Source organism: Myiozetetes cayanensis, unplaced genomic scaffold (assembly GCF_022539395.1).
Source record: "Myiozetetes cayanensis isolate MyiCay16 unplaced genomic scaffold, myiCay2020 scf1, whole genome shotgun sequence".
NCBI classification, from domain to species: domain Eukaryota; kingdom Metazoa; phylum Chordata; class Aves; order Passeriformes; family Tyrannidae; genus Myiozetetes; species Myiozetetes cayanensis.
Genome location: NW_026086604.1, coordinates 150,075,719 through 150,137,563, shown reverse-complemented (window position 1 = coordinate 150,137,563; position 61,845 = coordinate 150,075,719). Strand labels below are relative to the sequence as shown.

The window sequence follows — 61,845 nt, the reverse complement described above, 5'->3', positions numbered from 1 at the left end:
AAATAAAGGGAGATAATGGAAAAATCTGAAATGAAATGAAAGGAAGTAAAGTAACAGGAAATAAAGGAAAATAAAAGAAAATAAAGGAAAATAAAGTATAATAGTATGAGATAAAAAATCAAAATGAAATAAAATTTAAAAGGAAAATTAAAATAAAATAGAAAAGGAAAATAAAATTAATTTTAAAAATCAAAATAAAAAAGGAAAATAGAATTAACTAAAATATAACAAAATAATAAAATAAAAGAAGGAAAATGAAATCAAAATTAAAGAATGAAAATAAAAATAAAATCAAAAACCGAAAAACATAAAAAATAATATGAAATAAAGTGAAAAAGGAAAATAAAAATAAAATGTATAAGGAAAATAAAATAAAAGAAAGTAAAAAAAAAAAAAAACACCATAAAAATGAAGGGAAATGGGATAAAAGGAAAGAAAAGGAACTGAAGGAACTGAACCGAACTGACCCAAAGTGAACCGAACCAAGCCCCAAAAAACAACAAAAGCGAGGGAGCCAAATGACCCGCAGCGTCCCGGGCCGGGGGCGGCCGGCGGGGCCCGGGGGCAGCGGGAACACCCTCCCGGCCCGGCCCATCCCGGCCCGGCCCGGCCCAGCCCAACCCGTTCCAGTTCCAGTCCCGGTCCCGGTCCCGGTCCCAGTCCCGGTCCCGGTCCCGGTCCCGTCCCAGTCCCAGTCCCGTCCCGGTCCCGCACCGGGCTCAGCAGCAGCAGCAGCAGGAGCGGCCCCAGGAGCCGCCGCATCGCCGGCACCGGTCCCTGCCCGGGACCCCCCGCTCCGGCCGGACCGCTCCGAGCCGCTCCGAGCCGCTCCCGCTGCGCTCGGCTCGGCCCCGGCCGGCTCCGCTCGACCCCGCTGCGGTCCCGCTTCAGTCCCGGTTCGGTCCCGTTCGGCTCCGCTCAGTCCCAGTTCGGTCCCGTTCAGCCACGCTCGGTCCTGGTTTGGCCCCGCTCGGTCCCAGTTCGGTCCCGCTCAGCCCCGCTCCGTTCGGGTCCGGTCCCGCTCGATCCCAGTTCGCTCCCGTTCGGTTCGGGTCCGGTCCCGCTCGGTCCCAGTTCGGTCCCGTTGAGCCCCGCTGGGTCCCGGTCGGGTCCTGGTCCGGTCCGTTCGCTCCTGTTCGGTCCCGTGGAGCCCCGCTGGGTCCCGGTCCGGCCCGTTCGGTCCCGGTTCCCTCCCGGTCCGTTCTCTCCCGCTCGGGCCCCTCGTTCCCGCCCCGCCCGGGCCGGGCTCAGCTGGGCGTGGCTCCCCCGGGCAGGGCGGGGCGGGGCGCTCCGCTATTGGCTGAGCGGGACGGGCGGGGCGGGGCTTCGCGCAAAGCCCCGCCCCTCGCGGCTCTGGGGTCGCTGGTTCGAGTCCCGCCCGGGGCGCTGGAACTGGGACCGAACTGGGATCGCTCTGGTCCGATCTGCGATTGTCAGCCCCCTCCGCCTCCCCACGGCCCTGCCCCGAGTGGAAAACAGTCTCTGAAAGTGGGAGAAGAAGCTTTATTGACCCCTGGTGGAGGCACAGCGCCCTGGGGTGGGCACAGGAATTCAGCTGGGGGCAGCGTCCTGGCGTGGGTGGGGGGGCTTGGGTTTGGTGCAGGGTCCTGTGGTGAGTGCAGGGTCTCGGAGGGGGTGCATCATCCCACCTTGGCGTGGGTGCAGGGCTTTGCTGTGGGTGCACAGCCTTGGAGCGGGTGCAGTGTCCAAGGTGGGACCCTGGCATGGCCCCTGCTGTGGGTGCAGCCCCCCAGTGTGGTGGGTGCAGGACGCTGCCGTGGGCACAGGGGCTTGGCGTGGGTGCAGGCTCTCGCTGAGGGGTCTCATTGTGGGTGTGGGGTCTTTGTGGGTGTGCAGGGTCTTGGCATGGGTGTGGGGTCTCCTGGGTGCCTGATCTTGGTGTGGGGTCTTGCTGAGTGTGCAGAGTGTCAGTGTAGGCACAGGGTCTCAGGATGAGGGAGCTTGGTGTGGGTTAAGGGTCTCATTGTGGGTGTGGGGTCCTAGTGAGGGTGAGGGGTCTTGGTGCAGGTACAGGGTCTCGCAGGTGCCAGGTTTTGATGAAGGAACAGGCTTTCATGGCTGTGGGGTCTCCTGGGTGTGGGGTCCCCGTGTGGGTGCAGGGTCTCAGTGTGGGCACACCCCCCTGGTACCTCTTATCTCTCCTCACCACCCACGGGTGGGGTGCCAGAGCTCCACCACCTTCCCCCCGGCGTGGACGAAGTACACGGGGTGCATGGCGGCCGTGGCACAGGCCTGGAGGGGGGGACAGTCAGTGGGGGACATGGAGGGGACACGGGGGACACGGCAGGGCCGGATACTCACGTGGTACGGGATGAGAGCCAAGGTGCTTCCCACCGGGAACTGCTGGAAATCCAGCTCCCCATCCACGGCCTCCACCTGCCCGTGCTCCTGGGTCAGCCCCACCAGCCTGGGGGGACACGCTGTCACCTCCCCGCCCCATCCCGCCCCGCCTGTCCCCCCCCTGCCCACCCCGCGGGGGTCACCTGAGCTGGGGGTGCCCCTCGATGGCGGCGCAGCCCGGGGGTCCCTGGTCGCGGCCGTGCAGGCTCAGGGCCGCCCACCCGCAGTCCACCAGCAGCTGCCGTCGGTGCGGGTAGTGCCCCACCACCCTGGTGAGGACGCGGATCGCCACCTCCTCCGGCCCGCACGAGCCCAGCTGGGTCTGCTGCAGGTCTGGGGGGGGGAGAGGAAAGTGCCTGGATCGGCTCGGGGTGTGTCCCATCCTCGGGGGTCCCGGGGGGGCCCGTCCCGCTCACCATAGAACAGGTAGTTGCCCGGGTGCACCTCGGTGAGCTGCGACATCTCCGGCACCGGGTGGCTGCAGGACGGGGTGGAGCCGATGGTGGCCTCGGGACACGGGATCCCCTCCTGCCGCAGCCTGGGGGCACATGGGGGGGGACCCTCTGAGTGCTCGGGGGGGACACAGCACCCCCAGGGGCCGGGGAGAGGGGCCAGAGGTGGGTCTTTCACCCCTGGGCACGGCGGGGAACGAGACCAGGGGTGGGTCCTTCAACCTTGGGTGCCACAGGACCAGGGATGGTGATGCCTCAGGGAGCCCCCAGATGGGTCAGGAATCCCCCAAACACTCAAGGGAATCACCCAGATGGGGCAGAGCCCCCCCCGTATGTTAGGAAGATCCCAAGATGTACTGGGGACCACGCCCTGATGTGCCCAAGCACCCCAGATGTGGCAGAAATCCCCCCAGATGGGCCAGGACCCCCCCAGATGTGAACAGGAGCCCCCCAGTGATGCCAGAGCATCCCCAGATACACCTGGGACCCCTCTCAGCTGTTCCTGGACCCCCAGATGTGGCAGAGCACCCACCAGCTGTGCTTGGAACCAGCCCCAGATCCCAGATCCTGCCTGGAACCCCTCCCAGCTGTTCCCAGCTGTGCCAGAGCAGCTCCCAGCTTTGGCAAAAAGGGGGAATTTGGGGGGGTGGTCTCAGTTCTCCCCCCCCCCAACCGGTGCCACCTCAGGCTGGGCTGGGGACCCCCAGGACGTGTCCCCAGGTGTGAACATCCCTGTTCGTGGGGGGATGGGGGTCCCTGTTTCCCCCCTCCCTTTCCCAGCGGGGACCATCCGGCAGCAATTCCCTGCAGGATGCGAAACCCCCGCTGGGATAAAAGGGTGGCAGAGGAGCAGGGAGGTCACATCAAAGGTAACATCAAAGGTGGCGGAACCACCAACATCCTCCTTGTGCCCCCCCGGGGCGAGGGGGAGGTTTGAGGGTCTTTTATGGGGGTCATTTACATTTACAACCCAACACCGGGATTTGGGGCGGGGGGGGTGGGGAGACAAGGACGTGCCACCCCCACAGCTCCACCCTCGCTCTCCCCAAACGCGTGGGCCGGGACTCACCTGGTGACGAAGGCCAGCACGGCGCGGGTGGTGTCCCTGGCGATGTCCTGCACGGCCGGGATGTCCCCGCAGCCGTAGGTGTTCCCGCAGTGCGCGTACACCCCCACCAGCCTCACCACCTCCGGCGCCCCCCGGGCGATGGAGCGGGCCAGGGCCAGAGCCGCGGGGTCCGTGGGGCGGATTCCCGCTGGGAGGGGGTTTGGGAGAGATGGTGGGCATGGGGATTGGTGGGATATCACCCCTCCCCCCCCCCCCCCGGAGAGTCCTGGCGGTGGGAATGGGCTTGGGGGACGGGGATTAAAGGGCTTTGGGTGAGCTCTGCCCCTTGGAATGCCTGGAAAAATGACCCTGGGGGGATTTAGGTGCCCTGTCCTGGTTGAGATGGTGGATCTGAGGGCTTGAGGGACCTGGGACATCCTCCCCCATGGAGCATCCTTGAAGAATGATTTTTGGGCAGGGGTCTTAAATGTCCCCTCCTGGTTGAGATGGATTTGAGGGCTTGGAGGGACTTGGGACATGGAGCATCCTCGATTAATGACACTGGGGGTGGTCTTGGAGGGGTAAGGAACATCCTTCCCTATGAAACATCCTCAAAGAAGGACTTCTAGGGGCTCTCAAATTCCTCAGCCTGGTTGAGATGGTGGGTCTGGGAGGCTTGGAGAGACATTGGGATCCCTTCCTGTGGAGCATCACTGAAGATTGGCTTTTTTGGGGGGTCTTAAATGCCCCATTCCTGCTGAGATGGTGGATCTGGGATCTTAAGGGGACATGGAGACCTCTCCTCATGGAGCATCCTTAACAAGTGATTTTGGGGAGGTCTTAAATGCCCCACCCTGATTGAGAGGGAGAGCTTGGAGGGTCCTGGAGCATCCTTGATTAATGACGTTGGGGAGGGCTTAGATCCCCCATCCTCATGGGGATGGTGGATGTGGGGGCTTGAGGGACACGAGGAGCTCTCCTCATGGATCATCCCTAAGGAATGACTTTTGGGAGCTTCTCAGCTGCCCCATCCCAACTAAGAGGGCGGTTCTGGTGGGCACCCAGCACATCCCACCCCATGGTGGGATGAACCCCCTCGGCAGAGGCCACGTGAGGCCCCATCCCTGCCCCCCAAGGGTGGGCTGTGGGGGGTCACCACCTACCCCTGCCATTCCCGCAGTCCAGCTTGAGCCACACGAGCCAGCGCTTCCCGCCGGGAAGGGGGTTGCGCTGCAGCAGCTCCAGTCCCCGCGGGCTGTCCACGAGCAGCTGGAAGGCCTGGAGCTGCTGGGCCAGGGCGGAGCACTCGGCCAGGCGCCACTCGGGCACCGGGAAGGCGTACAGGATGTCGTCGAAGCCCCCGGCCGCGAAGAACCGCCCCTCGGCCAGCGTGGACACCACGATCCCACGGCGGGTCCCGCCCGTGGCCAGCGCAGCCCCTTCCCTGGGAACCGGGAGAGCAGAGTCGGGGGCGGGAGGAGAGGGGAAATGGGGGATACCGGGGGGGAAAGGTGAGGGAGGGTGGGAGAGAAGGTGGAGGAGGATGGGGGGATACTGGGGGAGGATAAGGGATACTGGGAGGATACTGGGAGGGAAGGTAGAGGAGGATGGGGGAGAACGGAGGGAAGGTAGGGATGCTGAGGAGGTGCTGGGAGGGATACTGGGAGGATACTGGGGACAGGATGGAGACATACTGGGCGGAAGGGGGGAGTGCTGGGAGGAGGATGAGGGAGTGCTGCGAGGGATACTGGAAGGGACACTGGGAGGATGGTGGGATGGTACTGGGGAAGTTGAGGGGTGCTGAGGGAGACGATGAGGGGATACTGGGAGGATGCTGGGGGGATACTGGAAAGGTAGATGGGTGATATTTGAGGGAAAGGTTGGGGGTGCTGAGGGAGAGGATGAGGAGGTGGCTGGAGAGACATTGGGAAGATGCTGGGAGGATACTGGGGAGGAAGTTGGGTGCTAAGGGGAAGGACGGGGGAATACTGGGAGGGTGCTGGAGGGATACTGGGGAGACTCTGGGGGGATTGCGGGGAGGATGCTGGGCTTGCCGCTGGTTGCCGGGGGACCGTGGGGACGCACTCACAGCGTTTTGTGTGTCTTGACGTGGGGCCGCAGGCGCAGCCCCAGCGCCCGGCACCGCTCCCGCATCCGCTCGGCGTTCCCGCGCACCGTGGCCAGGTCCAGGGTCAGCGCCGGGGTGGGCAACTGCTCCAGGGGGGCTCCCAGCCACCTGCGGGGGCTGCGGGAGCGGAATGGAGCGGGGAACCGCCACAGCACCCCCAGAAACACCCTGAGCCCGCTGCACCCCCAAACCTGCACCCCCAGAAACACCCTGCACCCCCAAACCTGCACCCCCAAAAACACCCTGAGCCCACTGCACCCCCAAACCTGCACCCCCAAATGCACCCTGCACCCCCAAACCTGCACCCCCAGAAACACCCTGCACCCACTGCACCCCAAACCTGCACCCCAGAAACACCCTGCACCCTCAAACCCTGCACCCCCAAACCTGCACCCCCCAAAACATCCTGAGCCCGCTGCATCCCCAAACCTGCACCCCCAAAAACACCCTGCAGCCACTGCACCCCCAAACCTGCACCCCCAAATGCACCCTGCAGCCACTGCACCCCAAACCTGCACCCCCAGAAACACCCTGCACCCACTGCACCCCCAAACCTGCACCCCCAAATGCACCCTGCAGCCACTGCACCCCCAAACCTGCACCCCCAAATGCACCCTGCAGCCACTGCACCCCCAAACCTGCACCCCCAGAAACACCCTGCACCCACTGCACCCCAAACCTGCACCCCCAAATGCACCCTGCAGCCACTGCACCCCCAAACCTGCACCCCCAGAAACACCCACCCACTGCACCCCCAAACCTACGCCCCCAAACCCATCCCAAACACCCTGACCAGCACCCAAACCTGCACCCCAACCTGCATCCCCAAAACACCCTGAGCCCACTGCACCCCCAAACCTGCACCCCAAATGCACCCGCCCCCCAAACCTGCACCCCCAAAACACCCTGCACCCCACTGCACCCCAAACCTACCCCAAACACCTGCACCCCCAAACCCACCCTAGCACCCTGCACCCCAAACCTGCACCCCCAAAAACCCTGACCCTGCACCCCAAACCTGCACCCCCAAATACACCCTGCACCCACTGCCCAAAACACCCTGCCCCACTGCACCCAAACAACACCTGCACCCCACTGCACACCTGCCCCAAAACACCTGACCCTGCCCCAAACCTGCACCTGCACCCCCAAAACCACCGTGCACCCACTGCACCCCCAAAAACACCCTGCACCACTGCACCCCCAAACCTGCACCCGCTGCCCCCAAACCTGCACCCACCATGCACCCCCAAAACAACTCCCTACACCCACCTTGCACCCACCGTCCCCCCAAACCTGCACCCACCGTGCACCCCCAAAAAGACACGTGGGACGGGAACACTTGGGAGTGGGACATGTGGGATAGGGAGGCTGGACAGAGGGACACCTGGGACGGGTTCTTGGGACACGGATCCCTGGGACCGGGACACTGGGAACTGGGTCACTGGGAATCCTGGGATAGGACACTGGGCAGGGGGACACCTGGGACTGGGGACCTGTGGGGGAGGGATGACTGGGACACTTGGGACAGGGACACCGGGAAAAGGGACACCTGGGACTGGCATCCTTGGGGCAGGACGCCTGGAGCTGGCTCAGTGGGACCCGGGACACCGGGAAATGAGTGACCGGGGCTCAGGATCCGGGGACAGGGCCACCCTCTGGCTGTGTCACCTCGGTGTCCCCCCCCCTTCCCCCGTGTGCCCTGCCCCTGGCGGTGCGGGGTGAAGGTCCGGGGTGCCCCGAGCGCCGTCCCTGCCCTGCCCACCTGTCTGTCCGTGTGTCCATCCCCGCGTCCATCGCTCCGGCCACCGCCGCCGTCCCCGCCGCGCTGTGCCCGCTGCCCCCACGTGACAGCGCGACACCCGCGGCCAAGCCCGGCCGGGACAAGGGTCGCTGCCAGCCGTGGGGCCTCGCCGGGGTGGCAGGGCCAGGGGAGGACACGCACAGGGACCGCGCCAGGACGCGCTGCCAGAGCCGGGGGGCAGCAGGGAGGGACGGCTGGGACCCCTCGGGACACGCGAGAGGGGCTGCTGAGACCCCCGCGCTCGTGACACGTGTGAGGAGCTGCTGAGACACCCCGGGGTTGGGACACGCGTTCAGGGGGTGCTGAGACCCCCCGTGCTCGTGACACGTGGCTGAGGCTGCACATGCTTGTGACACGTGCGCCAGGGGCTACTGAGACCCCCCACGGTTGTGACACGTGGATGTGGCTGTTGAGACCCCCCAACCCGTGACATGGGGGGGGGGGTGACTGCTGAGACCCCCCGTGCTCATGACACGTGGCTGAGGCTGCACATGCTCATGACATGTGCGAGAAGAGCCGCTGAGACCCCCCCTGTGCTTGTGACAGCTGTGGGTGGCTGCTGAGACCGTCCGTGCTCATGACACGTGTGAGAGGGGCTGCTGAGACCCTCTGTGCTGGTGACAGCTGTGGGTGGCTGCTGAGACCCTCTGTGCTCGTGACACGTGGATGTGGCTGCTGAGAACCCCCACACTCATGACACTTGTGCCAGGCACTGCTGAGACCTCCCTGTGCTCGTGACATGTGAGGGGCTGCTGAGACCCAGCACGCTCGTGACAGGGGAGAGGAGCACCCCCAGCTCATGACATCATACGACATGTGGGTAAAGGGCTGCTGAGACCCCCCACACTCACGGCATGAGTGTCCCCAAGTCCATCTGACCCCCCACCTGACACAGCCCATGCTGGGACACCCCCCTGGGTAGGACACTGGAGGGGGGTGACACTGGGGGGACACACAGGAGGGGATGTCACCCTCCCCCCCCGTCCCAGGGCAGCCACAAGCCTCACACGCTGATTTCTCACCGATATATTATTATAATTATTAATATTAATAATAATCTTTGTCTGTAAAAGATCTAAAAACGCACAGAAATAAAAAATAAGGGGGGGAGGGGGGGACGCCGACTCTGGGCGGCTCCTGCCAGCGGGCACGGCGGGGGGGCCACGGCACCCCCTGCCCAGCGAGGGGTCCCCACCTCCTCCCGCCCCCCATCCCTGCCTGGGAATGGGGGATACATTCCCGAAAAACTGGGGGGGCTGGATGCCCCCCCGGGGAGGGATAAGGCCACGGATGGCGGGTGGAGCGGGGGCTCCAGACCCCCTCGGGCCCAGGGGTCCCCCCTCAGCCCCTGGGCCCCCCTTGGTCCAAGGGCCCCCCCTCTCTGTGCTGGGGGCACGGGGAACCCCAGGGGTGGTGGGTGCCAGCCCTTGCAGGGGTTGATCCCACCCTAGGCCTGGATCCCACAGGGGTTGATCCCACTCTAGGCCTGGCTCCCAGAGGGGTTGATCCCACCCTAGGCCTGGATCCCAGAGGGGTTGGTCCCAGCCTAGGCCTGGATCCCAGAGGGGTTGATCCCAGCCTAGCCCTGGCTCCCAGAGGGGTTGTATTCCGTCTCTCCGGCCGACACCTGGGAGATGCGCCGCGTGGATCGCCACAGCCGCCGGTGGAACTGGCCCGGACGCACCTGGGGAAGGGGAGGTGAGAGCCCACCCTGGGCTCTGACCCCTTCCTCATCCCCAAATCCTTCATCCATCCTCATCCTCATCCCCTTCTTCATTCCCATCCCCTTCCAAATCATCATTCAGTTCTCCATCCCCATCCTCTTCATCTCCATCCTCATTCCCATTCCCTTCTCGATCCCCATCACCTCCCAGATGTGTCCACCTGCTTCTCCACCGCCATCCTCATCAACTCCCCCATCCTGTTCTGAACACCCACCTCTCCCAGCCCCTTCCCCAGCACATCCCCTTCCAAACCCATCCTTTGTTCCACACACACTCACCCCCTTCCCCTTCCAAATCCCCATCCCTTCTGCCATCACTGTCCCCTTCTGCACCCACATGCCTTTCCCAACCCCCTCAGTGCCATCCACCCACCACCCCTTCCCTATGTCCATCTCCATCCCCTTCCTTGTTCTCCATCTCCACTTCCATCCCCTTCCCCTCCATCTCCACATCTTTTCCCTTCCCTATCTCCATCACCACCTCCATCTTCATGTCTACCTCCATCTCCACCTTCAACTCCATCATCATCCCCTTCCCTATCTCCTTCTCCACCTTCACCTTCATCGCCTTTCCAATCTCCACCTCTATCCCCATCTCTATCTCCTTTTCCCATGTCCACCTCCATCCCTTTCCCTATCTTCATCTCCACCTTCTCCTTCATTCCATCTCCAATTGCATCCCCACCTTCATTCCCATCCCCATCTCCACGTCCACCTCCATCCCCTTCCCCATCTCCACCTTTATCTCCATTCCACCTCCATTTCCATCTTCACCCCCATCCTCACCTTCATTCCCTTCCCAATCTCCCTCTCCATCTCATCTCATTCCCACATCTCCTTTCCCTCTCCACCCCTGTCCCCCTCAGCTCTGGAGAGGCCACGTTGATGTCCCCAGCCCGGGAGCACCCCATAGACACCAGGGCCCCTCCTCCCACCCTCCTGTGTGGTCCCACTCACCTCAGCGGGCTGCCCAGCACCCACCACGATGAGCTTTCCATCCTCCAGCCCCACCAGGATGTGACTCTTCTCCTTGGTGACGGACACGCTGTGCACGGGCACCCTCATGGGCACGGGGGGCACGGCTGCCCTGAGGCTGCAGAGACGAGAGCGGGATGGGACCTGCACCCCGAGAGGGAGGGCAGGGAGGGACAAAGGGGGCCCCCTCCCATCCTCTTCTCCATCCCCATCTCCTTCCAGATCCTCATCCTCTTCTCCATCCACATCTCTTTCTCCATCCCTATCTCCTTCCAGATCCTAATCCATTTCTCCATCCCCATCTTCTTCCAGATCCTCATCCTCTTCTCCAGCCACATCCCCTTCCAGATCCTCATCCACTTCTCCATCCCCAGCCTCTTCTCCCCCTCTCCCCCCATCCCCTCCCATCCCCTCCCCGTCTCCCCCGCGCCCCCCCGGCAGCTGTGCCGGTACCTGTGGAGCTCCCGGATCTCCAGCCCGCACTGGGTGGTCCCCAGCACCACGAAGTCGTCGGTGAGGCACATGGCCGTCACCTCCCGCTCCAGGGGGACGGACGCCAGGAGCTTCCCGTTCACGGAGTACAGGTGGAGCGCGAACCTGTCCTGGAAGAGGGCAGAGGGCGGGGAGCTCGCGCCGCTGGGGCCAGGGGGGAGCCCTCGGGGACCCCGGGCTGTACCTTGAGGCAGGGCCGCTGGCCCGCGGCGCTCTGGGCCACCACCTGCCCCTCGGGGCCCACGGCCAGGTGGGCCAGCAGGGCGGGGGGACAGCTCTCGCCCGGCGGCCGCACCGAGCGGATGAAGAGCCCCCGGCGCACCGTGTGGGTGATGATGGTGCCGTCCTGCGGGAGGGAGGGGACAGGGGTGACCACGGGACGCTGGTGGTGGCACTGCCCCACACGGCTGATGGCTCAGACAATCGTCTGTTTGCAAAACCAGACCTTGCCCATCTCCACCTCCTTCCCTACCCACTTCTATCCCCTTCCTTATTCTCCACCTCCATCCCCTTCCCCATCTCCATCTCCACCTCTATCCCCTTGCTTATTTTCTGTCTCCATTCCCTTGCTCCATCTCCACCTTCAGAAGGTGACCACAGCAAATCAACCTTTGTTCAGCAACGAGCTGGTTTGGAGTCAGAGGAGGGAAGAGGCCAAAAAGCAGCAGATGCAGGTGGGATAATGGCTTTTGTCCTGCCCATGTCCTCCCTCACAAAGCTGGCTCAGGTACATCCAGGAACATTCCCAGGTAGTGTTGAAGGTTTCTATCCCTTCTGATGGGGCACAACTGGCCCAGCTGTGCTGGGGATGTCTCAGAAGGGTCCTAAACCACCAAAGACCCCCGAACTGCCCCGTGATCCACAATGTCACATCCCACCATGTGAAACCCCCACCCAGGGGAGGAACCTGGGCCTTCCCACCTGAACCCGAGCATATTTTAACCCCCTGAACCTCATGTTTTGGGGGCCTGCCCCCGACAGATCAAGACCGTGACCATTAGTTTGGCATCAAAATTGCAACAATAAGGTCTCGTTGCTGGGTCTGTGGGTGGTGACTGTTTACTTTTGTCTCTCCTTTTCCTTCCTCCTTCTCTCTCTCTTTCTTCTCCCCCCCTTCTTCTTCTTCTCAGAATGTATCATAAGCCAGACTTAAAAACTTCCAGCCAAAGCCTTAGTGAGTGCCTTGTTGTGCCTGGATAAGCTGAAGTCAGCTAAGCTTGACTTTGCTAAGTTCAAGTTGCTTTAGTGTCTCACTCTGGATGTTTTCAGCTTTGCCAGGTACCTTCTTATACCTCTATTTTCAAGGTATTGAACCTCCTGAGGATGCTGATGATTCTCAGTCAATCTGCCCCCAAACCTGGGGTATAACACCCTCCCTGCTGCCCACCCCACCCTGGGTGACCCCCAGCTCACCTTGGAGCCCGACACCGCCATGTCCAGCTCGGTGCTGATGGCCACACACGTCACCTCGGCGTCGTGGCCGTACAGGACCTGCACGGGTTTGGGAGCCAGGCCGCTGGAAAACCCACCCTGGCGTGGGGGACAGGGACATCAGTGACCTGCTGGTGCTGCCCACCATGAGCCCCTCCCCCTGCACGACCCCTCACCTGCTGCAGGACCTGCCACACCATGCAGGTGGTGTCCCGGGACCCAGAGATGAGGTAGATGCCGCAGAGGTCGAGAGCCAGGCAGGTGACAACATCTGGGACAGGCAGAGGGACACCATGAGCTCCCATCCCACTGCACTCGGCATCCTGACTCCATGGGACGGCACCATGATGTGCTTTGGGGTGTGGAATTGCTGCTATCTCCATTCCAAGATGTGTTTTGGGATGTGGAATTGCTGCCACCCCACTCCAAGAGGTATTTTGGGGTGTGGAGCTACTGCAAATCCTCACCCCGCTCCAAGAGGTGTTTTGGGGTGTGGAATTGCTGCCAACCCCATTCCAAGACATATTTTGGGATATGGAATTGCTGCTGCCCCACTCCAAGACATGTTCTGGGGCGTGGAGATGCTGCTGATCCTCGCCCCACCCCAGCTCTGAGGTGGAACCTGGACTGTCCCCATGGAGGCACTGGGAGATGCCCCTCACGTGTCCCCTTCTGCCCCCACAGCCCCATCAGGGTGTCACAGACCCCCCCATCCCCACTCTCCCGGGAGCAGGTTGTACCTATGTGGCGGGTGATGTGCCCCACCACCTTGCCCTTGGCCAGCGAGGTGACCCTCAGGCTGTTGTCCCAGTGTCCCCCGCTGAAGAGCAGCTTCCCGTCGGGAGACACGGCCAGCGTGCGGGAGCTCAGATCCACGCCGGGGGCGAAGGGGCCCTGCAGGAACCGCTGCGTCCTGAGGGGCAGGGATGAGCTGCTGGACTGCTGGCACCTCCAGGGACCGTCCCTGGGGACCACCGAGAGGGCCCAGGAGACTCACTTTGCGTTGGACACGGTGGGGTCTTTGGTGAAGCTGAAGTAGTTGGAGATGTTCTTGTCGTAGGGCAGCCAGCTGTGGGTCCCCAACAAGCCGTTGGCGCTCACGGTGACCTGGGCAGAGGTGGAGGGGGAGGTGACACCACTCCCACCACCACAGCCCTCCTGCTTGGGTCCTGGACCCCCCTGGACCGGCAGAACCCCCTCTGTGTCCCGGTTTTCCCGCACTCACCAGGACGTCGGGGGATCCCTGAGTGATGAAGGAATGTGCCTGGTTCTTGGGGACCACGGCCTGCACCAGGGCCACCCCGTCACTGATGCCCTGTGGGGACACAGCAGCTGCTGGGCACCTTCCTGGCCACCCCCATCCCTCCCAGTCCTGCCCAGGGACCCCCTGGGGTCGCCCTCACCTCCACAAAGAAGGATTTGAGCTGGTCCAGGTGCTCGAAGACGTTGGGGGAGCGGGTGTCGAGGCGGGCCAGCCTCTGGGCCGCGCTCTCTGCCGACAGCCGGGCGGGGTGGGGCTCCTGGGGGGGCGAGGGAACCCATCAGCAGGGGGGTGACCCCCCAAAAAGGGGCTGGGTTTGGGGGTGGGGTGTCTGAGCTACCTTGAGCAGCTGGCAGGGCGTCTGCCCGAAGTTGCTGATGATGCCCTCCAGGGCCTTCCGCTGCGTCTCGTCGGCGATGGCGTCCAGGTCCACGGCCCCTGGGGAAGGGCATGGTCACGGGGGGGCCACCTGGGAGGTGCCCCCCAGGAGGGGCCCCCCAGCTCCCTTCCCCATGGCTCACCCTCGTAGGTGCAGTAGTAGAAGACGTTGAGGGCCTCCACGGCGGCCGGGCCTCGCTGCTTGTACCCGAAGATGAGGTCGATCCACTCGTGGAGGTGGGCTGAGACATACTCTGACTCCTGGCCAAGGAGGGGCATCAGGGGGGTTGGGAACACCCCCACCCCCTGGGAAACCCCCCTGGGATGAGCTCCCCCTCTCACCAGGGCTTTGCGGTGCTGGTAGATGAAGTCCTCGCGGGACCGCGCCCACCGCGGCAGCACCACATCACCCACCTTCTCGTTGGAGAGCTGGAGACAGCCCAGGTCGAAGCCTGAGGGCAGAGGGAGTGTGAGAGGCTGGGATGTTGATGGCTGGTGGCTCAGACTATCAGCCATTTGCAGAACCAGCCCTTCCCCATCTCCACCTCCACTTCTATCCCCTTCCCTATTCTCTGTCTCCACCTCATCCCCATCTCCACCTTCAGAAGGTGACCACAGCAAATCAACCTTTGTTCAGCAACGAACTGGTTTGGAGTCAGAGGAGGGAAGAGGCCAAAAGCAGCAGATGCAGGTGGGATAATGGCTTTTGTCCTGCCCGTGACCTCCCTCACACCCCTGGCTCAGGTGTGACACTCCCCTGCCAGGGGGGACATTCCCAGGTAGGGCTGGAGGTTTCCATCCCTTCTGATGGGGCACAACTGGCCCAGCTTTGCTGGGGATGTCTTAGAAGGGTCCTAAACCATCCAAGAGCCCTGAAGTGCCCCCAGACTCATTTCTGGGGTGTTCCCATCTGAACCTGAATGCATTTGAACCCCCTGAACTTCGTGTTTTGGGGGATTCCCCCACCCTGACAGATCAAGACCAAACCACCACTTCAACATGGAAATGGCAACAATCAAGTCTCGTCTCTGGATCCATGGGTGGTGGGAACTTTCTGATCCTTTCCTTCTCTTTCTTTCTTTTCCCTTCTACATTTTCTTAAGTAGGAATTCTATACTTTTATATTCCTACATTTCTACAGATAATAGTAACCCAAACAGTTCCAGCCCTGCTTTCCATTGCAACCAAACTGTTCTGAAATAAACCCTAAAATACTAAACAATACTTTATTAATATAAAAAATTAGTAATATATTAATATACAACATATAATATCATAGCAATAGAATAATATATTGTGATATATAATATTAAAATATAATATATTGTATATGATATAAGAATATATAATATGTAAAATAAAATAATTAAGAATATATATAAGAATATATAAGAATATATAATATTTAACATATCATTATATCATACTAGTGAATAATAGATAATCAATAGTAATACAATAATTAATAAATATATATAAACGCTGGTCTTTCAGGGATCTCTTAACAAGAACCTCAGTTCAGTGAGGGACACAAACCCCCCAGGTGCTCCCAGGGGTGGGGATGGTCCCCTCTTACCATTCTGGTTCTCCAGGAACTCCGGGAAGTAGAAGAACTCGGGGATGAGCTCCTTGACATCCACGGGGTTCTCCATGCGCGCCTGCCACGCCGCCGGCACCGAGTGGAACTGCCGGTCCGAGCAGTCAAACCTGGCGGCACAGGACGGCTGGTTGGAGGCTGCTCGGTGCCCCCGACGTCCCCTCCTTGGGGTCCACCCCCCGTGGGGCCCACCTGCCGCTCTGCAGCTGGATGTGGAGGGTGGTGAAGGGCTCGGTGCGGATCAGGTAGTGCATCACCCCGGCCGCGTTGGAGTAGTGGGTGCCGTAGTGGAACTTGTCCACGGTGCCCGTGGGGTCCTCGAAGCTCTCGTACCTGCAGGAGAGGTGGGAGGGGGTGCACCGTGAGCCAGCCAGGCACTCCTTGCCTTCCCTGTCCTTTATTTTTGGGGCACTCACTTCTCCTTCACGTCCCGGGCGTGCCGCTCGTTGGCCACCCCGATGGGCTTGGACAGGTCGCGGAACACGGCGGGGTTGGAGAGGTCCAGGGTCTCCGAGACGTAATCCCGCAGGATCCAGGGGAACTGAGGGGGTGGGAGGTGGGTGAGGCTGGGGGGGGCATGGGCTCGCTGTGGGGGCTCTGGGGGCACCTGGGGCTCACCACAGGGTACTGGGACAGGTCGTTGTAGGTGCGCCCCGCGATCGTGTTCAGCTGCATGAGGTACTCAAAGTTGGAGATCTCCCGCAGGACCCATTTCTGGAGAGAGGGGATGCGGGTCAGAGGGGCTCTGGAGGGGTAGGGGACAGGGCAGACACCCCACCACATGGCAGGGCCCGTCCCATGGCCATCACTGGTCCCAGAACATCTCTGGTCCCTCAGCTGTCCCCAGTCCCATGGCCATGGCCCACCTCTGGTACCCCTGCTGTCCCTAATCCCACGGCCACCCCTGGTCCCATGGCTGTCCCCAGTCTCATGGCCATCCCTGGTTCCACAGTCACCCCTGCTCCAATGGCCATCCCCATCCCAGGGCCATACCCTATCCAGGGGTCACCCCTGGTCTCATATTCCATGGCTGTCCCCAGTCCCATGGCTGTATCCACCCCACAGCCATCCCTGGCCTCATGGCCACTCCTGGTCCCACATCCATCCCTGGTTCCATGGCCACGCCCTCCCTGGTGCCACAGCTGTCCCAGTCCCAGGACCACCCTGGTCCCACAGTCATCCCCATTCCACAGCCATCCCTAGTCCCAGAGTCATCCCCATCCTATGGCCATCTCTGGTCCCATGGAGATCTCCAACCCACAGCCATCCCTGATCCCATGAGCATCCCCATCCCATGCTGTCACCCTCCCCTTTTCCATCTGGGAATTCCATCCATCCATATGGGACAGGGATGGGCATGGAGAGGCCATCACCTGTGTGAGCCCCGAGGCTTTGAGCAGCTCCTGGGGCGAGCGGCTGCCGAAGTAGATCTGGTTGGGGGGCCGCAGGCCAAGGATGCAGGAGTACACCTTGTTCCTCACCTGGAGGGACAGGGAGAGGACACGGCCTGACCGGAGCTTGGGCAGTGCCACAGCCCTGGTGGGATGTGGGGGTGGGATAAGGGTGTCCCACCTTCTTTCTGAAGTTGAGGAAGTAGTTGGCCTGGTCGATGAAGAAGAGCTCGAGGGCGGAGCGGCGCAGGTTGTAGCGGCGCAGGTGGACCTCGCGCAGGTGGGACAGGGGGCGCTTGAAGTCGTGGCCGATCCCTGCCAAGAGGAGGGGCACAGAGTCCCACAGGGATCACCATCCACCCAGGCCCCCTTTCCCAAGGCAGGGATGGGGCTGGGAGAAGCCCACCCCCACCCCCACTGTGGGTGATGTGTTCTGGGGGAGATGTGTGGAGTCCTCAATCCCCTCAGGGCTCACACGCCGTTACCTCCCTCCGTCTCCTCCTTGTCGCTGCTGCCGTCGTAGAAATAGACGTGCTGGGTTGTCACCTCCAGGCGCCCGGGGACCACGGCCACCGTGGTGATGAGCTCGCAGTCCTCCGACACCACCAGCTTCTCCCGCTGGCTCTGCTCCTTGGGCTCGGCCCTGGGGGGCACAGCGGGGTGAGGACACCCCGGTGACACCCCCGGCCCGGGACAGCCGGCGCCGTGGTGGGGACGGGGACACTCACTGGGTGTCCAGCACGGGCAGGTCCTCCTCGGCCAGCTGGTCGTCCTCCAGCTCGCTCACCTTGGCCTCCTTGGCCATGGCGAGCGGGAGGGACTCGGCAGGGGTTTGGAGGTGGTCAGCTCCTGAAATGAGGAGGGGGGTCAGCAGGTGCCCCCAGAGCTGGGGGACAAGTCCTGAGAAAGGCCCCCAAATTCAATGCTGCCCATGACAGCTCCCAGCCCACCCCCACCCCTGGCACTGGGGTCCCCCGGGTGCCCCAGTGCCTCACCCAGGTTGTCCCGCAGGGCGCTGGCCTCCAAGTGCTGGTCGAAATTGAGGTTGGGCACCAGTTTCAGCCTCATCCTCGAGTAGGTCTCTGCGCTCGACAGCTTCCAGCGAACCTCCGGAGGGTTCCTGGGGGGCACGGAGGGGTCAGGCACCCCAGGGACCCCTAGCCATGTCCCTCTTCCCCGGGGACGGGGCTCACCGGTCAGCCCAGGCAGAGCGGGGCGAGGTGAGCAGGCGGCACAGGGACCTCCACTGCTTCAGCACCGTGCTCTGGTGGTTGTTGGCCTGCTTGAGGACGTTGCTGTGCCGGGCGTTCTCCGCCTTGGAGCGCTTGGCCACCGGCTCCAGCACCAGCTCCTGCCCAGAGAGTGCCAGAGTGAAGGGACAGCAGGGCTGGGGCTTGGGGACAGGCCCGAGGTGAGGAGTGTGTTCATGGGGGACATCCCCAGGGCAAGGGGAACGTCCCCAGGACGATGTGCTTGGGGAGAGAAGCGCATCACTGGGATGATGTCCCAGGAATAATGTTCCTGGGATGAGGAGCACATGCCCTGGGTGACATCCTTGGGGTGAGGAGCATGTCCCCAGGATGAGGATCATGTCTCCAGGATAAGGAGCACATCCCCTGGGTGACATCCCAGAGATGAGGAGCACACCCCCAGGGTTATATTGCAGGGATGAGGATCATGTCTCCAGGATGAGGAGCACATTCCCTGGATGACATCCTTGGAGTGAGGAGCGTGTCCCCAAAAGGGGGAGCACACTCCCAGGGTGACATCCCAAGGGTTAGGAGCACATTCCCAGGATGAGAAGCACACCCCCAGGGTGACATCCCAGGGGTAAGGAGCACATTCCCAGGATGAGAAGCACACCCCCAGGGTGACATCCCAGGGGTGAGGAGCAGGCAGGACCTGGAACATCTTGCGGCTGGCCGCCTTCTCCTGCTCGCGCCGCTGGGCACTGCTCATCATGGCGTCGTAACAGGCGTTCCAGAAGTTGGACATGTGGTCGTGGCTCCGGGCAAAGGTGTCCATCTCAAACTGGGCCATGGTGGGCTGCACCTGGGAAAACCAGGAGGACAGGAGAGGTGTTTCCAGGGCTTCACACCGCCCCACCCATCATCCAGGTGCTCCCCCAGCAGTGACACCCACGTGCTTCTCGATGAAGCCCCTCCACTCGGGGGTGGTGCAGAAGAGCTGGAAGTCCTCGTAGAAGGTGGGACTGCCGTTGGTGGGGGGCAGGGAGGGCAGGAAGAGCTGCAGCTGCAGGGTCTCGTAGCACTGGTCCATGAGGGTCCGGATGATGGGCACCAGCCAGGAGAAGGTCTCCGACTTGGCCTCCAGCGAGCGCCGCAGAGGCGTCTCCAGCTTCCCCAGGAGGTAACAGGCCTCGTCCCTCTTGGGAGCTGAGGACGTCTGCAGGAGGCTGTGCAGCTTCACGTAGGCCAGGGAGTGCAGCTGGGGGGACATGGACATGGGATGGGGCCACTCCAAGGGCTGGGATCCCACTGGGAGGGACATGGGACATCATATGGGGCCATTCCAAGGGGTGGGATGCCACTGAGAGGGGCGTGGGGCATCATATGGGGCCATTCCAAGGGGTGGGATGCCACTGAGAGGGGCATGGGGCATCATATGGGGCCATTCCAAGGGCTGGGGTGCCACTGAGAGGGGCATGGGGCATCATATGGGGCCATTCCAAGAGCTGGGATCCCACCACGAGCCCAGTTGGGAGGACATGAGATGGGGCCACCTCGAGGGTTGGGATCCCACCAGGACATCAGATGGGGCCACTCCAAGGGCTGGGATCCCAGCCCAGCGGAGGCCCGAGTTGGGACGGACATGAGATGGGGCCATTCCAAGGGCTGGGATCCCACCATGAGCCCAGCTAGGGGGACATGGGACATGGGATGGGACCACTCCAAGGGCTGGGATCCCACCATGAGCCCAGCTAGGGGGACACAGGACATGGGGATGGGGCCACCCCGAGGGTTGGGATGCCACCACCAGCGCTGGGGAGGGGTGACCCACCTGGGGGTCCTGCAGCAGGACGTAGCCCACGAGCACTCGCAGCCCCGTCTGGGCCATCTCCCGGAGGTCGGAGGTGCCGTTGGTCAGGTGGTACCACGCGCCCAGCTTGTCCAGCAGGCTGTTCACCCCCTCGTAGATCTGGGGACACGGACAGACCCCCCCTGGGCACGGATCCCACCCCTCTCCAGCTACCAGGGCCGACCCCAGCACCCCTCGGCTTTGGGTTTGGATTGGGGGCAGGATTTAGGATTAGGGGTTGGAGTAGGGTGGAACCCAACTCATGATGGTCATGCCAAACTGGTCTGGGTTTGGGCATCAGGTTGGGGCTCAGGGAATGGGTTTATAGTGAGGGTGAAGGGTTTGGGGTAAGGATTAGGACTGGGATTAGGTCTGGGGTATAGGGCTGGGTTTAGGGTGGGGATGTAGGTTTAAGGATTAGGATTTAGGAGGTACGGTTACGTTACAGGTTGTGAGTTAAGGTTAGGCCTAAAGCTTATAGTAAAGGTGTAGGGTTAGGGTTAAGATTAGGATTAAAGGTTGGGTTTTGTGACAAAAATGCAGAGCTAAGGTTAAGGATGAGGATTGGAATTAGGGCTGAGATATAGGATTGGGGTTAGGGTTGAGTTTTATGACAAGGAGGGTTAAATTTTAATATCAGTATTTAGGATGTCTTAGGTTTTTAGTACGGGTGTAGGGTTAGGGTTAAAATTAGGATTAAGGGTTGGGGTTTATGACAAGGATGTAGGGTTAAGGTTTAGGATTAACTGTTGATTTACAGTTTAGGATCAAGGCTGAGGTTATTTCCTAAGGTTAGGATTAGGCTTTGAATTACAGTGTAGGAATAAGGCTGAGGTTACTTCCTATGATTAGGGTTGGGGTTTGATTTACAATGTAGGATTAAGGTTGAGGCTCTTTTCTAGGGTTAGGGTTAGAGTTAGGGTTTGATTTAAATTTAGGATTAAGGCTGAGGTTATTTCTAAGGTTAGGATTAGGTTTTGACTTACAGTTTATGATTAAGGCCCAGGTTATTTCCTAAGGTTAGATAAGGCTGTAGATAAGGCTGTGTTTAGACTCAGGTCTATCACCAGGGATCAGGGGTTAGGGTTAGGGTTAAGGCCCAGGTTATATCCCAAGGTTAGGTTAGGATTAGGGTCCAGGTTATATCCCAAGGTTAGGTTGGGGTTAAGGCCCAGGTTATATCTAAGGTTAGGTCAGTATTAGGGCCCAGGTCATATTCTAAGGTTAGGTTAGGGTTAAGGTCCAGGTTATATCCCAAGGTTAGGTTAGGATTAGGGTCCAGGTTATATCCTAAGGTTAGGTTAGGGTTAGGGCCCAGGTTATATCCTAAGGTGAGGAAGCTGAAGTGCTGCAGGTAGGGCTGGGTTTAGGCTCAGGTCTCCCATCAGGGATCAGGCATCAGCAGTGGGCTCCAGAGCTCCGGTGTGGGACCAGGGATGCCCCTCACTCCCACCCACCTTCTCGCTCCACAGGGCCTGGTTGTTGTGCCCCTCGGAGAACAGGAAGTCCTGGAGCAGCCGGAGCAGCTTGAGGGCGTTGTGGGTGAGGCCGGGCAGGGCCCCCGGCCCCGACTCCTTCAGGTCAGTCAGCGCCGACTCCAGCATCATCTCCAGGAGGCTGGGGGAGAGCACAGCTCCGCAGGGTGGCCTTTTCCCTGGGGATCCCCCCCACCCCCAGAGCCAGGGGGACTCACCTGCGCTTGATCTCGTCCGGGGGCCGCACCAGCTCGCAGGCCGAGCCCAGCTTGGTGAGCACCGAGAAGACCTGGCCGCGCTCCCGCCACGCCGCGTCGTCCCAGCCCTCCACCCCGCGCCACGTCACCGAGAAGATGATGTTGGTCAGGAGGTTGCACAGCTCCTCCTCGGGGGTTTGCTGCCAGCGGAGAGGGAGAATGACGGAATCACGGGATGTGCTGAGTTGGAAGCGACCCCCAAGGATCACCCAGTTCAACTCCTGGCCCCGCACAGGACACTCCAACAATCCCATCGTGTGCCCCAGAGGATCATCCCAACCTCCTGGAGCTCTGGCAGCCTTGGGGCTGTGCCCACTGCCTTGGGGAGCCTGTTCAGTGCCAACCACCCTCTGGGGGAAGAACCTTTCCCTGAGATCCACCCTGAGCCTGCCCTGACACAGCTCCAGCCATTCCCTGGGGGCTGTCCCTGGTCCCCCCAGAGCAGAGCTCAGTCCTGCCCCTCCTCTGCCCCTGCCCAGGCAGTTGGAACTGCAGTGAGGTCTCCCCTCAGTCTCCTCTGCTCCAGCTGAACACACCAAGTGCCCTCAGTGTCCTCACACGGCTTCAAATCAAGGCCCTTCCCCATCCTCCTTCCCTCCTTTGGACACTCTCCAATGGCTCAATCTCTCCCTTCCATTGTGTGCCCCCCAACTGCCCCAGTGTTGAGGTGAGGCTGCCCCAGGGCAGAGCAGAGAGGGACAATCCCCTCCCTGATGCCCCCAGGACAGGGCTGTCCCTCCTGGCTGCCAGGGCACTGCTGACTCAGGGCCAACTGGCACCCACCAGCACCCCCAGGGCCCTTTCCCGGCTCTGCTTCCCAGCCTCTCATTCCCAGCCTGTCCGTACAAACTGTGAGGTTGGTGTCCAGAGTGCCCCGGGGTGGTGGGTACGAGGGTTTGGGGCTCACCTGGGGGTTGCTGGTGTTGGAGACGTTGTCACTGGGCAGCACGTCCTGGTAGCTGCTCTCGTCCAGGACGTTGGAGAGGCTGGAGCTCTTGCGCGCCCGCATTCCCGGGAAGGGCTTGAAGCTCTCCAGGGGAGACGGGGTGCCAGGGCCGCTGCCGGGGGTCTGGGCACCGCTCTCGGCCGTGGCCACGGAGCTGGTGCTGGCCAGGTCGAGCCCCAGGTCGAAGGGGGAGGTGGAGAAGGGCGACAGCGGGTGGTAGACGCCGTCGAAGGCGGGGCCGTCGCCGGGGTTGGAGGACGAGCGGCTGGCCCGGTCGGAGGAGTCGAAAGACTTGAAGTTGTAGGAGTGGAAGGACTTGGTGCGGCCGCTCGGCGAGATGGAGTGGTCGGAGAAGCCCTCGGAGAGCTCCTGGTCCGAGGCCTCGTATCCCAGCGGGAGGAAGACGTCGAGCTCCGGGAGCTCGGCCGGCGGTGGGCTCGTGCCCTCCTTGCCGGGGGGCTCGGAGAGGCGCAGGAGCTCCAGGCAGCCCCCGCCGGTGCTCAGGCTGTGCTGGCGGGACTCGTAGGACTCCCTGACGTAGAGCTTGGTGAGGGTGTCCTGCCACCCCGCCAGCCTGGCCAGCTGCCTCACCAGGTCCTGCTGCGCGTAGATCAGGTGGAAGAGCTGCAGGGGAAGGAAAAGGGAGGAGACCTGATGCTGCTGCCCCAGCCCCTGAGGGGCTGATGCTTGGATCCTCGGTCCCGAGCACCCAAGATCCTCCATCACCAGCACGAGGTGCTGGGGCTGCGCCACTTCCATGCCAGCACATCCATGTACACGCTACCACCACGCCTGGGCGTGGCTGGGTGCCCAGGGAGCTCAGCCCCGGGGTGACACCTCTGTCCCCTCACCTTGCGGCAGAGGTCGAGCCGGACGGTCAGCTCAGCCCGGTGGGACAGGTAAACCACGGCCACCAGGTCCTTGTAGTTGGGAGGGTCTGTGGGCAAGGGGAGACAGCACAGTGGTGGGACACCCGCTGTCCCCAAAAGCCACCCAAGATCCCAGTCCCAAGACCAGCTGAGTCTCATGGGAAGCCAGCAGCGGTGATCCCATGGCACGTGTTTTGGAATGTACATTTTTGGGACGCGGTACCTGCCCCGAGGACCTGCTCGGAGAGGCAGCGGAAGAGCAGCGTGGAGCTGGGGACATCACTGAGGTAGGAGATGAGCCCGTGGTACCCGATGTCCTTCAGCTTCAGGCGGCTCTTGCTGCGCTCAGGGACCTTCTCGTACTTCAGCATCTTGTAGAGGATCTGGAGGGACAGCGAGAGGTGTCACCTCACTGGGGATGGCGAGAGGTGGGCGCTGGGGACCCGCCTTACCTTGAACACCCTCTCCCTCACTTCATCCGAGAACTTCTTCTGCACCAGCAGCGAGAAGAGCACCTCCACCTGGCCCGGCTCGAAGAGGAAGGTGAAGAGCTGCTCCTGGGCAGGTGAGCCCTTCAGTAGGCTGTGGATCACCTCCAGCGCCCCACACACCTGCAGGACATGGGGCTGGTTGTCCACTGCCCTCCAAGTGCCCCACCACGACCTCGACAGCTTCTCCCCACCTAGTGCCAAGTGCCGGCCCAGCCCACGGCACGATGAGGAGTTTGGGGACCAGGGTGGGTCAGTGACGTACCTGCTGCTCGTCCTGGGCCCCAGCCAGGTAGCTCAGCAAGCTCTGCATCTCCTCCCCGGAGAAGCTCCGGCAGAAGAAATCCTTCACCAGGCTGAAGAGGGACGTCTGCACTGTCTTGATGTCATCAGTGGCCGTGGTCTCCCTGGAGGTGCTGGTGGACAGACACACATGGGGATATGTACAGTCCCTTATCACCCATCACCAGCACCATCCCAAATCCTGCCATGGAGCCTGAGGAGCAGCCCCATGGGGACATCCAGGGATCTTCTGGCCCATGTGAAACGTCCATCCCACGCTTTTGGGTCTCTGCAGGGGGTGAGCACCCCCAGCACCACAGACATGCAGCAACACATCAAACAAAAGAAGGGCACCGAGTCGTTGCAGAAGCCGCCATGCTCTTGGTGGCTGAGGGAGAGACCCTGGGGACGGATTTGGGAACCAGCACAGGGTTGGGGATGGGACACGGCCACTTGGAGTGGGAGATCCTGTACCCACAATGCTCCCACACCAGAAGGAGGGGTGTCACCCCTAGAAAGTGGTGTCTAGCCCAAAGTGGAGCTCCGAGGGGTGACGCCCACCATTCCCACCACCACCTCAGCAGTCCCGCGGCGCCGGCTCCGCCCGCGGCTCACCCGTAGTACGTGCGGATGGAGTCGAGGACAAACTGCACCCCGTACTTCTTGCGGATGCGCTGCTTGTGGTCCTTGACCACGTTGGCCAGGTACTGGATGTGACCTGCAGGGAGAAGGTGTGAGGGGCCCGGAGGCTGGTGGGGAGGGGGACACCCCCAGTCATCCCAGCCCCACCTAAGCGCACGGCGAAGTCGCTGTTGCTCCAGATGCGGAAGTCGAAGAGGAGGTGCTGGTACAGGAGGTGCAGCAGGAGCCCGTTGCCCTCGGAGGCCACCTGCTCCATGAGGAGCTGCGAGGCCATCAGCGTGCTCATGTCCAGCAGAGCGCCAGAGACCTGCCACGGGAGGGAGGGGACACTTGTACTCCTGCCACCCGCTTTGGAACGACCCTGGGGATCACAGGATGGGGTTCTGGGAGCCCCCCCACCTTCTGCAGCAGCGTCCCGATGATGGCCGGCCCGTGGCACTGCACCAGGCTCTCCTGGTTCACGGGGTGGTGCTGGATGAAGTTCTTCACCAGCAGCAGGAAGGCGGCCACGCTGTTCCTCTCCAGCCTGTTCTCTGCAAGGCACAGACCTGTGAGCCCTGGGCACACCCAAACACTCTCCTGGGGATCCCACCACCAGCTCTGCTCTCCAGACTTTTCACCCTGCTCTCCTGTTTTCCTCACAGTTATTGGGGTGGAAAGCTCTGTTGCTCTGAGCTTGGGAACAAGCAGCTGGGTGTCAGGAGAAAGCACGTCCCACCCATGCCAAAGGCTCCTGCATGGACCCAGCCCTGCTCTGAGACATCAAAGACTCCACCCACAGGCAACCTGGAGGTGGCTGGAGCCACCCTCACCTTCCCAGAACTGCTTGTTCATGACTAATTGGGTCATAACGATGTCAAAAGTGGCTTCTCCATTACCCCACACCTCGTGGTGCCTCAGGCAAGACCTCTCCTGTCTGTGGTAGACACCAGGAACACCTCCATGGCACTGTGGTTCCCTCCAACCACCCGACTCCTGCTCCACACCCCTGAACTCCTCACCCGAGGACTTCCCCAGCGGGATGAGCATGCCCTGGGCGTTCCTGGAGGACGTCAGCTCTGGCCCCACCAGCTCGTTGGTCTCCTCCTCGTCCTCGGGCTCCTCCTTCTTGGACACCACTTGCTCGAGCAGGGGCAGGAGCACACCCATCCCACCCACACAGTTGACCACGTCCTGAGGAAGGGAGGGAGGGACGGGAGAGGCCTTGCTGGGCACGGGAGGAGGAGGTTGCACAGCCACCCAGGGTCCCCAAAAGTCACCTGTTCCCCTGCACCACCCCATGGTGCCCACCCTGGATGGGGCAGACAGGTCCTCAGGGGACCCACGGGCCATGCAGGTCCTTGGTGGACACAACACCACGTGCACAGTCTCTGTAGGAGCCCCTGTGGGGGTCCTGCCCTGGCACTGCAGCCCAGGAGGGACCCACCTGCCTCCACGCCGTGGGGTGGACGTGTCACCCCGTGCCCAGCGTACCTTGACGTCCCAGTTGACCACCTTGTGCCCCGTCAGCCTCCCGTCCAGGCCGTGGCTGGGAGACAGGTCCAGGCAGATGTTGTTCCTGCAGGCCTAGAGGAGAGCACCATGGGAGTACCCCCGTGCTCCTGGAGATGTCCCTCACGGCACAGGGTCTGGCAGCGCTGTCCCTGTCCCCATGGGGGTGTCTCTCCTCACCTGGGGGGTGTAGTACAGCAGCAGTTTGCTGCTCAGCTCCATCAGGTCCCCCTCCAGTGTAAACGGTGACGTGACATTGGGTCCTGGGGGAGGAGGGCTGGGGTGAGCTGGGACACGGTGGAGGAGACCCTGGCTGCCACCAGCACCTCTGTGGACATCCCCCGTGTCCCACCCTGCTGTACCTGCACAGAACAGAGCCTTGACCTGGGCCTGCTGCAGAGCCTCACAGAAGATGGCCACGGAGCCCAGGTGACCCTCCAGGGACGTGGGGCTGCCCCACTCCATGTCCTGGCTCCCGGCCGCCGTGGTGGCCACCACCCCCTCCGTGGGCAGCTGCGTGGGGGTCCAAGAGTGGGGGCCGAGGGTGGCGGGCACAGACTGGGAGCGTCCCAGCACAGGGTGTGAGGGGAAGACCAGCTCGGGGCCGTGGGGTGCCGGTGGGTGGCTGGTGGCGGTGGTGGCAGTGGTGGTGGTCCGGTGACCCGCGGAGCCGATGCAGCAGGAGGTGAAGGACTGGAAAGAAGAAGGGTCTTGCTCAGCCCCCTGTCATCCACGGGGAGGGGTCTGGCTGGGTAGGGGGGACGTCCTTCACCTCGTGGAGGGAGGGGAAGCGGAGCTGCGCCGTCTTCCGCAGGTGCCCGTCGGCGTAGACGCTGACGACGTTCTGGCCGAAGGGCCGGCGCCCGGCCACGTGGACGATGTCCACGCAGTGCTGGGGGCAGGCAGGGCTGTCAGGGCATGCTGGTGGCCTCACTGCCCTCCTGGTGGTGACAGGGACAGGGGGTGGTGCTCACCCAGGCCGAGTCATTGAAGGCAAACTCCGGCAAGGCCACAGTCATGTAGTCCTTCTTGGTGCAGACGGCCACCACCAGCACGCCGCCGGCGGTGAAGAACGCCTCGAAGCCCGTCCCCCCGGCCGTGAAGAAGCTGGTGGGGGAGAAACACGGTGGGGATGGTGGTGCTGCCCCTCCTCATCCTCAGCTCAGCCCCTCCCAGCCCCTGCAGCCGCCATCACCTGTAGAGCTGCCTCCTCTTGGGCCTCGCGGGCGGCTCCGGCTCCTCCTCGCTCAGGCACAGCCAGGCGTGGAAGGCGAAGGCCCCTCCGGGCCACTTCTGGATGGTGGGCACCATGATCCCCGCCATGCCCGGGCTCAGGTCGAAGCTCTGCAGCGCCCGGGGGGGCCCCTCCGCCCTGGCCATGCCCGAGAGCGCCCGGATGACGGGACACACGTAGGGGTGAGGGCCCCGGCCCCGCTCGCGCCGCAGCAGCCGCAGCAGCTGCCGCAGCTCCCCGGGCCGGATGGACAGGCTGCCCAGGGCCCGCAGCAGCTCCAGCAGGTTTTGGGAGCAGGCAGCGGGCAGGGCCGGCTCGGTGCCCAGGGCGCCCAGCAGCGAGCCCACCATGCCCGCCTTGACGCACGTGAGGCGGCTGGGCAGGGAGGCCTCGCAGAGCCGCCGCAGCCACCCCGACAGCAACACCTGCAGATCCCGGCACTCCAGCGCCGGCAGCCAGGCCAGCAGCAGCAGCAGCGGCTGCTCGTTGCGGATGGGACGCACTGGGAAGGAGCTGTGGTCGCCCTCCACTGCCTGTTGGAACACAGGAGGTGGTCGGGGGAGCTCCAACCCTGTGGAGAGGGTTGGATCATCCCCCAGGCCACCCCGGGCTGGAAGTAGAGACCTTGTGCATCAAAACTCAATGGAGACTCCTGAGCATCAAAACTCTTGGAGACTCCTGCACATCACAACTCCCATGCATCCAGTATATCAAGACCCTCATCCACCAAGAATCTTGGGACCCTTGTGCATCAAATGCCTTGGAGAGCCCACACACCAAAAATCTCGGGGACCCCCGTGCATCAAGTCCATAAGAGACCCTTGTGCATCAGTAATTTTGGAGATCCTTTGCATCAAGAATTTCGGAGACCTCAGACATCAGAATTCTTGGAGACCCCCACACATCAAGGATCTTGGAGACCTCCATGAATCAAGGATCTTGCAGATCTCCATACATCAAGGATCTCAGAGATCCCCATGCATCAAAGGTCTTGGAGCCCCTCCCACGTCCAGCAGTACCAGAACAAGTAGTTCCACACCCAAAAGGGCTCGAAACTCCCCAAAAGCTGAGCACGACTCCAACCTAAAGATGCCCCCAGGAGCCCTTGGGATGAGGCTGATGGGAACCCAGGTGGGTGGAGAGAACTGAGGGGTGAGGAGGGGGGTGCTGAAATCCACCACAAACCACCAGTGCCCGGCAGGGTGGAGAAGTGGGAAGGCTCACCATGTTGAGGAGCTCCTGGAGCAGGCGCTGGGTGGGCTGCCCTTGGCTCCTCAGCACCTCGTACAGGTGGGTGTAGCCGATGCGCTCCTTGAACACCTCCTGCAAACACATGGACATGTGGGACCCCGTGGGGCCCGCTGCTCCTCCCCAGCCCACCTGGGCAGGTGGCAACACCAAACCCAGGTGCTTTTGGGGTGTCCTCTGCTTGGCTGCCCACCTTGGCCGAGGGCGAGTTGCTCATGATGGCCGTGAGCACCCTGAGGGCGTGGACCGCGATGGTGTCGGTGCCGCCGGCACCGCCCTGTGGGGACACGGGAACGGTGGGGCTGTGGAGGGGACACCCCATCACGCCTGCAGGTGGGTTAGGGGGTGGCCCCACCCTGTACCTGCTGCAGTCCATCCCTGCTTCGTGTGGGAACCTCGTCCCGGGCTTCACCCGCCTCCCGTGAGCTGCCGAGGTAGAGCTGTGGGACATGGCGGGGGGAGTGGGACACGGGGACACAGGGACACTGGGACACAGGGGGGGAATGGGATATAGGGACACAGGGAAGGGGGTTTGGAGGGACCCTGCCCCACAGGAGCAGCTGCAGCGCAGCCACACTGTCCTGGGATCACTGAGGGCTGGGAAGGGCGAGGGTGGACAAGAAGGTGTCACCAAGGGGGGGTGGACATGTCACCCTGTCCCAGGATCACTTAGAGCCAGGGAGGATCGAGATAAGGATGTCACCAAGGGTGAGGATGGAGACGAAGGTGTCACTAAGGGGAACATGCCACCATTTCCCAGGATCATTTAGAACTAGGGAGGGTGAAGATGGGGATGAAGGTGCCCAACCCTGGTGTCACCAAGGGGGACACCCCACCCTTTCCCAGTATCATTTAGAACCAGCAAGGGTGAGGATGGGGATGAAGATGTCACCAAGAGGGACACTCCACCCTTCCCAGGATCATTTAGAACCTGCGAGGGCAAGGATGGTGGTGAAGGGGCCCAACCCTGGCGTCACCAAGGACATCCCGCCCTGTCCCAGGGTCACTCAGGGGCAGGAGTGGCGGGGCTGGAGCTGAGGTTGGAGTCCCCCGGGAGGCCCTGGCGTACCGTGCTGTTCTGCAGCAGGCGGATGATGTGCTCGAAGCAGTTGTTGCTCAGGAACGTGGCCTGGAGCACCGGGCGGTCCTCGCAGCTCAGCATGGCCGGGATGGCGTCTGCGCGGCGGGGACGGCGGCTCAGCCCCGTCCACACCCCACACACCCCACACACCCCCACACCCCACACACACCCCACACCCCACACACCCCACACACCCCACACCCTACACACCCCACACCCCACACCCACCCCACCTACCCAGCATGAGCACCCGCAGGCCCAGCAGCGCCCCGGGCACCTCGGGAGCCAGGTGGGAGTTGAGGACGCGGAAATATCCGTCCAGCAGCTGCCGCAGGGACACGGGGCCGGCGCCGGGGCTGGAGCCGTGCAGGACGTGGACCACGGCCACGAGGGAGTGCAGCGTGGCCTCCAGCAGGGCGGGGACCCCGCCTCGCTGCAGCAGCCCCAGCAGCACCTCCACGGCCCCCGGGGTGATGGCCCGCAGCGCGTTGGGCTGGGGGGACACGGCAGGGGGGTTACATCACCACCCAAAACCCCACACCTCACACCCCCGGGGCTCCAGCTCCGACCCACCCCCCACCTGGGGTGTAAATTGATTCAAAGCCCAGTTGGGAGTTATTAATTAGGTTGATTTTTTAATCGCTGCGCCAATTAAGGTTTGTTTCTGATCGAATTTATGAATCCAAGAATTTTCCATCCTCCATCCCAGAGCTGGATTGGAGGTGAGGCAGCAGCTTGAACTTCAGACCTTCCTATAATTTCATTCTTATACTTAATTTAATTATTTTACTTAATTATTTTACTTAATTTAATTATTTTACTTAATTTAATTATTTATTTTGTTTAATTCAATTATTTAAGTTAATTATTTAATTGAATTATTTTTACTTAATCTAATTACTGCTTTTCATTATTTTATTATTTCACTTAATCTAATTATTGTTTTTCATTATTTAATTGAATTATTTTACTTAATCTAATTACCAGTTTTCATTATTTAATTGAATTATTTTTACTTAATCTAATTACCAGTTTTCATTATTTTATGGAATTATTTTGCTTAATCTAATTACCGGTTTTCATTATTTTACGGAATCATTTTACCCAATTTAATTATTTAATTTGACTGTTTTATTGACTTATTTTATTTAATCTAATTATTTAACTTAATCATTTAACTTAATCATTTTACTGAATTATTTTACTGAACTATTTTATTGAATTATTTTACTAAATTTAACTGTTTAATTTAACAATTCGATGGTTTTTAAGCTGATCCCACTCAGATTTAGGGCTGGAATTTTAACTATGATTTTTAAAAGCTGTGGAAAAATCAGTGGTTCAATTCCAGCCTTTCTCTTGCTTGGAATAATAAAACTTTGGGGGTTTTATTCCCTGAATGACATCCCAGCTTTCCCCCTTCCCAACATTACCTTGGAACCAGAGAGGATGGCTCCGAAAAGATGGATCAGTCGGAGCTGGAGTGTCTCAGGGAGCTGTTTTCCTGCTTGGAAACTCTCTGTGGGGATGAGGAGGGAACGGGTTAATTTGAGGAGTCAACAGCAAAAAAAAAATCGTGGGAAAACCCCCTTTTCTACCCCAAAAAATAGGGGAAAAAATCCCTTTTTAACTCAAAAAAAAACTAGGGAAAAAATGCTTTTTTAAAACCAAAGAAATAGGGAAAAATTCTTTTCTTCAGATCAAAAAAATAGGGGAAAAATTGCCTTTGTACCCCAAAAAATAGGGGAGAAAAAAAATCCCCTTTCACCCCAAATTCGCCCCATGTTGGTGCTGGACCTTGGTGATGATGGAGAAGACGAAGATGCCCCAAATTTCCCAGCTCTGGCTGTGCCAAATGAGGGATTTTTGTCCCCAAAAATGGGGGGTTGCTCAAAAATCAGGTTCCGTTGGGGATTTACGGGGAGAAGTTTTAGGGGATTTTTTTGCAACGGTTGTTGCCTCCAAAAGGGGGTTTTGGGGGCTTTCCCAGAAAGAAATCCCCTTTGTGCTGATTTTTGTGGGTTCCTGGGTGGTGCAGGATTTAATTTCTGTGCCAGGATCCTGCTCCTGTTCCTGGCACCTGTGGGACAGGTATAGGATATCCTGGGGCAGGTACAGGATCCCATATTTGTGGGACAGGTACAGGATAACCTGGACCAGGTACAGGATCCCATATTTGTGGGACAGGTATAGGATAACCTGGAGCAGGTACAGGATTCCATATTTGTGGGACAGGTACAGGATAACCTGGACCAGGTACAGGATCCCATATTTGCCCTTAGATCATCCAACAGTCCTGGGATGGGTATAGGTTCCTATGGATCCCATACTGCCCCTATCCCAGGACACTCCCCATCCCTATGGATCCCACACTGCCCCTATCCCTATCCCAGGACGCTCCCCATCCCTATGGATCCCATAGTGCCCCTATCCCTATCCCAGGACACTCCCCATCCCTATGGATCCCATCCTAGTCCCCCTTTACCTTGGAAGAAGGTGCTGAACTCGGGGGGCAAAGGGGCGGGGGCGAACTTGTATTTACTCTTCTCCTTGGAGCTGATGAATTCCCTGGAAAGAGAGGGGTGAAGCGGCGGGATTTGGGGTCGGGGGCGGGATTTGGGGTCAGGGGCGGGATTTGGGGTCGGGGGTGGGATTTGGGGCCGGGGCTGGGCTTTGGGGCCGGGGCTGGGCTTTGGGGCCGGGGCTGGGCTTTGGGGTCGGGCTCTCACCCTCTGAGCTGCCGCCTCCAGGACTGGTGGGGGTCGAAGAAGCACTCGCAGAGGTGCAGCGCGTGCAGGATCCCGCTCTCCAGCTGCCCCCGCGCCCGCTCGGCCGCAGGGACACCCCGCAACTGCCGGGAGCAGGAGCGGGAATGACCCCCAAACCTCCCAAAATGCAGCCCCACACAGCTCCACCCCGAAGGGCAGCCCGTCAGCCCAGAACCCCCCAAATCACAGCATCGCTCCCCCTCCCCGGGGTCCAGCAACCCCCCAAAAAACTGTATCATTCCCCTCCCTAAAATGCATCACAGCCCCCCAAGGGTTCACCCCCACCCCCAAAATCACAGAATCCCCCAGGTCAAAGCAGCACCCCTGAAGTGAGTAACTCCCCATGAAGTCCGGCATCCCCCAAAAAAGACATCACCCCCAAAAAGTACATCACATCACCCCAAAACCCTGGATTTATCCCCTAAATCACAGCATCCCCCCCACACGTGCATCATCCCCAAAAAAAGTACATCACATCACCCCAATACCCTGGATTTACCCCCTAAATCACAGCATCCCCCACAAGTGCATCACCCCCCAGCATCCCCCAAAACACAGCATACCCCCCAAAATGCAACAAGGCCCCCCAAAATGCAACAAGCCCCTCAAAAGTGCATCATCACCACCCTAAAGGGCATCCCGTCACCCCAAAACACAGGATTAGCCCCCCAAATCCCAGCATCACCCCCCTGAAGCCCATCCACCCCCCCAAACACAGCACAACCCCTAAAAGTGCATCATTCCCCCCTAAAGCACATCAACACCCCCCAAAATCCCAGCATCACAACCCAAAAAAGTTCATCCCATCACCCCAAAACACAGGATTTACCCCCCCAAAAGTGCATCATTCCCCTCCAAAGCTCATCACCCCCTAAAGTTCATCCCATCACCCCAAACCCCAGGATTTACCCCCCAAAAAAAGTGCATCATTCCCAAAGTCCAGCATCCCCCCAAAGTCCAGCATCCCCCCCAATCCCAGCAGCCCCCCCAAAGTTCATCACCCCCCAAAAGTGCCCCGTTGCCCCCCAAAAAGCGCCCACCTGGTCGGTGCAGACCCGCAGCAGCCGCAGCACCTCGGGGAGGATGCCGGGGGTTTTGTCCACCTGGATGTTCTCCGGGTTCCTGGGAAAGGAAATATCTGGGAATGGGGGGTAATTCCCCTCGGGAAGGGCGGGATGGGCTTTGGGAGGGAGGGGAGATGTGAACATTTAGGGGATTTGGGGGGTAAATCAGGTGTTGCTTGGGGTCAATGCCGTGTTTTGGGGTGGTGGGATGCGCTTTTATGGGGGGATTCAAGGCTTGGGAGGGAGGGGAGTGATGGAATTTTGGGGGGGAATGGTGGGATTTGGGGGGATGCCGGGATTTGGGGGATGCTTGGATTGCGTGGGGATTCCAAAGTCGTGAACTTTGGGGGGATGCTGCCAATTTGGGGGGGTTAAATACAGGAATTTGGGGGGTAAAAACCGTGTTTTGGGGGGATGTGGGGCACCTTTTGGGGAGGGGAGGTGCTTTGGGGGGGATGATGCCCTTTTTGGGGGGTTGATGCAATCCGGGGGGTAAATCCTGGGGTTTGGGGGGATGGGATGCACTTCAGGGGGGTGATGATGGCCTTTTTGGGGGAGGAATGTTGTGTTTTGGGGGCACAGAGTATTTCTGGGGGGGAAGGGGGGTGATGCACCTCAGGAAATGACTGTTTTTGGGATGCTGTGTTTTTTGGGACGCTGTGCTTTTGGGGATGATGTCTTTTTGGGATGCTGTGCTTTTTGGGATGATGTCTTTTTGGGATGATGTCTTTTTGGGGATGCTGTCTTTTTGGGGATGCTGTGTTTTGGGGATGCTGTGTTTTGGGGACGCTGTGTTTTTGGGGATGCTGTGTTTTGGGGATGCTGTGTTTTGGGGATGCTGTGTTTTTCGGGATGCTGTGTTTTTGGGACGCTGTGTTTTGGGGATGCTGTGTTTTGGGGGATGCTGTGTTTTTGGGACGCTGTGTTTTTGGGATGCTGTGTTTTTTGGGACGCTGTGCTTTTGGGATGCTGTGCTTTTTGGGATGATGTCTTTTTGGGATGCTGTGCTTTTCGGGATGCTGTGTTTTTGGGATGCTGTGTTTCTCGGGATGCTGTGTTTTTGGGATGCTGTGTTTCTCGGGATGCTGTGTTTTTGGGGATGCTGTGCTTTTGGGATGCTCTGTTTTTGGGATGCTGTGCTTTTGGGATGCTGTGCTTTTTGGGACGCTGTGCTTTTGAGGATGCTGTGTTTTTGGGATGCTGTGTTTTTTGGGAGCAGGGTGCACACCCCATGGGACACCACGATGCTTTGGGGCCGTGGCAAACTGGGAGCAGCCCCACACCAGTTTGGTCCTTTCAAAGAGGGGGTTCATCCCTTTTTGGGGGGGGTTCCCTCAACACCCGTGGGGCTGCCCCGGGATGGTTGGAATGGGAACAGGAGGGGGATGGAGGAGGTTGGGGTGACCCGGGGGGGGTGTCACCCACCTGCAGATGATGCTGAAGAACTTGAGGAGCAGCAGGGCCTGGCCCAGCCCGGCCCCCCCGCCCTCCTCCCGCGGGATCAGAGCCACGCTCTGCGCCAGCCGCTGGCTCAGCACCTGCAGCACTTCCCGAGGGAGCACCGGGATCTCCAACACCGCCTCCTCCGGCCTGGGGGGACACGGGGGGGGCACAGGATGTGACCCCCACACCCTCACAGAGCCCCCCCAGGCTCACACTGGATGGTGGAAACCACCGGGGGCGGATGAGCCGGGACAGCCCAAATTCAGCAAAGCCCCAGTTTAGGTGTGAGTGACACCGAGTGACACCGAGTGACATCAACCCCCCAGCCATCCCCCCACAGAGTGGCACCCAAACAGCACCCAGGGGTGCGCAGGGGGTGTTCAGGGGGGTCACTGGGGGTCCTTTGGGGGTGATGGGGTGGGGGGATCCCTCAGGGGTGATGGAGGGGGTCACCCAGGGGGGTGTCAAGCAGAGGTGCTGGGGGTCGTGCAGGGATCCTGGGGTCCCTCAGGTGTCATGGGAGGGGTCACCCAGGGGTGACTGAGGGCTCCTTCAAGAGTGCAGTGAGGTGTCACCCAGAGGTGCTGGTGGGGGTCCCTCAGGGGTCCTGGTGTCCCCCGGGGTGCTGGGGGTCCCTCAGGGGTCCTGGTGTCCCCCGGGGTGCTGGGGGTCCCTCAGGGGTCCTGGTGTCCCCTGGGGTGCTGGGGGTCCCTGACCTGCGGGGCTCCAGCGAGGGCAGGGCGATGACCCTCTCGAAGCTCATGACGAAGCTCTCCAGCCACTGCTGCAGGTACGACTCGTCCTTCTGCGGGGGAGGGAGGGGCTGCAGCCACCAGCCAATCACAGACCACCTCAAGCCACGACTCAGCCAATCACAGACCACCCTGAGCCACGCCCCAGCCAATCACAGACCACCCTGCATCACCCCGAGCCACGCCCTGCAACTATCAGCCAATCAGCACCCAGGGAAATCAAGCCCCGCCCCCTCAGGAGGCCAATAGAGACTGGGGTGTGACCACACCCCTGGGAGCCACCGACCAATCAGAGCCCAGAGCAGCACAACCTGTGGACTCACTGACCAATCAGCATCCAGAGCCACACAACCTGTGGGAGCTTGCTGACCAATCAGCACAACCTGTGGGAGCTTGTTGACCAATCAGAACCCAGAGCAGCACAACCCGTAGAGCTCCTGACCAATCAGAGTCCAGAGCCACACAACCTGTGGAGATGCTGAACCAATCAGAACCCAGAGCAAGAACAACCTGTGGACTCGCTGGCCAATCAGGTTCCAGAGCAGCACAACCTGTGGAGCTCTTGACCAATCAGCACTGAGAGCAGCACAAGCTGTGGGAACTTACTGACCAATCAGCACAAGCTGTGGAGGCACCAACCAATCAGAACCCAGAGCAGCACAAGCTGTGCATTCCCTAACCAATCACGTCCCAGAGCAGCACAAGCTGTGGGAACTTATTGACCAATCAGCACAAGCTGTGGAGCCACCAGCCAATCAGAACCCAGAGCAGCACAACCTGTGGACTCTCTGGCCAATCAGCTCCCAGAGCACCTGCCCCTAAATGCAGCACCAGCCAATCAGGGAGAGCTTCCCCCTCCCCCCCCCGCGGTTGTGCAACAGGTGGTGACAGTGGTGACACCGGTGACATCAGTGACTCACCCGGGCTGGGCACCCCCACCCAGAGCACCCCAGTGGGGCACCTTGGGGTCCCCAGAAACCCCAAAGCAGCACCCTGGGGTCACTCACATCCCCCCAAACCCCAAAGCAGCACCCTGGGGTCACTCACATCCCAGAAACCCCAAAACAGCACCCTGGGGTCACTCACATCCCAGAAACCCCAAAGCAGCACCCTGGGGTCACTCACATCCCCCCAAACCCCAAAGCAGCACCCTGGGGTCACTCACATCCCCCCAAAACCCCAAAGCAGCACCTTGGGGTCACTCACATCCCCCAAAACCCAAAGCAGCACCTTGGGGTCACTCACATGCCAGAAACCCCAAGGTGGCACCTTCAGCACCTGAGCACCCCAACACAGCACCCTGGGGTGACCCTCAGCCCTGTGCACCCCAATGTGACACCACGGGGTCACCCACATCCCCGTGCATCCCATTGTGGTACCCTGGGGTCACTCACGTCCCCAGGAACCCCAAAGCAGCACCTTGGGGTCACCCACATCCCTGAGCCCCCCCTAAAGCAGCACCTTGGGGTCCCCCACCCCCCCATGCAGCACCCTGGGGTGTCCCCACCCGGCAGGGACCGTCCCCCTTGGGGACATCCCCCTTCCCACGAGGACCAGCCCCCCCTTGGCTCCCAACTTCCCGGGCACAGAAGGGCCCCCATCCCTCCCCCAGCCACCTCCACGACGGAAGGGACCGCGAGGGGCCCCCAAAACCCCACCCCCACCCCGTCATCACCCGTTTCCCCCAAAAAAAACCCTCCTGCCCCCCAACCTTCCACTCCCCTCCCCCGAGCGCCGCATCCCTCGGGCCGATCCCGTTACCTGCCCCGGGCCGTGGCCGGTGCCCCCCGTGCCCTCCATGGCCCTGCCGCGCCGGCACGGCCGGAACGGGGCCGGGGGAGGGGTTTGGGGTGTTATTGTAGGGGGGCCCCCCCCCGTTTCTGTCGCCGCTGCCGCTTGTGCAAAGCCACCAAAAAAAACCCAAAAAAACAAGCCCCAGAGCGTCAGGAAGTGCCAAGTCACCCGCGGCCCCAACGGCGCTTCCTCCGCCCGCCGCCCCGCTCCGGGGACACGGGGGACGCGGGGGGACACGGGGGGACACGGGAGGGACACGGGGGGGACCCCCCCAGCGCCCACCCAGGACGTGCCCCCGGCCCTTATGCAGCCGCGAGGGGCGACGGCATCGCCACGACACCGGCACAGGGGTGGTTTATCCCGGGATTCCCTGGGAATGGAACCCCAATCCTGCCCTCCCCGCACCGTGCAGTGATGAGTTTGCCAGTTCTCAGCACCACGATGCTCCCTGAGCGCCCACCCCGGAGCTGACGTCCCAAAATTCCCCCTGCACCCACGTGGAGTTGGTGTGCCAAGTTCCCCGAGCACCCACCTGGAGCCGACATCCCCAAATTCCCTGAGCATCCACCTGGACCTGGTCTCCCCAATTCCCTGTGCACTCATCCAGAGCCAGTGGTCAAAATTCCCTGAGCGCCCATCCAGAGCCAGCATCCCAAAATTCCCACTTGCACTCAGAGTCGGTGGCCAAATTCCCTGAGCATCCACCTGGACCTGACATCCCCAAACTCCCTGAGCACCCACCTGGACCCGACATCCCCAAATTCCCTGAGCACCCACCTGGAGCTGACATCCCAAAATTCCATGTGGCATGAGGAGCTATGGCATTGCCACAATGCTGATCAAGTTGGTTTATCCTGGTATTCCCTGGAATTATAACCCCAAGCCTGCCCTCCCCACCCCGTGCAGTGATGAGTTTGCCAGTTCTCAGCACCACAACATTCCCTGAGCGCCCACCTGGAGCCAGCATTCCAAAATTCCCCCTGCACCCCCTGGAGCTGGAGTCCCCAAATTCCCTGAGCACCTGGAGCTGGTATCCGCGATTCCCTGTGCACTCATCATTCCATAATTCCCCCTGCAACCCCCTGGAGCTGGAGTCCCCAAATTCCCTGAGCACCTGGAGCTGGTATCCGCGATTCCCTGTGCACTCATCCACACTCAGAGTCCTAAAACTCCCTGAGCGCCCATCCAGAGCCAGCTTCCCAAATTCCCTGAGTACCCACCTGGAGCTGACATCCCAAAATTCCCTGAGCACCCACCCGGAGCTGACACCCCCAAATTCCACGTGGCACGATGGGGTGACGGCATCGCCCCGGCGCCGGCACAGGGCGGCTCATCCCGGTATTCCCTGGGAACGGAACCCCAACCCTGCCCTCCCCAGCCACGGAGCGATGAGTTTGCCAGTTCTCAGCGCCGCGATATTCCCGGCGGAGCTGACATCCCAAAGTTCCCTGAGCACGCACCCGGTGTCCCAGGATTGCCGGTGTCCCAGGATTGCCTGTCCCGGCCCCCGGTGCCCGTCCCAGCCGTCGGTGCCTGTCCCAGCCGGTCCCGGCTGGCAGAGCCTGTTTGGTGGCTTTGGCTGTTCCAGCGCGGAGCCGCCTGGGAATGCCGGGCCGGGAAGGCCAACCCAGGGCCGGGAACGCCAGCCCAGGGCCAGGGACAAAGCCCCGGCACTGTCACCTCCCCGCCACTGAGGCCCGCGGGGTCACACCGGGGGATCGCGGTCCCGCCATCCCATTTTTGGGGGCGTGCGACAACACGGTTGGCACGGCCCCGTCACGGCAGGGCCACCCCTGGGGACATCCCTGTCCCTGCCACCCCCGGGGACATCCCCGTCCCTGCCATCCCCTGGGGACACGAGCTGTGTCCCGTTTTAAGGCCGCTCCCGGAGCGCTGCCCTCATCCCGTGTCACCAGCCGGGGAGGGGACAGTGACAGGGGCGCTGCCACCGAGGTGTCACTGCAGCCTCGTCCTGGCCAGGGGATTGGGGACATCACCACGGCGAAGGCCAGAGGGTTTTGCTGCGTGACAGGGGGGTGACACCGAGGTCCTGCCTTTGTCCCCGGTGCCTCTCAGAGGTGGCACGGCCACCCCGTGGAGTGGGCACACCCTGACAGGTGGTCCCTGTCCCCACCCAGGGGGTGACACGTGTCCCTGCACCAGTGCCCTGACACCACCACAGGACCCTGTAGGGCCATCGGACCCTGGTGGCTTGGCAGGTGTCCCCAAGAGCCCGTGGACAGCCGATGGTGTGGCACCTGTCCCCATGCCACCACACACACCTGGGGAGTGGCACCTGTCCCCATGTGACCATGGCCACCACAATGGTGTGGCACCTGTCCCCATGTGACCAAGGACACCCCAAAGTGCTGTCCCCCTGTCCCTGTAAGACCACAGACAGTGGTGCCACCTGTCCCCACACGGCCACCCTGACAGCTGACACCTGACCCCCGATGACCTTACAGCTCCTGACAGGGGCAGTGGGTCCTGTCCCCACCAACACCTCGAAGGCGTGGCACGTGTCCCCACATGGCCACAGGTACCTTGGGGTTTGGCACGTGTCCCCACACGGCCACAGGCACCCCAAAGTAGTGGCATCTGTGCCCAGACAATCACAGACACCTTGATGGTGTGGTGCCTGTCCCCGTGTGACCAAGGCCACCCCAAAGTGGTCCATCCCTCAATGACAGGGCTCATGTCCCCCTCATGACCACGGACACCCCAACACAGTGGCACCTGTCCCTGTGCCACCCCCTTTCCCCTCCGATGTCACAGTCCCTGTCCCTGTACAACCCCCCCAGATGTGTCCCCCCAAAGAGGGGGGCTCTGTATTTTAGGGTGTTTTGGGGTGCAGAGGAGCCGGTGGCTCCCAGGTGCCACCAGGTGAGGTGACACCCCCCCCTCCAGGTGTCCCCACCCCCAGCTGGCAGCAGGGTGCCCATCCCTGCACATCCCGGGGGGATTTTTGGGGCCAGGAATAAACCCTTCCCCCGCCCCAAACCCACGCGGTCACTCCCAACCCGCGGGCACAGCCGTGTGTGGGGGGTGACACGGGGGGGGGACACACACACGGGAGGGGGGAGGTGACACGGGATCCGCCCCCCGGCCCCGCCCCTCAGTTGGGATAATGGGATAATTAAGGAGAAAGCACGAGGGACTCTCGGGGTGGGACCCGCACAGTGACCCCCCCGGGACCCCCGAGAGCAAAGGGAGGAGCTGGCGGTGCCAGGGAGGGTTTTAGGGGTCCCCAAGCTCAGGATAATCCCCCCAGCCAGGACCCCCGTTGTCCCCACCCTGTCGCCGCTCCAATGTCACCGCGGCCGCACCTGTCGCCGGGCGGTGGCGCAGGGACACGGACCCCCCCCAAAAACCCCCAAAAACCTGCCAGGGAGGGGGGGAAAGACCCCCCGAACCTCCCGGGTGGGAACAGGGGACCCCTCGAACCGCCCGGGTGGGCGTTGGAGGGGTGGGGGGACCCCAAAATCCCCCGGGAAAGGTGGGGAAGGAGGGGCGGGATGTGCCGGGGGGGGTCCGGGGTTTGGGGACCCCGGGATGCCGGGGGACGCGGTGGCACAAGGGGGGACACGGGGGTGTCGCGAGCTCGGGGCCGCGACCCCGGCCGGGGGTCTCGGGACCCCGGGATATCCCACGGGGGTCCGGGGGCAGGACACAAGGAAGGGGGGTATAAAGGAGGGGGTAACACGGAGGGGGTCCGCGACCCCGGGATGTCACAGCGGGGTGAAAGGGGGGCACAAAGGGGGGCTCGGGATGCAGCGATGGGAGGGGGCGGTGCGAGACCCCAAATGCAGGGGAGGCACTCCCAAAGAGGGGGCAGAGCCAGGGGAGGGCTGGGGGTGCGGGGTGCCCCGAAGGAGGGCGCGCTGCCCACCTCACCTTGGCGAAGTAAAGCATCCAGAGCTCGCAGAGCCGCTCCCGGGAAGCCATGCCGGGCCGGCACGGCTCGGCACGAGCCGCAGCTCCGCCCCAAAACCCCCCCAAATTCCTCCCCCCACCCAGCGCTGGGACCTCCCCCAGGTGTGGGGGGGGCGGGGACATCGTCACCCCCATCCCCCCATCCCCACCCCATCCCCACCCCATCCCCACCCTCCACCTGCTCGGGGCGCCCCTTCCCCACCCTGTACCATCCCCAGCCCTGCCTTCCCCTCCCTCTTCCACCTGCCCGAGGTAAAATGGGGTCGGGGAGAAGGGGAGGGGGGGATAAACGCCCCTAAATCCCCAAATAATGAACCGCCCTAATTAACGCAGCGGGGAGGACACACTCCGAACAAACGCGACACGGGCTTATTTTCTCCTTTCAACCTCTTTTTTTTTGGTCGATTTTCACCCTTTATTTCACCATTTTCCCTCGGCCCCCTCACCCAGCGCTCCCCCCCCCAATCGATTGCGCTTCGCTCGATGCGCAGCGACGAGCTCTGCGCTCGGCTGGCCGCGCCTGGCCGCGCATGCGCGCTGCGCGCTGTACGGACCGGGGGGACAAGATGGCGGCGCCCGCTGGGGCCGCGGAGCCCCCGAGGAGGGAGCGGGGCCCGTGCTGGGCAGGCTGGAGGAGGAGGCGCTGAGGCGGCGGGAGAGGCTGAAGGCCCTGAGGCAGAGGACGCTCCAGGTCGGGCGGTCTGGGCGGTGGGAGGGCGGGGGGAGGGTGTGGAGAGGGTTTGGGGCTCATTCCTTCCCCTCGCTCTGCTCCGCTCCGCAGAGATCCCGCCTGGAATGCTGCGCCAGGGATGGGGAGCTCCTGGGATGAGCCCAGAGGAGGCCCCGGAGCTGCTGCCAGGGCTGGATCCCTCTGCTCTGGAGCCAGGCTGGGACAGCTGGGGGGGTTCCCTGGAGAAGAGAAGGATCCAGGGAGCCCTCGGTTAAGGCATCCTGCTCCTCCTGGAATTCCCAGGTCGTTCCAGCTCTTGGGATGCACCTGATGCCTAAAAAGGTGGCGCTTTTTAATTCCCGCTGTTCAGGAAAACAGCAGGAATTTCCAGGGAGAAACTGCTGGGAATGTCCTTGCCTGGGTACAAATCCAGGTTTTGCTGGGATTTTGGGCCAACAGGAAGGGTTGGAGGCACCAAAAAGAGGGAAAAGGGAATTTCTTCCTTCTTCTTGCTCAGATTCCAAGGCAGATTCCTTTGAGGAAGCTCTCCAGAAATATTTAGGAATAAAAATGCAGTGGGAGAAGAGAATAAATAAACCAAGGAAGGAGATTCCTGCTTGGGAATTCCAGGAGATGTGGGAAGCTGCTGGATGAGCCTCCTCTGTCTGCAATCCTTGGATTTCCAAGGGAGTGGAGCAGGTGGTTGTGCTGTTGGTCCTGTGGAAATGCTTTTTGTGGGAATATATTCCAGGATTATCCGTGTGGTCCCAGGGAAAAGGGATGGATGGATGAGTTCCTGCTGGGAGATTCCCTCTTTTCCTCCCTGGCACCGTTCCCTGCTTTCTTCCCTTGGGAAGTGGGAGCAAAGTGGTGCTTTTTTCCCTGAATTTAAGGAAAAAATTCCTGCCTGTGCCAGTGTTTAGGATTCCCAGTCAGGCACATCCTGGATTTTTCCTTTTCCACTCACTTTTCCTGCTGGGAAATCCTGGGATAGAGTTCTCAGGTTCCAGTCTGAGGGGATTTCCCAGGAAAGGACCTGGATACTCCTGTCCTTTCAAAGTCCCTGCTGGCTCAGGGAATGCTGAGAACATTCCAAAGGGATCCACCGGCAAAATCCAGGCTGGTCCTGTGGGATGTGCCGATCCTTTCCTGCATCCCCAACATTCCCCACCCAGCCACAGCTCTTCCTCCTGCTCTGTTATCCCCAAATCCCTGAAAAGCAGCAGCATTCCCGTGTTTTTGTGGGAATGGGGGGGTCTCTCCCACCTGCTCCTTCACTCCAGAGTGTTGGAAAAGATTCCTTTGGCTGCATCCCAAGCTTTTGTTCCAGCCTGGATTGGCTCCAGAGCCAAATCCCTGCTCCTCCCACCCCTTCCCGTGGGGCAGGAAAAGCGGGAGCGGGAGGAAGGGCAGGCCCTGCTCCTTTTCCCCCCTCACTATGGAATGTTCTCCCACCTTTCCGCTCCTTCCCTGCTCCTTTTCCCCCCTCACTATGGAATGTTCTCCCGCCTTTCCGCTCCTTCCCTGCTCCTCCCCAGCCCCAGATCCCGGGAAAACTGTTGCTGTGGAAACAGAGCTCAGGGAAGTCATTCCATGGGGGAAAACACGCACTGAGGGCTCCAAAGGATCCGTCCCTCTCCAGGTTTGGCAGGGAAGGCACAAAGGATCCCCTGGAAGTGTCCAAGGCCAGGCTGGAGCAGCCTGGGATAGTGGGAGCTGTCCCTGCCCGTGGGGGTGGGAATGGGATGATCCTTAAAGCTCCTTCCCAACCCAAACCAGGCTGGAATTCTGGGGAATAATTGTGGGGTTTGGGTTTATTTTTAAGCTCCTTTCAGGACTTAACTCTGTTAATTCCTTTGGGAATGAACTCTGGGAATAGGTGAGTGCCCAGACATCCTCCCCCCTGCAGCACAGGGATCCAGGGTGGGAAGGGAGGCTGCAGGGAGCAGTGTTGGGCTCCATCCCTGAGCACATTCCCGGGAAATCAGGAGCTGCTCTGGCCTTTTCAGGGAGCTGGGGCTTTGTCTCCTTAAAGGATGCACGAATTCCATGTCTGCCTCTTCCCAGCTCCTCTGCAGCATCCTGGGAAGCAGAGACCTGCCTGCTGCTGTCTGACAGCTTGGGTGGGAGGGAGCAAAGAAATCCAAGTGTTTTCCCTCAGCTGGAATTCCCAAGGCCCTGGAATTCCCCATCTCTTTCCTCTGTGTGAGTGGATCCTGCTGTGGCCACATCCCAGCTTTCCTGCCTTGGGTTTGACCCTGGGATGAGGTGATTCCAGAAGGTGATTCCCAGAAGGGAGGCAGCTTTTGTTGGCACCTTTCCATCCCTTTCTGGCTGGTTTGGTTGGAATTCTGTGGGAAGGGAAATTCCCTGAAGAGGTTTCCCACTGGGAGAGGTGAGCACAGGCCACGGGAACGTCCCTTGGGATGGCCCAGGGAATGCAGGATGGCAGTGTGGGAATTAGGGAAGGAGGCTGAGAGTCCACAGGGACAACATTCCAGTTCTCCTCCTCTTGTCCTGTGGGATGGGACAGGGAGGAGAGGGCCGGATTGGCTGGATTGGAGAGGGAATTCCGGAGTTGAGGAGTCACTGGGGCTGCTCCAGGAGGAAAAGAGAGATATTTCCCTCCCAGCCTGGTTTTCCCAGGTGGAAAGATGCTGCTGGACATCACCAGGATCATCCCAACCTCATTCCTGCTTGGAGGCTCCAGGGGGAATCGAAGATGAAAGGAAAATTCCTCTCCAATCCAACATTCCCAGCAAGGCACAACCCCCTCTGGGAATGGGGACTCCAAACCTTCCCTGGGCAGGATTATCCCACTATCCAAGCTGAATTCCCTCTCCTCCCATCCCTTTTCCCTGGGAGCAGCCCCCTCCTCCTGTCAGGGGCTTGCAGTGACAGCAGGGATTTTCCAAGGACAAAGGGGCCGGATTTTCCAGGGCCCTTTTGTTCCTTTCCCGTGGAAGTGCCGCTGCTCCAGCTGGGATTGAGCCATTTCCATAGTAACCAGGATCAGGGATTCCTGAGGAAGGAGCAGCAGGGACACACAAGTTCTGCCTCTTTGCTCCCGGATTCCAAGCAGCTCCCGGAAAACCAGCGGCAGATCCTGGATCCTGAGGAGGTTTTAGGGATGGTTTTAAGGTTGTGTCATTTAATTCTGATCCTGGTGGGGATTCTTTTGGGAATTGTTGGATTTCGGAGCTGTTTCACCGCCTGGAGGAAGCTTTGGCTGCTCCAGGGGTAGTTCAGGACTTGGCTCTTTGCCTCTGGAATGGAATGTTTGGGAAAGGCCTGGAGGTGAGGGAAGGGTGGGATTCCAGGACACCTGAGCCTCACCTTGGCCATGAGGATGGAAAAGTTCCAGGAGGAGCCATCCTGGAATGAAAGAACTTCCCTGGGAGCTGAGCTCAGCTCCGTGTCTCCTTCAATCCAAAGAAATTCCAAGGAAAACAGGGATTTAACCCCAAACAAGGTGGATGCTCATTTCCTGGATGAAGTTATCCATGAGGAAATCCCACTGTGGCACCTGGAGCTTCCCAGTTCCCAGGGAGACGAGACTGGGATGTTTTTGTGGATCTGAACCTTTCCCAGAGCTGGATCCCAGAAAAGAGGGAATAGGAGCAGCTCCAGCTCAGCTGGCAGCAAAGACCTGGAGAAATCCAGCTTTTTTCCAGCACTCACCTCCTTTTAACTCCTCCAGAAGAGACAATTCCTTGTGCCAAGGAACCCTTTGGATGGGAATTGACCATCCTGGAATCCTTATGGGAAAGACACGGAGATCTTGGGTTGGAGGAATTCCAAAGGGTTGGATGAAGAGAGCGGATGGAAGGGGGTGGTTGGGAATGATGGAAAACCTGCTTGGCAATTCCTGGAGTTTGAAGGGAGCGTCACTTTTGCCATGGAAATTTGGTTTAGGGGAAAGGTGGGATGGGCTGGATTTCCACAGTTCCCTGGCAGGATGTGGGATCCAGGTGGGAATCAGGCTCTTCTTCCAGGGAACAAGGGATGGGATGAGAGGAAAAGGCCTCTCAAGTTGCACCAGGGGAAGTTCAGGTTGGATTTAGGGACAATTCCCGCCTGGAAAGGACTGTCCAGGCCTGGTGGAATCCCAATCCCTGGGGGATTTCAAGCTCTTGGGAAGTGAGGGGTGGCAGGAAGCAAAACCTGGGAATAAGTTATGGAATGAGGTGGGTTGGAAGTGAAGCAGTGAAGGGAAAATTGTGGATCCTGCAGCTGCTCCTTCGGGATAAGGTAGTGTCCTTTCCCTTCTCTTGGAAAAGATGCTTTCTTTGGATGGGCATTGTTGGGAATTGTTGGGCTGGGAATTCCCAGATGAAGGGGGTTTAACCCCCCCCTCCCTCTTGGCCTTAATGGATGCAAGGCAAAGAGCTGCTTCCCTGATTTCCCTGGAATGCTCCTGCCATGTGGGAAAAGCCTGATAATGTGCTGGAGCCCGAGGGAAAGCTCCACATTCCTTAAAAAGTTCCATTTCCCAGGAAACCAAGAGCTGGGAAAGCACCTGCCGGGTTGGAGAGCTGGTTTCCTGCAGGGAAAGGAAGTGGGGTGGGATGCAATTCCATAGAATAAGTAGGAATTGCCCCAAAAGGGCGAGTTGGAGAGGATTTAAATTCCAGGAATTTGAGGATCCAGGGAAAAGCTTTGTGGCTTTTCCTGGGGGGGGAGGGAACAGCCACAGCTCTAGGGGGGAATTTGGGCAAATCCCTCCTTGTCTGGAAACCCTCTGGAGAACATTCCATGAGGAACCAGGGAATGAGGAGAACATTCCATGAGGAACCAGGGAATGAGGAGAACATTCCATGAGGAACCAGGGAATGAGGAGAACATTCCATGAGGAACCAGGGAATGAGGAGAACATTCCATGAGGAACCAGGGAATGTGGAGAACATTCCAGCAAAGGACTTGGAGTGCAGGAAAGGACTTCCCACGACTTTCAATCCCATGGAAAGGGGTCTAAATATTTCCCATAGCTCCCACTGGGAAATTCCAGAGGTTCTTCCTGGATATTTATATTTATTGGACAAGGATTGTCTGTGTGGGTATCCCAAGGTTAACATGGAGTTAAAAATCCAACTAAAACTGCAAATTCAGGGATGATTCTTGTTCTTTTCCCCTCTTTTTAAGAAGCTGGGAATGTTTGTGTTGCCCTTTGAGCAGGAGCTGATCCTGAACAACTCCAGGCCCGGAATGGAGCCGGTTCCTGGCTCCTTTCCCTGTTTGTTTGGGATCTAATTTTTAACCCAGGCTGTGGAGCAGAGGCTGGAAGTTTGTGCAGTCGGGATACAGGGATGAGTCAGCTCTTTGTTGGGAAGCATTCCCGGTTCTTGGAGGGGTTTGGGGTTGGTTCAGCTGGAAATAACATTGGGATCCTGGAGCTGGCTCCAAGAGAGGGGCTGGGATGGAGGGACAGGACACAGGGAATGGCTTTGAGCTGAAGGAGGGTAAATTTAGGTGGGATATCGGGAAGGAATTCCTGGCTGGGAGGGTGGGGAGGGGCTGGAATGGATTTCCCAGAGAAACTGTGGCTGCCCCTGGATCCCTGGAAGTGTCCAAGGCCAGGCTGGAGCAACCTGGGATGGTGGGAGATGTTCACATTCCAGACCTGGGCCTGCCTGGATAACAAAGATCATCGGGAATTCCACTGATCAGCTGCTTGTCCCGGGCTCTGGGGATGCAGGATGAGCCTCTTCCCAAGGGAAATTGGATTTATGGTGTCTCTGGAGCTGAAATCCCACCCTTTATTGTGCTGATCCCTCTTTGATCCCACGTTTTCCAACTTGGTTAAACATCCAAGAGGGGAAATTAGGGGCGGGGAGAAAAAGGGGACCTGGCGTTGATTCCCAGATTTTTTGCACGGCTTCCTCCCTTCCTGGACCTTTGTTATCTCTTTTATCTTCCCTCATTCCCTGCATCCAATATCCCAATCCCTGAGGAATTTGGGGCTGGTTTTTTTTGCCTTCCCTCGTTCCCAGAGAGGCCAAATCCCAGCAGATCCATGTGTTTTGTTTTTCCCAGAGCAAGGACGGTGGGGAACGGGAGAACAAAATTCCCAGGCAGGAGGAGGAGGAGGAGGAGGAGCCCGTCAAGCACAAGTAAGGATGGATTTATTCCCGCTTTTCTCTCCCTGGGATGTGTTTTGAAGGAAGGTTTTTCCCTTCTGTGCAGCTTCATTTAGTTTTTATTCCGAATTCCAAGGGCAAATAATCCCAGGTGGGGGGGTGGTTGCATTTGATGGACTTGGGGGGCTTTTCCAGCCTTAAAAACTCTGGGAATATAAAGAGGGAAAACCTGGGGTTGAGTGGCAGTGTTTCCAGTGGGATTTCCCAGCCGTTCCTGCCCCTCTGTCCCTGTTTTTAGGGGTGTTTGGAGGGTGGAGTTTGTTTTTCCATGGATTCACGTGGCTGTTTTTCTCCCTGGAAAAGGGGAGCACAAACCCAGCTGAGCCAGGGAGTCACTCCTGGCAGGAGCAGCTGCCTCTGGAATCGTTGTCCTGCCCTAAAAACTCCCATCAGGGATTTTTCTGGGAGACCCAAAGGAGGTAGAACCAGGTTTGAAAAATGTGGGATGTGACCTTTTCCCATCCTTTATCCCTAAAATCCTGAGGGAGCCAGAAAGGAGCAGAGCAAACCCTTGCTGTTCCTCGGGAATACTGGGGAGGATTTTCCCTGCAGGAAACACACCCCTTGTGGGGAAACAGGGCTATGTTTTCCCCCTGGATTTGGGGCTGGAAGTGCTGCTGGAGAAGCATCCCTGAGATCCCTGGGAGTGCCTTTTCCGCAGGGTCGGATTCGGGGCCGGAATCGCCACGAGAGGTCTGGGCCGAGGCTGAAACAGGAGCTGGAGGTGCCGGGAATGTGGTGAATTATGGATCACCTGCTCTTGAATTCCAGCCCTGCCACCTGATCCCCTGCCCTGTGCTCCCCATCCCTGGGCTGCTCATCCCACCCTGGAATTCTGAGCTGATCCTCTCAGGTGGGAAAAAAAAAAAAACACCGGATTTTTTTAGCTGGGAATTCCTGCTTTTTAACCCATTCCAATCCTTCCCCTGCCTGGGAGTCCTTGGAATTCCATAGGTTGAGAGCGAAGGTGTTGAGGGGGGATGGAGTAGGAGATTCCATCTCCAGCCAGCTTTGTCCTCAAATCCATGGATCCCTTTGGAGAGGCAGCTTGTGGGGTGAGAACTTGGTTTTCCACGTGCATTTTCCCCTTTGTCCACAAATCCATGGATCCCTTTGGAGAGGCAGCTTTTGGGATGAAAAGTTTGCTTTCCACATGGATTTTCCACCTGGATTTCCCCCTTTGTCCTCAAATCCATGGATTCCTTTGTGGAGGCAGCTTTTGGGGTGAAACGTTTGCTTTCCCCATGGATTTTCCCCTTTTTCCACTTCTCCAGCCCCAGCGTGTTCTGTTGGGATCCAGAGGGATTTTTTGCAAGGCAAAGCAGGGCGAGATCTGCTCCCCAGGGAATGTTTGCATCCCAAATTCTTGGCTTTGGATTTGCTTTTTCTTTCCTCATTAAATATCCCTTTTCCCCCCCGGAATCCGAGGTTTTTTCCAGGATCAAAGAAGATCCCATAACTCCATTTCCTCTTGGATTTTGGTTTCCCACACCTTTCTCAGCCTCTTCCTCTTTCATTCCTGATCCTCTCAAACCTCCCCATGGCCCATCCCCCCCTTTTTTTTTTTGGCGTCTTTTTTGTTCCTTGTTTTTCCTCTCTCCCAAACTCCCAGGGCCGACAGAGCCCTTTGTGCCAACCCTGCTGCTCTCCCGGGAATCCCCCATCCCACTTTTCCTGGGGGTGGATTTCTCTTTGAAAAACTCAGGATTCCTGCGATTTTTTTTTTTTTTTTTTAATCCCGGGGCAGGAAGCGCAGCCTTTGTGAGGAGCAGGGTGGGGGTGGACTTTGGCCTTTCCGCCTCATTCCCACCGGGAAAAACAGCCGGTTTGGGACACGGGTACCCGCGTGGGGATCTGGGAGACGCCACGGCTGGAGTTTGGAATTGCCACAGCACCCCCTTTCCAAGGGAGCAGGAGAGAGGGCTGGGATTGGGGTGGTTGTGCAAAGCAAGGTAAAAATCCAAGCTGAAAATCCAAGGGACAGGGCTCGGAAAAAGGGAGGGGAACAAAAACAACCTTCAAGCTCTTCAACTTCACGAGAGCCGGGCTGCTGCTGCTGCTGTTTAGTCATCCTCGAAAAGCATCCTTAAAGTCGGCCGTGCCGCTCCCAGAGGTGGATTTGTGGGAGGAGCCGGGCTTGGGAAAGGCGATCCGGCTCAGGAATGTCACCCGGCAGGTCCCGACCGCTTTGGGGTTTGTTGTAATCGCTGCGCAAAAAAACCACAAAAAAACCCACCCAAAAACTCAGCGGTGACTCCGCTCCCTCCAGGAGCGCTTCCCGAAGCGCTTCCCGAAATCCCGCAGCGGGGAGGCCTCGGGGAAGGGCTTTAAAAGAATAAAAAGGATTTAAAAAAAAAGGTTTAAGTGGGGGAGGAGGTTGAGGCTCGATGGGCAGCTCTGTGGGGATGGGGCTTGGCCTGGGGGCACTGCCAAGGATCGTGTCCAGGGGAAAGTGGAGGTTTAGGTGGGATATTGGGAAGGAATTGTTGGATCTGAGGGTGGGGAGGGATGGAATGGATTTCCCAGAGAAGCTGTGGCTGCCCCTGCATCCCTGGGAGTGTCCAAGGCCAGGCTGGAGCAATGTGGGATAGGGGAAGGTGTCCCTGAACTGGATGATTTTTAAGGTCCCTTCCCACCCAAACCATTGTGGGATTCTGGGATCTCAGTCCAGTTTTCCTGGTGTCCCTGGAAGGGAAAAGCCTTGTCCTCAGGGAGGGAAATTGGGAAGCTGCTCCTGGAGCAGCTCTGAGTGGCTGTTTTGGGAATGGGGAACCTGCACCACCGAGGAAATCCCTGCTGTGGGGTTTCTGGGCACACCCATTCCTGCTGCTCCTGAGGGAAGGATATCCCTTGGAAAGATCCCCTGGAAGAGTGTTTGCTCCCTGTTCCTGCTGCTCCTGAGGGAAGGATATCCCTTGGAATGATCCCCTGGAAGAGTGATTGCTCCCTGCAGCCCCCGGGGCTGGAGCAGGGAAGCCAAACCAACCTGGGAGCAGCTCCAGAGGGGCCTGCTCTGCTTCAAGATAACTCTGGGCATTCCACACATTCCCAACGTGCCACTGCCCACCCTCCCCCTTCCAGGGGAGCTGCTCTCCCTCCTCACTGCCCAGCCAGGAGTGAGAAGTGGATTTGAGGCATTCCTGACCCAAAGCAGGGAACGTGGCCCCTCTGAGGGGCTCGGAGGTGACGCTGTGGGTGTGTCCATCGCTTCCCTCGGGAGTGCTGCAGCTCCCTAAATCCCAAATGGATCAATCCCAGCTCTTCTCCGGGTGCTCTGTCCTTCCCCAGGGTGGGCAGGCCCTGGCACAGGCTGTCCAGAGGAGCTGTGGCTGCCCCTGGATCCCTGGAAGTGTCCAAGGCCAGGTTGGAGCAAGCTGAGACAGTGGAAGGTGTCCCTGCCCATGGCAGGGGTGGCACGGGATGATCCTTAAGTTCCCTTCCAGCCCAAAGCCTCCTGGGATCCTCAGAGGGAGGAGACACCTCCTGCTGGTGCTGAGGGGTGAATTCCCAGTGCAGGAGCAGTGGGAAGCGCTGGGCCCCGGGAATTCCGGGAGCAGCTGCAGGAGCCGCTCTGGCCTCGCTCTGTTAATTAAAGGCAGCAATTAGAGCTTGTTTTGTCCCGGTGCTTCCCTGTGTTTAATGAGGATGGGAAGGCGCTGGAGCCAGGCATGGAGGAGCCTCTGGGTGTGACATCACAGCCAGCCCTTGGAGTGTGTCCCAGAAATGGGGGATCCCTGTCCTGGGATGAAGGTGTCTGTGGCCTGGGAGGAGCTGCAGCTCCCTGGGGATCCCTCCCGTGCTCCCTTCCCAGCCCTGTACCCCAGCTCTGGGAATGCTGTCCCTGTTTCCCGGTGTTGTGCTGAGGTAACAGCCCCAGCGATGTCTGTGAGTCCCATCACCTGCCTGGGCCTGATATTGGGAAGGAATTCTTGGATCTGAGGGTGGGGAGGGGCTGGGATGGATTTCCCAGAGAAGCTGTGGCTGCCTCTGATCCCTGGGAGTGTCCAAGGCCAGGCTGGAGCACTTGGGGACATGGGCAGTGGTGGCCTTGGCAGTGCTGGCTCTGACGATCTTGGAGGCTTTTCCAAGCTGACCAATTCCATGATTCCATGACTTTAGCCGCCCCTCTGGCTCCTGATGCCCATTTTGCCCCTCACTACCACGATCCAGGACATCCCACACAAGTGTCACCACTCAGGGCTCTTCCCTGTTTTTCCCAGGGAGGTTTCAGCCCTCTGTGCTCTTCCCTGTTTTCCGCAGGGAGATCAAGCTGCGGAATTACGAGCCCGAGGATGAGGAGCTGAAGAAGAGGAAGCTGCCCCCGGGAAAACCGGCCTCAGGTGGGAACCAGCGGGAGCAAGGGCTTGGAAGGCTCCTTGGAAAGCTCCTCTTGCTCCAGGGTGGAAGATCCTGGAGCTGGGTGTGATGGGGAGGGGGAGCAATTCCAGCCCCAGAGCCAAAGGGTTGGTCCTCCCTGGAGGCTCCTCAAGGAGATTCTGGCTGCTTTTTTGTTTGACTTCTCCTTAAACAAACATCAGTGCTGGGATTTGCCAGGGCTGAGCCTCCCCCACCACGTGCTTCCAAGAAGGGCAAGTGAAGGGTGGAAGTTCCCTTGATCTTGGAACGTGGAGCCCTCCTGGAACGGATCCCTTTTAAAAACCCCTCCGATCAAAAGGAGCCTTTGGAAGCTCCGAGGTGGGGAGGGTGGGAATGCTGGCACTGCCCCTTCCTCATCCCTCTGGAAAAGCTTCAGGCTGCCTCTGAATGTCACAGCAAGGGCACGGAGGGGCTGGAGCAGGGAAGGGAAGGGAGCTGGGAAGGGGCAGGAGCAGCTGAGGGAGCTGGGGGGGCTCAGCCTGGAGAAAAGGAGGCTCAGGGGGGACCTTCTGGCTCTGCAATCCCTGACAGGAGGGGGAGCTGGGGGGGGTCGGGCTCTGCTCCCAGGGAACAGGGACAGGAGGAGAGGGAACAGCCTCAGGCTGTGCCAGGGGAGGGGCAGGTGGGATAGTGGGGAAAATTCCACCTGGAATCCCCATCCCTGGAGGGGTTTCAAAGCCCTGTGCATGTGGCACTTGGGGACACGGTCAGTGGTGGGAATGGCTGGATGATCTCAGAGGGCTTTTCCAACCTCAGTGATTCCAGGATTCTCCGAAATCCACCTGCTGGGGTGGAATTCACCCCTCGGGGATGTGCTCCTGGAGCTGCTCCCCTTCCTTGCTCAGCTGAAGGACAGGGAGCTGTTTCCCCACACCTTATCCCATTATCCCTGAGATCTCCAGACCTTTATGCCGGGTTGGACTCCTCCAGTTCTGCCTCAAACCTTGTAAATGAGTCAGGGTGAGTCCAGTTCCACACCCCTGGACAGCTGATCCCTGCAGGAGTCACGGGAAGAGGCCTCAGAGCCAGCTGTTCGTGGTGGTGCATCATTCCCAGAGGATTTTTAGGAGGCCGTCCCCGGGGTTTGGGTGGTGGAGGAATGTGGGAATGGGGTTTTAGCAGAGGTCCTGGGAGCCAGGCCCGGGGCCGTGCGGCATTCCCGGTGTCCCGACGCTGATCCTGTTTCTCCCTCTAGTGGAGGACACGGTGAAGGAGCAGCTGGAGGCGGCCAAGCCCGAGCCCATCATCGATGAGGTGGTAGGTAAATCCCGAGGCATTCCCCGTGCCCGGGCTCCATCCTGGCCTTCCCCTCTCACCGGGTGTCTCCTCTCCCTCCTCAGGATCTGGCCAACCTGGCTCCCAGGAAACCAGACTGGTGAGTGCCTGCGGAGCTTGGAGAGCGGGATTGGAGTCGGCGCTTCCAGCACCGTGGGATTGTCCAAGTGGGGTTGAAAGGGCTGGAAATATCCAGGAATACCTGATTTGGGGGTTAGAAGTGCCAGGAAAACAAAGGGGAAGGTGTCCCATGGGAAGCTGGGCAGGTTCCCTGTGCCAGGATTCTGGGATGGGCTGATCCAGGTGCCAGGTTCCTGGGATGGGTTGATCCAGGGCTGATCCAGGTGCCAGGATCCTGGGATGGGCTGATCCAGGACTGATCCAGGTGCCAGATTCCTGGGATGGGGTGATCCAGGGCTGATCCAGGTTCCCTGTGTCAGGTTCCTGGGATGGGCTGATCCAAGTTCCCTGTGTCAGGATCCTGGGATGGGCTGATCCAGGGATGATCCAGGTGCCAGGATCCTGGGATGGGCTGATCCAGGTTCCCTGTGCCAGGATCCTGGGATGGGCTGATCCAAGTTCCCTGTGTCAGGATCCTGGGATGGGCTGATCCAGGTGCCAGGTTCCTGGGATGGGCTGATCCAGGGCTGATCCAGGTGCCAGGTTCCTGGAATGGGCTGATCCAGGTTCCGTGTGCCAGGATCCTGGGATGGGCTGATCCAGGGCTGATCCAGGTGCCAGGATCCTGGGATGAGCTGATCCAGGTGCCAGGATCCTGGGATGGGGCGATCCAGGTTCCCTGTGCCAGATTCTTGGGATGGGCTGATCCAGGTTCCCTGTGCCAGGTTCCTGGAATGGGCTGATCCAGGACTGATCCAGGGGTGTTGGAATGAGATGATCTTTAAGGTCCCTTCCAACCCAAACCATTGCAGGATTCTGTGGAATGGGAAGTTGTTTAGGAAGGCCCCAGTGTTCCCTTTCCCTGCGGATCCCTGTGGGATGTTTGGCACCACGGGATGGGGTCGGTTTTCCTGGGATGCTGGGAAGGAGGAGGGATTTCTCTTCCCCTGGGGAAGGTGCAGGGTGTCCCCCCTGGCTGTGGGGCTGTCCTGACGTGTCCCTCTCCTTCCCAGGGATCTGAAGCGGGACGTGTCCAAGAAGCTGGAGAAGCTGGAGAGGAGGACTCAGAGAGCCATTGCCGAGCTCATCCGTGCGTGGGGGCCAGGGAGGGGCTGCCATTCCACTGGGATCCTGGGCAATTCCACTGGGATCCTGGGCAATTCCACTGGGATCCTGGGCAATTCCACTGGGATCCTGGGCAATTCCTGAGCAATTCCACTGGGATCCTGGGCAATTCCTGGACAATTCCACTGGGATCCTGGGCAATTCCACAGCAATTCCACTGGGATCCTGAGCAATTCCTGAGCAATTCCACTGGGATCCTGGGCAATTCCTGAGGCAATTCCACTGGGATCCCAAGCAATTCCACTGGGCAATTCCACTGGGCAGTTCCACTGGGATCCTGGGCAATTCCACAGCAATTCCACTGGGATCCTGGGCAATTCCACTGGGATCCTGGGCAATTCCACAGCAATTCCACTGGGATCCTGGGCAATCCCACTGGGATCCTGGGCAATTCCACTGGGATCCCTGGCCCTACCATCAGGGGAGGTCCAGGGAGGGACTGGGGGAGCCCGAGCCCTTCCCACAAGGATCTGGGAAGCTTCCCAGGAGCTCCAGAGGCACTGGGATTGTGCCCAGGGAAGGGTCTGTGGGCTCCACTGGGGAAGATCCTTATCCAGGTGTGTCCCTGCAGGGGAGAGGCTGAAGGGCCAGGAGGAGGAGTTGGCCTCTGCAGTGGGGTCAGCAAAGCAGGAGGGGAGCGACTCCGACTGAGGGATCCGTCGGCAGCCTCGGACCGGGATGCGGCTCCCGCCCCGACCCCCGGGTGTGACCCCCGGCACACTCAGCCCTTTCCCAGACATTCCCAGATCCTGCTGTGCCTGCAGGAGAGGGGCACATCCCAGGAGCCTGGCTGGCTGCAGAGGAGCATTCCTGGGGGAAATTCCCGGGATCACAGGGAGCAGGACACGCCCACCTTGGCTCGAACTCACCTGCTGGGACTCGGAGCAGGGAAAAGTGGGAAAAACTCCAGGCAAGGCCAATCCAGGCTCGCTCTCCTCCTGCTGGGAAAGGAAGGAGATGCCCACATGGCCCTTGGAGAGGCAGGACCTTTTCCCAAGGGATTGGGGCTCCTGTTCCTGTGCAGACACCACGAGGTCTCCCTGCAGAGCTGGGAAAATCCATGGGCACACCCAGAATTCCTGTGGGAAGGGGCTGTTGCTTCAGGACCTGTCCAGCTGACTAAGGTGGGATTTGCCTTGCTTCCCAAAATTTCCCAACCCTCCAGAGTGTTCCACTCCTCCTCTGAGTGTTTTTTAATTGATGTAGTTTGTTGTTAATGGATCTTTTCCTAATAAAAAATTCCATGCTGGAAGAAGTTGTCGCTTCTGGAAGAGGCACCTGGGATGGGCTGATCCAGGGGTGATCCACATTCCCTGTGCCAGGATCCTGGGATGGGCTGATCCTTCAGACTGACACAGAGTAGGTTTAAATGGGATATTGGGAAGGAATTTTTGGCTGGGAGGGTGGGGAGGGCCTGGAATGGGTTTCCCAGAGAAGCTGTGGCTGCCCCTGGGTCCCTGGAAGTGTCCAAGGCCAGCTTGGAGCAACCTGGGCTGGTGGGAGGTGTCCCTGCCCGTGGCAGGGGGTGGCACTGGATGGGCTTTGAGGTCCATTCCAACCTAAAGCATTCTGGGATTTATAATTCCATGAACTTGGTACTTCCTGGAGCCGTGGCCTCATCCCTGGAATGCCCTGCAGGTGTCAGCAGAACTCCATGCACAAACTCTGCCGTGTCCAGCTATTCCCAATGGCTGGGCTCGGGAAAGCCAGGCTTTCCATCCATCCATCCATCCATCCACTCATCCATCCACCCACCCATCCACCCATCCATCCATCCATCCCTCCATCCATCCATCCATCCACCCATCCATCCATCCACCCATCCCACTGCCCTTCCCTCCCTGCCTGACCCAGATCTTTGGCCTCTCCTTTGCCAGGATGGGAAGCAGAGGAGTTTTCCCTCCTTGACTTTAAAGGGAAAAACCTGATTTGAAACTGCCTCTGGATTCAGGTCCTGCTTTTCCCAGTCCTTGGAACAGTAACTGCCACCCTTTCAGCTCTCCCTGGAAATGCCAAAGTATTCTCCTTGAAAAAAATTGAAGTATTTTTTTTTTAAGGACAAAGTAAAATGAAAGGTCCTGACTTTGCCCTTTCCCACGTGGTTCCAGGTTTTATTCCAGACTCAGGTTAAGTTGGGATCAGCCCCAGGCCCCTGGACTGATGCTCATGTGGGACTGGGGCCCGGGAATGGGAATGGGATCCTGGAATGGGATAGGAATCCCAGAGTGGGACAGGGATCCTGGACTGGGACAAGGGCAGTGATCCTGCTGTGGGAGTGGGATCCCAGCATGGAACAGTGATTTCGTGACAGGACAGGGATCCCCACATGTTGTCCTGCCGATGTCCAGGGAGGGGGATGAGTCCTGGGCACCCTGACCTGTGGAATTCCGATGGAATCCTTGCAGGAATGCAGGCACTTGGTGGTTATCCCGCATTTACCAGCTAAAAACCCAAAGGGGGCCCGCCCAGCTCGGGCCTCCCCCTGTTCCCCATCCGTGTGTGGGGCGACTCTGGCTCCTCTGATAATTCCATGGGCTGTTTCTCTGCCCTCCCAGCCTTTCCCATCCTTAGGATGCTCCGTTTTCCTCTGGCTCGTTGGGAACCAGATCGATCCTTTGCCGCCTTTTCCCAGCCCGTGCAGATCCAGGGATGTCACCCCCAGCCCTGCAGGAGCCTCCCTGCCCTTCCCTCTGCTGCATCCCCAAAAAACCAGGATGGCCTTCCTGCCCTCCTTGGAAACACCACCTCCTCCTGCCTCTTCCCACTCCAGCCTCAGGAAATCCCTTCCCAGCCCTTCCCGTGCTGTTTGTGCTCCACAAAGGGACGCTCCGGGGTGGGCAGGGTCGGGAGGGATCCTTTGATGTCCCCGGTGGGATCTGGGATCCCCCAACCTGCTGGGAATGCTGCTCCATCCCAGCCCTCCGGGCCGGGGTTTTGGAGGTCCCACCCCCAGGGACGGGGTGGGGCTTTCAGAGTGTCCGAAGGGCTGCAGGACATGAAAGGGCCCTGCCTGGGCATCTGCCCGGCTGTTTTGGCAGCTGCTGGAAATTCCTTCGTGGTGTTCCCAGCCCAGCTGGGAGTTCTGGGAGTTTCTGCCGCCTCTTCCAGCTCCGGGGAACCGGGATTGTTGTTTCTTCTGGCGAAGAAAGGGGACAAAAACCCCTCTCCTGGGCTTGTTGTCCTCACTCAACGGCTCCCAGAGCATCCAAAACAGGTTCCTGCAAATTTTCCTTCTGGGAGTATCATCCCAGCAGAGGCTGGAGGGTGGAATTTTGTTATTTAAACGTTTGGGATGCTTGGGAAATGCCAGGTTGTTTCCCAGGGCTGTCTGAGATGCTCTGGTGGGGTTGGGAGCTCAGGGGGACCTGTGGCAAGGGCAGGTGGGGGGAATCCCACAGGGACTTCCCTATGGAACAGGCAGCTCTGCAGGGGGGGTCTCACCTGGGGGGAGGGCAGAGGGGCTCAATCCCTTCCCTCCAATCCCCTTTCCAGCACAAAATTCCAGCTTCACTACAGAAACCCAACCCCTTTTCCTTGGCCCAGCGAGACCATCCCTGCCCAACCCTTGTCTCCCTTTTAAAATCCCCGTTAAAAGAGAGATCCAGGAACTCCTTCGAGCTTTGGAGGATTTTTTTTTTCTTTTCCCCTTCAGATTACGGCATTTGACAGAAACCCACGCCGGGAGTCCCAATAAAACTCCAGCTGGATTCATTCCCTGATTGTTAGAGAGCAGAAAACTCCCAATAAAAAGCAGCTTTTATGGAGTAAATCAGCATCTTGGAGCCATTTGAAGCTCCCAAATGTCACCAATAATAGCAAAGCCGTGTTGTTATTAATGTTATTAATGTTACTAATGTTATTAATGTTATTAATGTTATTAATGTTATTAATGAGTTTTCCCTCTGGGGAATCCCAAGGATTGAGGGAGAGTGGAAGCTGGCCGAGAATATTCCACGCAGGTACCACCAGGAGCGGGTTTTTTCCTGGGAGAGTTCTGCTGGCAGCTGCGGGATCTTGACCTATTGTTCCTTCAAATGATGACAAAGAAGGGACAAAGGAGGGAAGGGCTCCACGTCCCTTGGATCTCTCGGGGAGTTTGTGGCACGTTTGGGAAGCTGAGGGTGGTTGGAGCCCTTGGAAATCCCTGGCAGGGTTCTCTCCCGGGGGTTTGTCCCTCAGAAGGCCGGGGAACAGGCAGTGTGTGGAATTCCCTGGGGATGAGATGGCTCCAGAGAGCCAAGGAATTCCAGGCCAAGGGTTGGAGATTAAGGAGAAGGGGCTTCCCATCCTTGTCAGCACTCGAAAGAGCAAAGCTCCTCAGTTGGTCTGGATGGTGCCAGAAGAAAGGACAAGCCCTGAAAGTTTATCCATGGAAATGCCTGGAAGTCTCAGGGAGGCCTGAAAGAGCTGGGAATGCTTCCCTTTCCCGGGATTTCTGAGGGGGCAGCTACTCCCAGCTGGAAAAGTGGGACAGATATGGGGGAATCAGGGATGATCTGGAAGGTTCTCGTGGAGGTCCCACAGGAAGGGAATTCCATGTTTGAACCCACTGGATGCAATCCATGTGCTCTGGGCTGGCCCTGCTGGGGCAGGGAGGTGGCTCCAGGTGCCCCACTGGGGTCCCTCCCAGCCTGGCCCGTCCTGGGATTCTGGCTGGGACATCATGCTGGTGGCTCCTCGTCAGCTGTGGGACAAGGGGCAGCCAATTAAGTGTGTAATTAACACCTCAGCAGGTGCAGTGATTGCAGCAGGTCCGGAGAAAGGGATTTGTGAGGAATTCCCACTCCAGGGAGGGCAGGGGGCTGTGTTTCTCTGCTCCTGGGAAATGCTGGAGTCTGATGGGTGTTTGGGATTGAAGTGAGGGCTCTTCCCTGCTCTCCTGGGGCCTGATCCCTCAGACTGACACACAGGAGGTTTAAATGGGATAGTGGGAAGGAATTCTTGGCTGGGAGGGTGGGGAGGGACTGGAATGGATTTCCCAGAGAAGCTGTGGCTGCCCCTGGATCTCTGGAAGTGTCCCAGGCCAGGTTGGAGCAATCTGGGATAGTGGAAGGTGTCCCTGCCCATGGAACTGGATGATCCCTAAGTTCCCTTCCAACCCAAACCATTCCATGATTCTGTGTCTAACTAGCATTCCAGGGAGAACATTTCAGGGAATGCTGGAAGGAGAAGTCCCCCAGGAGTTGGTGCATCCTCAGCCAAAATCAGGAGAAGGCTCAGGAAACCCCCAGGCCTGGATTTGTTCCCTCCTCTCCAGGGCCTTGTGAGGTCCCTCCTGCTCGGCAAGAGCAGGAAAAGGGTCAGGAAAAAAAAAAAAAAAAGGAGAAATCCCATATCCTGAATAAAACAAATAAACAAATCCTAGGAACTCGCAGTGCCGGCTGAGCTGGCCACGGGCACAGCCATCCCTGGATCCTGTGGAAGGAAGGACTGGGAAGGATTGCCGGGAGTGCCTGGATGGAGCCGGGTCTGTAGAGGGCTCTCTCCGCACGCCGATCCCCAGGAAGTCGGGATTCAGCGCCGGGAATTGGGATAACGAGGGGCTCGGGTGACCGCGGGGGGATCACAGCCGGGGCTCTGGAGATGCAGAGGACAGAGATGCAGGTGCGGGAGGGGGCTCTGGAAGCAGCCGGGAATGGTGCTGGGAAGAGGCAAGGGCAGCTCCCGAGGGCCAGCCCAGGGAGAGGGGCTGGTTGGAGTGATCGGGGTCGGCTTGGAGGGGGAAAAACCCGCGGCTGGAGAAAGGCGGGATTTGTGGGAAGGATGGTTGAGTTCGGGGGGAAAACTCATTAATGTATGGCGGGGAAATCGGCTTTAATCAATTTACAGCGGGAATGCCCGCTCCTGGGATTCCAGAGGCGAGTCCAGCCGTCAGTTCCTGGGGGGGTTTTGATTTCCTTGTCTGTGCAAGGAGGTTTTTTCCTCTCCCGCGGGTCCCTCCCCGAGTGACAAATCCCAGCCCAGGAGGAAACAAATGGCACAAGTTGGGTTGTGGGGGATATTCAGGGGGATTCCCAAACTCGGGAGACAAAAACCTGTGAGCCTGGAACTGCAATTATTAATATGTTTAATAAATAATTGCTGTACGGTTGTGTTTTTTTTTACATTTGTATTTTGGCTTTAGTGTCAGACTGGTTTGGGTGGGAAGGGACCTTCAAGCTCCTCCAGTTCCAACTCATTCCACGGGCAGGGACATCTTCCACCAGCCCAGGTTGCTCCAGCCTGGCCTTGGCCACTTCCAAGGATGGGGCAGCCACAGCTGCTCTGGGATTTTGGACACATCTCCCCCGTGAG

At 59.3% G+C, this 61,845-nt stretch overlaps 3 protein-coding genes across 3 annotated transcripts; 1 reads left to right on the top strand and 2 right to left on the bottom strand.

Moving 5' to 3' along the window:
• Nucleotides 1–1,467: 1,467 nt before the first annotated feature.
• On the bottom strand, nucleotides 1,468–7,837 carry LOC126636210 (D-threo-3-hydroxyaspartate dehydratase-like). Its single transcript, XM_050308171.1, has 8 exons — nucleotides 7,755–7,837; nucleotides 5,951–6,106; nucleotides 5,025–5,305; nucleotides 3,883–4,069; nucleotides 2,778–2,899; nucleotides 2,505–2,694; nucleotides 2,323–2,428; nucleotides 1,468–2,253 (listed from the first exon to the last, which is right to left on the bottom strand). Exons 1-8 carry the CDS (start codon nucleotides 7,784–7,786, stop codon nucleotides 2,164–2,166), a joined length of 1,164 nt encoding a protein of 387 aa, XP_050164128.1. The 5' UTR covers nucleotides 7,787–7,837; the 3' UTR covers nucleotides 1,468–2,163.
• Nucleotides 7,838–8,865: 1,028 nt separating this feature from the next.
• NBEAL2 (neurobeachin like 2) lies at nucleotides 8,866–41,866 on the bottom strand. The gene is given in 57 exon segments (XM_050308229.1): nucleotides 8,866–9,477; nucleotides 10,474–10,609; nucleotides 10,945–11,093; nucleotides 11,168–11,329; nucleotides 12,397–12,513; nucleotides 12,591–12,685; nucleotides 13,155–13,327; nucleotides 13,412–13,521; nucleotides 13,640–13,729; nucleotides 13,818–13,934; nucleotides 14,016–14,113; nucleotides 14,197–14,314; nucleotides 14,396–14,505; nucleotides 15,630–15,760; nucleotides 15,843–15,983; nucleotides 16,067–16,191; nucleotides 16,269–16,364; nucleotides 17,024–17,132; nucleotides 17,134–17,356; nucleotides 17,527–17,684; nucleotides 17,770–17,890; nucleotides 18,037–18,161; nucleotides 18,235–18,392; nucleotides 18,944–19,093; nucleotides 19,184–19,489; nucleotides 20,063–20,200; nucleotides 21,538–21,697; nucleotides 21,774–21,952; nucleotides 22,720–22,988; nucleotides 22,991–23,139; nucleotides 23,288–23,382; nucleotides 23,610–23,695; nucleotides 23,851–24,010; nucleotides 24,080–24,238; nucleotides 24,381–24,531; nucleotides 25,013–25,115; nucleotides 25,187–25,346; nucleotides 25,439–25,572; nucleotides 26,041–26,212; nucleotides 26,513–26,605; nucleotides 26,711–26,793; nucleotides 26,893–27,223; nucleotides 27,303–27,422; nucleotides 27,505–27,637; nucleotides 27,726–28,297; nucleotides 28,989–29,087; nucleotides 29,206–29,289; nucleotides 29,375–29,452; nucleotides 30,082–30,188; nucleotides 30,331–30,586; nucleotides 31,527–31,612; nucleotides 32,579–32,661; nucleotides 32,823–32,944; nucleotides 33,902–33,983; nucleotides 35,351–35,515; nucleotides 36,085–36,173; nucleotides 41,809–41,866. Coding segments are annotated over 57 exon segments (8,172 nt in total). The 5' UTR covers nucleotides 41,860–41,866; the 3' UTR covers nucleotides 8,866–9,372.
• CCDC12 (coiled-coil domain containing 12) lies at nucleotides 41,858–56,806 on the top strand. The gene is made up of 8 exons (XM_050336909.1): nucleotides 41,858–41,949; nucleotides 42,298–42,538; nucleotides 48,551–48,627; nucleotides 52,915–52,994; nucleotides 54,227–54,288; nucleotides 54,372–54,406; nucleotides 55,440–55,516; nucleotides 56,123–56,806. The coding sequence occupies exons 1-8, from the start codon at nucleotides 41,858–41,860 to the stop codon at nucleotides 56,200–56,202; spliced, it is 744 nt and encodes a 247-aa protein (XP_050192866.1). The 3' UTR covers nucleotides 56,203–56,806.
• Nucleotides 56,807–61,845: the final 5,039 nt, after the last annotated feature.

What these genes read in the sequence shown, in the direction of transcription:
- LOC126636210 (XM_050308171.1), bottom strand. Translation starts at nt 7,786, where the DNA reads ATGGACGCGGGGATGGACACACGGACAGACAG. An exon ending in GGACTGCGGGAATGGCAGGG is followed by an intron (nt 4,070 to 5,024) that starts GTAGGTGGTGAC and finishes ACCCCCTCCCAG; the next exon opens with CGGGAATCCGCCCCACGGAC. An exon ending in GAGGGGCACCCCCAGCTCAG is followed by an intron (nt 2,429 to 2,504) that starts GTGACCCCCGCG and finishes GTGTCCCCCCAG; the next exon opens with GCTGGTGGGGCTGACCCAGG.
- CCDC12 (XM_050336909.1), top strand. Translation starts at nt 41,858, where the DNA reads ATGCCGGGCCGGCACGGCTCGGCACGAGCCGCAGCTCCGCCCCAAAAC. An exon ending in GAGGAGCCCGTCAAGCACAA is followed by an intron (nt 48,628 to 52,914) that starts GTAAGGATGGAT and finishes TGTTTTCCGCAG; the next exon opens with GGAGATCAAGCTGCGGAATT. An exon ending in AGCCATTGCCGAGCTCATCC is followed by an intron (nt 55,517 to 56,122) that starts GTGCGTGGGGGC and finishes GTGTCCCTGCAG; the next exon opens with GGGAGAGGCTGAAGGGCCAG.